At 40.6% G+C, this 72,089-nt stretch overlaps 3 protein-coding genes and 1 long non-coding RNA gene across 9 annotated transcripts; all 4 read left to right on the forward strand.

Annotated features, from left to right (window-relative positions):
* Window positions 1–3,103: 3,103 nt before the first annotated feature.
* Window positions 3,104–8,287, forward strand: LOC139983432 (uncharacterized). Its single transcript, XR_011798670.1, has 2 exons — window positions 3,104–4,321; window positions 4,780–8,287. It is a non-coding gene; the product is annotated as an uncharacterized lncRNA (long non-coding RNA).
* A 6,911-nt stretch (window positions 8,288–15,198) lies between these two features.
* On the forward strand, window positions 15,199–32,244 carry LOC139982150 (uncharacterized). Of its 6 annotated transcripts, XM_071994756.1 has the most exons (6): window positions 15,199–17,324; window positions 18,068–22,026; window positions 23,394–23,438; window positions 24,382–24,559; window positions 25,445–25,530; window positions 26,946–32,244. In XM_071994756.1, the coding sequence occupies exons 4-6, from the start codon at window positions 24,442–24,444 to the stop codon at window positions 27,054–27,056; spliced, it is 315 nt and encodes a 104-aa protein (XP_071850857.1). In that variant the 5' UTR covers window positions 15,199–17,324; window positions 18,068–22,026; window positions 23,394–23,438; window positions 24,382–24,441; the 3' UTR covers window positions 27,057–32,244. The 6 variants fall into 6 exon arrangements, 4 of the variants coding, with proteins under 4 accessions (XP_071850857.1, XP_071850856.1, XP_071850859.1 ...); XM_071994755.1 differs by having other exon boundaries at window positions 18,068–23,438; XM_071994758.1 differs by having other exon boundaries at window positions 18,068–23,438; window positions 24,382–24,550.
* Window positions 32,245–53,636: 21,392 nt separating this feature from the next.
* On the forward strand, window positions 53,637–55,875 carry LOC139982140 (piggyBac transposable element-derived protein 2-like). Its single transcript, XM_071994744.1, has 2 exons — window positions 53,637–54,763; window positions 55,025–55,875. Exons 1-2 carry the CDS (start codon window positions 54,571–54,573, stop codon window positions 55,771–55,773), a joined length of 942 nt encoding a protein of 313 aa, XP_071850845.1. The 5' UTR covers window positions 53,637–54,570; the 3' UTR covers window positions 55,774–55,875.
* LOC139983750 (piggyBac transposable element-derived protein 4-like) lies at window positions 55,843–56,846 on the forward strand (the record flags this gene model as incomplete). Its single annotated transcript, XM_071997497.1, has 2 exons — window positions 55,843–55,894; window positions 55,942–56,846. Coding segments are annotated over exons 1-2 (957 nt in total), but the record flags the coding sequence as incomplete, so codon positions are not given.
* Window positions 56,847–72,089: the final 15,243 nt, after the last annotated feature.

A 72,089-nucleotide genomic window follows, 5' to 3' on the forward strand; every position in this document is an offset into this window, starting at 1 on the left:
AGGAGCTAAGAGGTCTGCTAGGTCGTAGGAAAAGGGGAAACACCGCTAAGGGCCTGAAAAGAGCCGTACTGGGAAAACATCGCAGGTTATGACACCAGACACCTTATCCCTCGTCACCCTTAATGTGAATGGGATGAGGGGTACCCCAAAAAGGCGACGGATTTTACAGTTCTGCAAGTTGCTCCAAGTGGATGTGGTCCTTTTGCAAGAGACCCACATATCTTGTGAGAGTGATGTTCATCTTTGGTCCTTGGAGTGGGGAGGAGGCCTTTATGCCTCCTTTGGATCAGGGGCATCTTGCGGGACTGTAATTTTGGTGTCCCCAAAACTGTGTCATTGTGTGGGAAAAGTGGAGAAAGACCATGAAGGTCGGGTGGTGTGCATACACTTAAGGCTCACGCGGGGTGAGTTGGTTGTTTGCAATGTGTATGCCCCCAACCGGCCAGCATGTAGGAAAAATTTCTTCACGGTGTTGCCATCCTTTGTACCGGGTAAGGCAAATTGTATCCTTGGGGGGGACTTTAACTGTGTCCCTCACTCTGCGTTAGATAGACGTTCGAGGAAAGAGTCCCCCAATTGTACCACCGGCATGATTGAGCTAGGCTTGTTTGTCAAGCACCGAGATCCCAGGTGGTTGCTTGTACGTGGCATAAACCAGATGGAACAGTTTCATCCAGACTCGACAGGTTTTATGCCCCGCGTTTCCTCGATCTCGGTGCTCGATTATTTCATGTCCTTTATCTGATCATGACGCTGTTGTTTTGCGCTTGCAGCTGCCGGAGTCCTTTCATGTGGAGAAGGGACTTTGGCGGCTAAACACGGAAATTGTTAAAGAGCAAAACTTCAAGGAGCAATTTGTCGAGAAGTACAGAGGATGGCAGTCCCTCAAGCCTGCTTTTCCCAATGCGTTAGTCTGGTGGGACGAGGTCAAGTCCCTCATCAAGCAGTTCGCAATCAGGTATAGTGTTGAGAGAGCTCACCAACGGAGATTCAAGTTCCATTCCTTGTGCAACAGAGCAAGGGATGGTTCTTCATCGTCTGATCTGCATGCACTTGGAGTGTTTCTCGATGAGAAACTGCACGGAGCCCGAGTGCGTGCCAGAATCCAGTTTGTTGAGGCGGACGAGAAGCCCACTATTCGTTTTTACCGGGACGACACCAAGTCTGTGGTTGACCGCAGAATAAGGGCAGTGTGTCATCCTGGTGGGGTCGTCGTGGAGAGCCCGCAGGCAGTCCTAGGGGTATTTGGGTCGTTCTTTTCGAACCTGTACTCCAGGGCTGCTGTTAGCGAGGATCTCCAGGTCTGGTATAGACAAGGCCCCCCCTGAGAGTAAAAATGATAGCTTGGGCTCGAATCTCTCCGTTGGTGAGCTCTGGACAGCGGTAGCAGCGATGAAGAAGGGAAAGTCCCCCGGTCCCGATGGCCTCCCGGCAGAGTTCTATAGGACCTTCTGGGAGGTCCTCGGTGGGGACTTGAGAGATGTGTTCGTTACCGCTTTCCAGTTGAATTACATGAGCCAAACACAGCGGGTTGGAAATATTGTTCTCCTCCCAAAGTCAGGAGATCCTTTGGACCCTAGAAATAGGCGTCCAATAACGCTGTTAAATCTGGACTACAAAATCCTGGCCAAAGCATTAGGAAATCGCTTATCGGACGTGATGCCGGATATTGTAGGTCCTCTCCAGACTTGTGCTGTGCGAGGCAAGTGTATTCAACATAACCTCTGGTTGATGAGAGACTTGATCGAGTTTGTTAAAGTTCGTGATTTGCCATGTGCACTGGTCTCACTGGACCAGGAAAAGGCCTTTGACATGGTAGATCACGACTTCCTGTTCAGAACCTTAGAGTCCTTCGGATTGAACTCCGTATATATTCGTTGGGTCTCGTTATTATACAAGGACGTCACGAGCATTGTCACTGTTAACGGATTAACTTCTGGTCCCTTCCCGGTTCGAAGAGGAGTCCGTCAGGGTTGTCCCCTCTCCCCGTTGTTGTATGTTTTCTTCAGCGAAACGCTCAGTACCTCGCTGGACAGATGCTTTGGATTTCGACCCTTCAACATACCGGGTGGGGCTAGAGTTAAATGCGTGCAGTATGCCGATGACGTCACCTGTATTGTGTCGGACCTCGCCTCCTTCAAGCCTTTATCGAAGGTTTTGACCACCTTCCAAGAGGCTACTGGTGCCAGACTAAACAAGTCCCAAGACCAAAGGGCTGCGATTGGGAGGTTGGCGCGGCCAATCCCTCCCGTTCGATGCTACTTGGTCAGATGTCATGATCAAGGTAAATGGCATCTGGCTAGGTTATGGTGCCCCGGAGGCCACCACTTGGGCCGAGAAGGCTGATCAAGTGGAGGCAAGGCTCGACACATTCAGTCACAGGTGGCGCTCCCTCCCTGGGAAGGTTACAGTTGTAAATAGGTTCATTGTTCCTCTCCTTTGGTATCCTGGTACGGTGATCGCCGCACCGGATCATGCCTTGGTGCGAATGGAGAGGATCATTTTTTATTTCATTTGGGGAAAGCGCAAACCAAACCTGGTCAAAAGGACCGTTCTGTATATGACCCCCTTGAGCGGTGGGCTTGGTTTGGTCTACCTACCATCTAAACTGTGCTTTCTCCTCTTGAAAGGTGTTTTTGTTGCTTTTGAAAATCCTTCGTTGCCCTTTGCTTTTTTTTGTTAGGTGCTGGGGTGGGTTTCTTTTGCGACACCACTGGCCCGGATCCTTTTCCAATAACCGGCCAAAGGCGACACGCCCTTCTGGGGTCTATACTCAGATTGGTGACTCTCTTCGTAGAATCAAAGAAGAGGGTGGGCCACATGTTCTGCTGAACGTGGCTCCCTCTGTGTTATACCCACCATTGTTTCGTTCAATGCTCGCGCCTGTGTGCCCGTCGGCTTGCCGGACCGCCATCTCTCCGGATGTGTGGCGGTCTGTGTGTTGCAAGTCACTAGATAGCCGTCTCAGGGACTTGGCGTGGAGGATTGCACATGGGGTCCTCATCACTAACCATTTTCGCGTAGTCAGGTGGCGATTAGGTGATGGGATTTGTCCCCGTGTGGGCTGTAAAGCCATCGAGACTATGCAACACCTTTTGTTGGAGTGTCCATTTGTCCGGTTGGTGTGGGATTGGTTTCACGCCTTCGTTATTGGTGTTATTGGTTGCACACAGTGGGCCATTAGTAGTGATTTTGTTTTGTATGGTTTGTTGCCCCCTGTGTGCCCAACCTGGGTTAGGGATCTGCTGTTGTTGTTTGCCGCTGTTATCAGGAGACACATCTGGAACAGCAGATGCCGCCTAGTTTTCGATGGGGACGTCTGGAGGGCAGAGGATGTTGTCCCCCTCGTGCAAAGTGACATCAGGTTGCGCATGGAGGCGGACCATGCACGGCTTCCCGACACTGCCTTTCGTAGACGCTGGCGCAAGCCTGTCGTCTACTATCGGGACGGCGTTCCCCGGATGAAATTTGGAGTGAGTTAGTTGGTAGGTGTGGGGGCTGTGTGGTCGTTACATAATATAGGTTGGTTTAATTTTTCTCTTTGTGGTTTCGGGTTGGCTTTTTGGGGCTTGTTTGTAGTGTTTTATTTGTTTTGCTTCTGTTGGCCTTTGGGTCCGTGCCCTTTTCGCGTCACGTTAAACGCTGCGTTAGTGGGAGATTGATGGGTTTCAGTTGTTGCTTTACAGACTGGGTTTGTTTTTGGTTTTCTTGACCTTTGGTCCGTGTCCGTTTCTTAGCACGTAAAAAGCACACTTTCTTTATTGATCTCTTTCCATATTTTCAGTTTTAAAGCCCACCTGCTAAAAGAGTGGGTTTAGGCCATTGTTAGGATAGTTATTTTGACCTTCAACCAGTCACATTGCTGGATCAAGTTGCTCTTTGGACTATATGTTACATCTGATTGGTCGGCGTTCTTCTTATTATGGAATTTCATTCATAACAATGTTGTTCCCAATGAGCTGTGGACTTGGTCAAGTTCAAATATAGAAAGCCAAATTTTGAGGTCGGAAAATAGGGCTTTTTTGGGACAAAGGAATGAAAGTTGACATGCAATCTTCATTTAGATGCATACGCATTTGGATTGAAAAGAGCATACCAATGGTATGCTATTTTTTGCACTCTTAACAGATTTGTAAACGAGCTTGAATTTCACCAATATCCCTTAAGAACATCCCCGGGTCAAGGCCAGTAACCCTTTTCATCAGGGTTGTAGCTGCGGTTACTTTTGGAAGAGAAGTGTTGGCTAGCCACAGCTTGAAAGGAGAGTCGTCCAAGTCTGCCAAGCCAGCACTTCCGACTGAAAAGGTGACAGCATTATTAGGTAAGTCACAGATGTTTGTTCTTGATAAACTGACTACAAAATGACGATCTGACAATTGATATTATTTAAGGTTTCAGTTAAAGTAAAAATGTAAATATGGAATGAACACTTATTGCACATTTGGCAGAGAGATCTTGCCTCAGTCTTCCCAACTTAGTGTGAAAATAACAATGTTTCACTAAAATGTCAAACAATACCATGACTTACGAAAGTTGCTTTCTTTGAATTTTGAAAAGTTTGGGTAAACAAACTATTCATGAAGTATATTTTTACCTACTTGTATTGCCTGAAAATTTACCTCTTTTTATAAAACGGTAAACTTTGATCTCCGTAAATCCTTTTAACTTTGTGTTTCTATTGACTCCTGTGACAGCTATGACTTCTCGTTAAAGGTTGTATTGAAGGCATGCCTTGAAGAAGTACTCTTTTTAATGATTTTCTTTTGTTTCATCCCTTAGATCTTGCGTCACTAAAGTATCCTGGGTGTTCAAGAGAAGGAACTGAAGACAACACTAAGATCAAAATTGAATGATGAACATAAGATGGCAAAGAAAAGATTGTTGATTTGTAATTTAAAGGGAGAAAGGAAATAAAAAATTGAAATTGAAAATTTCGGTTCTATTCTTTCACGTGTAGATTTTCTCGAAATGCTGGGTTATTTTTACAGTCAATTAAATATCCTCACATGGTCTTTCACAATTCCTGCATAGTCTTTAAAAAGTCCTGTACAATTCTTGAAACTATCTTCCAAAGTTTTTGAAAAGGCCTGTCAATTGTCATGCATAATCTTTTAATAGTCCTGTACAATCCGCAAAAAAATCCATCATAAATCGTGCAGGATGTGGCCAAATCCTGGCATAAATCCTGCAAAAAATCCCCCAGGATTTTATGCAGGATTTTTTGCACGACTTTTTTGTATGGGATTCATTGAAGAGAATAAGGTTGATCAAAGTTGGGTAAGGTTGATCTTTAGTGTGGCCTTGGATCCCGCATGGCGCGTCACATAAAAAGCAAAATTGTCCATTACAACCAAAGCCTTGGTTTCCTCACTCATCAAGCCCAGCTGATATGATTTGGTTCTTAGTTGATGCCTGTCACACGTTAAAAATTATCAGGAATTTATTTGCCTCCAAAAAGATTTGGATTGATGAAAAAAAAAGGAAATATATTATGGCATTTTTTTTTATTCCTTACATGCCTTGCAAGAAGCAGAAGGGTTACATGCTGCCAATAAAATTAGATCCAAGCATGTAAGGTTTCAAGATAAGAAAATGAATGTTTGAATTGCAGTTCAGACACTGAGTAGTTCTGTTGCAGATGCCATGGTTTTATTGAAACAGTTACAGTATCAACAATTTCGAAACTATGATGCAAGCATAAAATTCTTGACAGGCTTTTTGATATTTTGATTTCCAGAAGTCCATTTAGAGAAGGCTACAAATCACCTATCAACATCCACAATTGTCACATGTGGAAAAGCTTCTTTGAACAATATTTGAGAGGACTTAGGACAATTGAGGGTTGTCTATTAATCATAACAAAAGCAAAAACAGGTTTTTTTCGAATGCTAATCAACATGGACAGTGTTGAAGTAATTTTTGACACCTACATTAATTGTCCTAATCCTCTCTTCAGATATTTTTTGAAGCCAAGATCACTTGGAACTTTTCTTCTCTGCAATTCGCAGTGGAAAAACAACAATCCATCCGTTGAACAATTCAGAAGAGCATACAGACAGATAGTAACACACATAAAATCACCTGCCAACTGGAAATGCCACAACCCAGGGTGACACTATTGCAGTGACAATTAGAAGGTCATGAAATGCCAAAAAGCAAACCAAAGAAGGTACATCAACTTGCTTTTTAGAGCATTGGCTTCTAACAGCACCTCCCGGGAGTGTCGTATCAGGGACGAGCTCAGCCACAGGGTGGATGACGGACGAGGTGTTCCTCAAATATCTCGGTCACTTCACAAACTACGCAAAGCCCACATCAGACAAACCGAGCCTTCTTCATCTTGACAAACATCATGTCCACATCTCTCTTAAAGCAATATCATTTGCTAAGGAGAACAACGTCGCCATGCTCAGTTTCCCTCCCTATTGCCCCTTGACAGACCTACATGAACCAAGCAAGTGACAACTGGATGCGTCAACCAGAAAATGCCGGGAAAGCTATGTCAATTCACACTATCCCGCAGCTCGTTTCCTACGCTTTCCCAAAGGCCTTGACACCAGAGAACATCACAGAAGGATTCAGAGCCACCGGCATTTACCCTTTCGATAGGAATATCTTCCCTCCCCACAAGTTCATCTCCTGCTACTCATCAGACCGCCCACCGCCATGAAAACATGGAATTAGCGATGAAACCACAATGTCACAAGCTCAATTAATGATGCTCCAGGACCGTGAGGCGTCAACAAAGGTAAGAATGCACCCATCGTTGTCAGTGCCAATTTTTCATCCGATATCGAAGAGTTATCATCTGGCAGTTCCCGAGTTCCCCGGAGTTCTATTCCAGGGACCCCTTTAGGTGCTGAAAATGTTCGACCATTTGGTGTATACGCCAGGCAAGAAAGGAAGCGGCTCCAAAGAGGAAGAAAGGGAAGTCACAAAGAGACATAGAAATTGAGGCTGCATCAACAAAGAGCAGGAAGAAGATCTTTGGTGGAGCTGTACCAAAACGATGGCAAAGAAGCAGAATGATGCTCCAAAAAAGAAGTCGAAAACGCAGGAAGGAGACGGCTCTAGCCCTATCACAGAAGATTGGTTCTGTCTCTATTGCGATTCAGCATCACCGCCAGGGAAAAACTGTATGTGGCCTGCAAAGACTGGGCACGTGAAGCTTGCGCTGTGATTGATTTTTACATGTTGTAATATGTACTCCTTTGGAACAATTCACTTCTATTCTTGAAAACTCAATATGTTTGTTAATAAATAGCACCTTACTTACTTGTGACAAATTGCTCCAGGTAGTGTGACAACTTGCCTCATGACCGGGGCAACTTGTATCCCTGACAATTGGACAAAAAATGTAAGATCAACAATGTTAGGTCATAAGATAAGCGACATTTCAAGGTATGATTCAATCCGAGTGTTTTTGGCGTTCTCGTTCTACGGCAATATGACGAAAAATTGTGACTTCTTGCCTCGCCTTCCCCAATGTATGTATTATATATAAATAATATATATATATATAACATATTGTATATGTATTCTATATATATTTATATTATATACCTATAGAATATAGGATTCGATACTGTGATGTCGCACTGAGTGGACGTGCTTGAAGTTCGGCTCTTTTGGATTGTATTTTCTTCCATTTTATGCGAAAATCACCCACTGTTGGTGAGCCTTAACTGTTTTTATACTTTAATTATGGAAAGAAAGCAAAGTTGCAGGCCCGTCGGGAGTAAAAATAAGACGATGAGGAACACGACATCCAGCTTAGGGCTTACTCCTATCCAGCTCAGGCATAAGGCGAGCCTAACAGATCTTGTTGCCGATACAGAGAATGTGTTAGATGATGACGTGGCGTAAGGTACGGGACTGCAAGGCCTAAATCATACAGCCATTCAGAACATTAATTCTAAACTGCAAAAAATCAGAAAGGAATTTGCCAAAGCCTTAGAGGAACACAGTAAACTAATTTCATCTCGACGAATAGATAACGATTGTTTGGCCAAGAAATTTGGAGAGACGACAAGAAGATCATCAACGATTATTGTATAAACAAAAACGCATTTCAAGGCGTTACAACTTCCGGTTGGTAGGCATTAAGTGAGAAAGAGAGGACGATTGTCGCAACATTGTTACAGATAGCCTAGAGAGATGGTAGACCTGTTGGTCAGGACGGCTTTTTTTCCACATAAAGTTCGGGTGATGAAGGATGCAAGACATGCCTTGAACGGAAAGGGATGCTATATTATAGACGATTTAACTATTCCAGATTTGCGGGGGGGGGGGGGGGGAACGCTGGAAAAATCAGGTCAATGAACTATACCAACAAGGGACTAAACTTCGCTTCTCTGGAGGTTACTGGAGGGGCTCAGATGGTAAGCCTTACAACTTTGAATAAATGTTTGGTTCGAGTATCGAGACAGAAAACTATTTTTGGAATACAAACTACGGCGATACTCTATGGTTTATTCCAAGGAAGAGGCCAAGAATAGGCGTGGTCGATTAAATGATCTACTCAAGTTTATTTCAAGTTTGGAGCATAAACTGTTTGTAAACCCATCAGCTTTTGTCAGTTCAAAATTAAAGGAAGCACAAACTGAGCTCCTTAGCTATTACGATGTGTAATTGCGTGGCACTATAATCAGATCGAGAGCAAGATGGGTTGAGCATGGGGAGAAGAATAGCATTTTTCTTAAGCCTTGAAAAGAGAAATAAGATACGTAATACGATTACCACTCTAGAGGATGATATAGGTAGGGAAATTGTTGACCTAAATGGTATTTCGGATGACATTTTTTATTTTTATTAAAACTTCTACAGCTCAATCAGGATAGGCTGATGCCTTTTTAGTAACCTTCCTGACTAGTGTGTATTTCATTTTGATCTGAGCGTTTGTGAAGGGGAGCTTACAATAGAAGAATGTTCGATGGCATTAAGTTCTATGCCGATAGATAGACAGACAGGTACATAGACAGATAGATACTTTTCAAGAAAAAGTCGCCCAGGAAAAAACCTGGGCATGAAAACCAAACTACTGAGCGACTGATCTGCTTCTAACCCCAGTCCCCTTGCATCGGCACTGTGACTGTGTGATCATCAGATAGATGGACATAAAATATCTGGCAATGGTCAATAATGATACATTGGGCTATGGTGAACACTTTCCAGTAGGTTTCGCCAGGTTAACACTCCAGCTAATGTAGGTAAATTCTATGGTGGGGTCATTCAAGGTCATCTGTCGGGCACCACGCACCACAAAAAAATCTGGCAATGGTCAATGATACATGGGACTTTACTGCACGTCTTCCAATGTATTGCAGCAGGTTAACTCACCAGCTGATGTAGCTCAATTTTCGAGCTCTTTGTCATGACTCCCCCCCTCCCCCTGGCCACACCCACCACAACGTGCGCGCCAGATGTCCATTTCCTTTCATATGGGTCCTTATAGTAGTTTGTTATATACATGGAAATTGGTTAACTTCCCAGCTGGGCTGACCCCTGCTGGCTCCTGGTCTATTATGAGAGGTATCAACGTTTTTGACTTATTATGGCGAGACTTGCAAAATATTTCAAATATCGTAGCCAAAAAACATGCTCGTAGTCTTGTTGGCAGTTTTAGTACTGTTTGTCACACACGTGACACGTGCAAGAACTGCGCAATCTTAATAACTGCTTACAGCTGTTTTAATAGCTGTGACCTTGTCGGCAAAAAACCCTGGATGAAAGCATTTTTCTCTAATTTTTATTGTGCAACGTTTCACCATGTCTGAAAATTGTTACTCAAGAATCTATTACATCTATTAATGAAGAATCTATTAATAGGGCTATTCATTAAAGTTGGAAACCTGTCAATAACACGTTTGAAGTGGAAGAGTATTAAACTATTTTACGAGTCTGCTCTATAGACCCAAACTATAGCACGCTATCATGGAAAAGTTTCTTGAGATTACGTAATCGACCTGCCTTGGTCGTAAAATGACCTCTTTTGACCAATTAGTATGCAACGCCTGCCACATAGTTTTCTTGTATGAGGGTCTTTGTGTGAACGCTGTATGATTAACTACACTGTAGACGTGAACATATTTCCACAGTGTAACACAAAGAGCCTCATGGTGTAAAGAAGCTATGCAGGCTAATTGTAGAGCCTGAGGTCGATTACGTAATCACAAAACTTTCGTAGCTAGCCACGGCCTTTTCTGTAAGCTGTCACATCGTTATTTAATTCCAAATATGCAACTTAAAGGGCTTCGTTAACATGGAGACTATTATAATATACAGTTGTCGTCGGCAAATAATATAAATTGAAGGACACGTCATGACTATTTAATATGAAAAGTAGAGGTCCCAATATGGGACCTTGCAAGACGCTAATATTAATATTTGAAGAGTACAGTCATTGCGTTAAAACGAGCAAACTGTTTCCCTATTTGTACGATACAGTTAAAACAATTTGAGTGCCACAACCCGAACTCCATATGTATATCATTTATTTAATAAAATCTGGTGATGAATAACTGTGCCAAACGCAAGTAAAACTGAAACCGGTCCGTAATTTAAAACAATTTAGGCTGCGCGTTTTTTTTTGGAGGAAAGACCTTAGCAATTTTAACTCATTGGTGCAGATACCCTCAGAAAAAAGTCAAGTTCGAGATATGAGTAAATAGAGTAATTTTATAATCACGAATAACAGTGAATAATTTTAATTCCTTTAATCGATCAGCATGAAGAGTAAGGGGACCACTTGGATTACAAAATTTAGATCTCAATATCTTGCAAACAAGTGAGGGTGGGGGGGGGGGCATTTCTTCTTCCTTGCTTTGTTCACCACCCCTACCCCGTTCTGCGGTTCTTGAATGTTGGGTCTTTGTAAGGTCAATTTATTTGTTTCTCTTACTATGCTCCTTCATAAGGCATAGCAGAAAATAAATGTGCGAATAATATTACGCTTTATTTCAAATGTTCAGATCCCTAAATCCTTTATTCATACAGGTATAAAAATCGATCATGGTAACAAATATATACATTTTACACACATATGACTAAGGGCGTGCAGGTGTGACTTAATTGTGTTTATGATATGCCTTATATGAAAGAGAATAGTAAAGGAAACGATTAAAGTTTTTTATTTTAACGTCGTATGCTTCTGGAGGAGTCACAGACGGACTGTGAGAAACCGTTATAATCTTCCTGACACCACTGCATGCATTGCGATATTCATTATTAATTCATATTTGGTCTCTTCTCAGTTTTCAGGAATACATCATCAGCTTCACAAACAGCGAATTCACACCGTCGCCAGGACAGCCTCTGGTACCGAGTAGCTTCGAGCCTTCTATGCCCCGCTGAGCACAAGTTCAAAACTGTTTTGGATCTGAGTTTCGTATATGAAAGATGGCCTGGTCGAAAAGTGGCTTAAAGATCTACGGAAGACTAAATACAATGTTGGGCAATCCGCAGCGGACTCAAGGTTATATGGAGTCATGGGACAAAATTTAAGGCGACAACACTTGCAAATTACAGACTCTGACTTGATGAACTGGTGCAAAGAATGTCTGTCTGAATTCAAGCACAACAACGAAAATTCGTTCTCCAACAGCGGGTAAAGAAACGAAGGAAGGCGGGAGAGAAGTCACCACATTAGTTTAAGAAAAGTGGAAAAGGAGCCGTAGAGAAACGAGATCTGAAGCTGGGTCATCAAAAGAATGGAAACGGAACTAGAAAAGCAGCAGGAAAAAGGAAAGAAAGATGCTGCGCGTTCGAAAAGAAAAGGACAGATCACATAAACTGCCTAGAAAACGGCTTTATGAAATCCCCAGTGCTGATCAAACAAAGTTCAGAAAAAAGCTTGATCTGGAAAAACATGAAACTCCAGCAAAGACATTAAGGGAGACAATCAGAAAACGCAAGCCCAATAATCAACAATGACGAGAGCTCAGCGAATTATGACGGATATAAAAATATATGAATCGTTGTTACGCAAATCATGGCTGAATGATGAGGTAATTAACGATCAGCTTGATTTTCTTCCTTCAGACCAAAGTTGCAGATTTCAATGTTTTTATCTGCAACTCATTTCACATGAGCTCAGGAATTCCTGCTAATGTACAAGCTCGTAAATGGTACAGAAGCCAGAGACTTGTTGATTGCACATGGGTTCTCCTCCCAGTCAATAAGGATGGATTGCACTGGATCCTGTTAGTGGCAAATTTAGTGAGCAAATCTCTTTATTTCCTCGATCCACTTCAAGATTACACGTCAAGTGATGAAATGAAGCGTTTCAGGTGTTTCATTCAGATAGAGCCTCATTAGAGGGAACGCCGTTCGAATGTCAGAAATGGCCAATTAAGATGACATCTGAGTGTAACTTTCCATTTCAGCCGACAAGGAACGCCAAATCATTATTATTTGGAGGAAAGATGAATCCATTTGTTGATATTCCGATTGAAAGGGATTGTATTTACAACAATTTACATGACTTCGATATGAACAGACCGTAGCATAACCATTAAGGGCAAAGTAATGGTTTGTCACTCCATGAAGGCTGACGGAACTCATTAACAGACAAAAATGTGAACACGACCATGTGGCATCAATATTTATTTGTTCCCGGAGGTTCAGCGATATCTCAACAAGTATATTTCAAGTACAGCATGAAAGTGGAGATTGTGTTGAACTTTGTGATGAAAAATTACAGAAAACATGCATCTTATATCATATCGAGTATCCATTACTCAATTGAACTGTATTTGCCCCATAAAGGATTTGAGCTTATTTTCCTATGAGGTAATTGAATTGGATGCCGAAAAACTTACATCGTCAAATAGCAGCTGATACATATTTTCTGAACAAGTATGAAATATTTTGATGAAATATCACAGAATACGAGCATCAATTATAGCATTGATTACCCATTATCTTGAAATGGAATTTTAGATTTGATGACGAAAGGATTCTATGGTCAAGCAGGGGCACATACATATTTATATTTATTGTTGGATCAGCATTCGCTCAACCAGTGTTTTTCAACTTGTGTAGAACCTTGCTGTTAAATATCACATTACCCATTATTAACAGTAACGCTATTAGACTCTTAAGCATTTCAGCCTATTATCTGTGAATTTAGCACACAAACAAACTCAATTTGATGACGAATGGAGTCTTATGGTGAAGAGGAAGTACGTTTATATTTATTTCTCTTGGTGGAGGAGCAATCTGTGAACAAGTTTATTTAAACTACAGCATGACAGCGGGAATTGTGTTGAACTTTGTGATGAAAAATCTCAGAATACGAGAATCTGCTTATTTATTGATTATTCATAAATAACTTAAAAGGATATTGCGTCATAAGGGATTTGAGCATTTGTTCTGTGAATTGACAATATATACAAACTCAATTTGATGACAAAAGGAGCCGATGGTCAAGTAGATCCTATATTTATTTTGTCTGGGAGGAGCAGCAATCTCTCAACTGCAGGTTTATTTAAAGGCGAGATACCGTGATTTATAGGTGGAGCCGTACAAACGGTACAATTAATTCAGTGCGGTTATTGGGCTACCAAGGTCGCAAAACCGTTGCCGGAAAAGCACCTCCTCCAAAACGAAGACCTCCGAGTGGTAATCCTCCAGCAAAACGTGCCTATAGTCTCGATCGAGACAAACGGGAGGGCACAAGAGTGTACCTTTTAGAATCGTTTCCTTCTTGGGTAAAACAAAAGAACGAATTTGAAATTTTATCTTAAGATGGTGGAGCTGGAAATAAGACGTCGCATGCAGAGTTTACCAACCACTTACTGAAACATCAGAGAGACAGACCGTGTCGTTTATGTAAAAGGTAAGATATCTTTTTGACACATAAGCACATAATTAGGCAAGTGCAAATTCAAAACAGTAAACAGTGGTCCCCTTGCAAACCCCTTGAGTGTCTAGTCACGTTTAATTGGTAATAAGGATTTATGGCACTATTAGTCTTTTGTAGGTATCCTAGGCAACCTTTCAAGTCATAAAGTCAAACAATTTATACTGTCTTTCTCAAATTGTAATTCAACAGTACGGAAACACCCTAACCGTGTATACTCGTGTAGACAATTATGTTCATTAAACAACACCGTAAACTCGCAGCTTTCGAAAATAAAGCTAACATACTGCACCGTTGGTGCTTAACGTGTTTTTTAACTGCAATTTGATGTAATTACGTTACAAAGCGAATGAGCGGCTCACTTGACTCTGGTTGCCAAAACCTCTCTAAACTTGTACTCCAATATCTTGATTCAAAGCACTGGTATTAACAGTATAAACAATTCCTAACCTTGATGTGATAGAAACATGATATTCATACTGCTCGTACTGACAAGACGAGTGCCCTGAAGCCGTATATGACACTACAGTGTAGCATAGTTATAGGCTTTCATAGAGATATATTTAATATCCTGTCCGAAGTTCTGCATGAGGTTGATTTTACAACAACGCGCACTTGGGTCAGTTTTACCAGTGTAGTTTAATATCAATGTGTTTACGAAACGTACGCGCGTCTTTGTTTGCGCATTTCTTACATACTATGCTATAGAAAATCTGACGAGGACCAGTAGTTAATGTTAAATGTGTACAGTGTAATTTGCCAATTACCGTTCCAGTGCTGTTATGTTTTGTATATAAAAGTTAATCTTTTATTGAAGACCTTCACTTTTACTTGAATGCTCATGTACGTTGTTGTAATAAGCGTTGTTTTTGTTTATTACGGTTTGCCCACTGGACATTTTATTTTGGTTATAAGTGAACCAAAACATTTTTAAATTTGGTTTTACAAAAATGATATTGTATGAATTAACGGGATTTACGAACGGTCTTGCGTGCGTTATTTACAGGATAATATGCTTCCGGGAGTTAATGACATTGCTAGATGCACTCCGACCGAGCCCTCGTGCTTTTTACGTGCAAAGAAAACGGACACGGACCAAAAGTCAACTAAACCAAAAACAATCCCAGTCTGATAAACAACCACCAAAACCCAACTGAAAACCCACAAACAGAAATCATTCAGTAACCCACAAATGTATATAATGTAGCGTTTAACGTCACGTCAAAAGGACACGGACCGAAAGGCCAACAGAACCAAAACAATAAAGCTTTACAAACCAGCCCCAAAAAGCCAACTCTAACCCCCCCCAACGACCACACCCCCCCACACACGTAACAACTAACTCACTGAAATCCGAGGTACGCCTTCCTGACAGTAGACGACAGGCTTGCGCATTACCTGCGAAGTTTTCCCAATACAGGTCTTTTCAGACCTCTAGCAGTGTTCCCCCTTTTCCTATGAGCGAGCAGAGATTTAAGCTCCTCGTGAACTCAGAAACACACACACTTAAAAATCATTAAGAAGTAACCAATGCTAAGAAAAAATAACAAGAATATTTTCTATAACCTTGGTCGGAGGAAGAATAACAAAATGTACTCCAGAATCACATAAGTTGTGCGCTTACTTCTTTAATCATTGCATTTATTTATTTAATTAAATAGCGACCAACCATCAATCGATGCGCGCCTTCAAAAATTTTCAGAAGGAAAAGATGGAACCACCTATGATTGTTGTCGTGCGGAGAAGGAAAATTTTGACGTCAGCGATAGATGCTACCAAAAGTGCAGATTTCTTTCCTTAAAGAACCAAAGGTTGTTTTTTTTTCAAGAGAAGAAGCGGACGACTTGGGTGGTACAAAGAGGGAGTTTTTTTCAGGTAAATTACAACAACAAAGAGTTGTGTTGATCTTAACAATTTCAGTAACTTTGAGTGAGTGAATATCAATCGTATCTTTCGCTTGAAATGTTTTATAATAATGTAAAGTGATCCTTTTTGCGCACACATCTAAAAGACTACAAACGACTTGCATTTTGTATTTTTGGATGCACTTCGTGCTGGACATTTCCAGCAATTAAATTTCCAATTGACACTTCATTCAGTTTAAATCAGAACATGAATGTGGAAAATACTTCTTGAAAGTACACTTACTACTCTTAAGGAAGATAGGGTAGTTATAATAATAACAATTAACAATAAAACTGCCTCAGTTGACGACCCCAGTCTAATGAAAAATTAAAATAAAACCCGCTATTTTGTCACGAAAATTACTGCTGGAAATTGGTATTGCTGAGGCAGCTCTATTTGGAAATCTTTGCAGGATGCAAATTTATAGCAGATTTGCTGGGAAACAGTACAAGAAGTTTAGCAAAATATATCCCTCAAATATCTATCCTCCTTTAAGTGATATACGTTGAAATTTTGATCACTATTTTGAAGACGTGTTACGTAACCTGTCAATAGATTTAGCCGTCTTTGTTATATTAATAGTCTACTCATGCAGCATGTACCTGACATGGGTATCTTCGAGGGGACGTCTCCAAAATTATACCTGACCCATTTGAATAATCATCTGAATAGGGGTTTATATCGAGTGGCTAGGCAATTTATCGCGTGGGGTTTGATGCACAGAGGACCAGGCTGTCCAATATTCCATCCTGTGGTTTCATGATGTGTAACGTAGAAGGAACTGTAGTGATTTCGTTTCGTCCACCCTCCTTCAGAATTGAACATTCTGTGACGGGTTTCCGGAAGTCCCTGATTTTCAGGAGTTGGAAAGTTTTTAGGAAGCGTGGACACAAAAACCAACTAGCGACGCGAGCGACTGACTTGGCCAGCCGTATATATTGTAGCGAAGGCCTTCTACAGCGATGGATTCTCGGATCTTAGTATGTTTAAGGATCTTTTCACAGAACGTTTATTTTTATCTGTGGATTTTACCCGAGGGACACTTTATCCAACCTTAAATTCGACTTTACTTCGAGGAACATTTTAGCGTTACTAATTATATATAGCCTACCGTTGATTCTACCGATAGCACTTATACGTAGGTCCGCCTTACCTACTTATATCTATAGCCATCGCGCCGAGCGAGGACTGGTATTTTATTATATTCTAGATGTAGCGTGAGTATCCACACTTCTAAAAGGGGCTGGCGAAAATATTCGCCACCGATTCGTAGAGTGTTTACGTGTTCATACCTATATCATTTTAGTACCTAGAAGCTATTCGGTCGCGAAAGCGTTCACGCGATACAGCATATACCATTTATTTACTGGAAGCCACTGGATCGCGGAAGCCGTATATCATTTAGCGTCATAGCGCCATCATTAGCATCTAGCCCGTAGTATCTAGCCTTCCACCTTATATAGAGTCTGGTTGCTTCAACAGAAGCTGACTTATCCTGAGGATTCCGGCGTTAGCAACAATCCAGGATCTGAACGGTGAAAGGACATAGTATTTAAAGGTATGTCGATCTTTATATACTTTAGATTACTTTCTCCCATAGAAACATCTACAGAACTACAGAGGAAAAACTGGAAATCCGTGATGTCACAGATGAAGAAGCTGTGCAAAACCTGTAAATGGTTAGTCAAAAGACAATACAATGATACAGGATCAGGTGTGATTATGACCTGGGCTCTCAGCAATCAAATTTGAATTTGTGATTACGTACCTGCAGAACGTGTATTGCTAACCAAAGCAGACGAAAGGTTGAATATATATTTGTTCCGATCGTTGAATATATAACGTTAACAGTGTGATCACTGTGTTGCTACGTAAGTTGCCGTCTCTGCAAGTACTAAGAGAACTGGTGATTTTTTTCCTTATGAAATGGATGTGTCACAACACCATTTACAACAAAGAAATGTAAGAATGAACGAGACTGTAAGAATTGTTTTTATTCAACGCCCATCCGCCAAAGTGCTAACGACATACATTATACGATATACAAAACTACATGAAGCATTTTTTCTACGTATCCATGTTATAATGATGATAAAAACCTTTTCAAGTTGTGTATGTTAGCATTTTGAGTTGGCAGACTAGTCTGAACAATTTAAAACTAAAAATAGATATCACAATCTGTTCAGATAAAAATATAAGTATTTATTGTTGCGTAGTTGTAGTTTTTTTTTTTTGTGAGTTGGCTGGGCCATCCGGCGAATTGTGTTATTCTGTAGTTTAACTTTCTTTTGTATATTATAGATTAGTGACAGCACCACCCAGGAAGACCTAGACCGCATCGTGGAAAACGTTGGCCAATGGGCAGCGGGCCGCGGATGCCCGGACATTTTCGGTGCAATAGTGGCCGACAAAGATAACATTACTCAGCGCCTCTTGCTGTGTCACATTGCATTATTCATTTTTACCAACAATGTTTTATTGCGTAACGAAAGATGCCCTTACGACCCACATGTACCCTACGTCACAACCTTTGCTATTATATTCCAGTGCATTGTGCGAGGCTGCATTTCGGTACATCGTCGGTGCATGAGGGTTTTCAGTCTAGTTTTTACCCAATTCTTTCTAGGGTGAGGTGGGGAGTAGGGGGGGGGGGTTGGTCTCGGTGAAGATATTCTGATTCTGAACTATATTATTTTGATTACCTGCGTGTCAAATGCCGTAACATATACCGCCACCCCTGCCCCATATACGAGACATGCCCATTTATATAATGATATCAGAACCAGGAAATCGAGCGACATGATTATCATTATTTCTTTCATATTTTATTTACATGTAAGGCTGCAATAGACCAGTTGCAGGAAGGTTTGGGCAGCGTGGCAGACCTTACAAGAAACTTTGTGGCGGGGAAATCAAGTCCCTTAACGTACATGGGGATTAAAAAACTGTTCCAAATTAACTGGGTCGATGATGCCGAACGCCGTGTGGAAAAGGAGGAAGAGGACACGGTGTACTGTTGGGAACAGTTTCTACGAAAATGTGAGAGAAAGTAAAACAGTTCTCAGAACCGTATAGGACCATATTTAATTCCCGAAATATGTGATTATAGGACGAAATTACGATGGTTACCATGGGGGAAGGTTGTAAGGCGAGGGTTGTAAGGGGAGGGGAGGCGTTTCTTCTTCCTTAAGGGAGCTCAGATATGAGATTGCGGTACATTTGCAAAGTTTTCAACTAACTAGATGTGGAAGACATCGATAGTTTGACTGTTCATCATTTTGTAGCGAAATTTAATCAAGTTTAAAAAAACATTTGCACTTCACCAGTTTTTACAATTGTCAGCTGATTTACTACATCACCATCAGTTGCCTTTCAACATCAACAGACCAGCATTCCTTTTGAACTATCTCTTTTGTTCACCACTGGTCAGCCTTTTCAACATTGTCACTCTATAGAATTTAGATCAGCCAAGCTCACTCTTGTTGAAATACCTTAACTACTGTACCCTAGCACAGTAGTTGTTTTTGTACCATGGCAACAACTGGCCAATCAAGAGACAGTCTAAAAATAAGCACACTGCACAATCCGGTAGATCTATACCATGTGCAGTCATCTTAGTAGAAGGCTACCACCAAGGAACAAGTATTTTCTGCTAAGACTCGAGGAACTACTGTATACTACTACTCATCTTTTGCTACTGTTGGCCTTTGGGTCCGTGTCCTTTTCGCGGCACGTTGAACGCTGCGTTAATGAGAGATTGATGGGTTTCAGATGTTGTTTTGCAGACTGGGATTGTTTTTGTTGACCTTTGGTCCGTGTCCGTTTTCTTAGCACGTAAAAAGCACTACTCATCTACACTATGTTATCAGCTACAATATCTACTTAGGAATTCTCCCATATATTTAATTTTGGATCTCATCTGCAAAAACTTTCATCGCTTGTGTTATCCAAGGAGGGGTTAATCTCAAGTGTATTTTTGTTTGGACGTGTTTCGTCAGAAAATTAAATGGACATCATGCCTCCGGGCCCCAGATAACAGGAGTTATTCATTTCCACTGGTGAGCTTATGCACTTTTATTTTATGTTAGGCATTGATATATCGAATACCAACAATTGACACAATTGCCTATGACAATTAGTGATCAATGCTTTGCAGCAAGGTGAACTTTTCATATAGTAATTCGATCCAACTTATTCCGTATATGCATGTTTGCTTAGTTGTAAGTATGCAGGTATGTTGTCCAAAGTGATCTTCGTTAAAATGGCGGAGGGGATGGCTGGGGAGGGGGGCGGGGTGACTTTCGCTACTCCTAACTGATAACTCGAACCTATTTGTATGAATCAATGGTATTAATGGGGGGGGGGTGGAAATGTGAATGAACAATGGAACATTTAACTTTACAAAGACCCTTGAGCTTATAAATGCACCCTTTGCTCACGAAATGTCTGAACACAACTTACCTAATTGATATGAAAAGGTTTACAATTACATAAATATTAAGTCTTCTCATCACGTCTAACATGTCTCTGTTGCCATAACCTGTTGACTTACTGTAATATGCGGAATTGTCAACACGGTGCCGTGAGATAATTGTATTAATGAAAATTCTAGTAGCATGTCCAGCCTGATCGAAGCTCCTACTTAGTTTAAGAGAGATTTCGGTTACGAAGAAAGGCAAAGATGAAAAGTAATCCGATATTTGTTTTAATTTTTAACAGGAGGTGAATGTTCTATGGAAATTGGCGAGGACAGAGCAGCTGCCACCTCCGTCACTGGGGTGAACCACGTATTGAGGTTTGTGTTAGGAGCCGATGTGGTGCCACTGACTGGATTCCACAAACATTTACAAATAAGTTTTTTACACCCGTTCAAGGAAGGAGGAACTTGCCAACATGATCGACTTTTGGCCTGGAACTCCATTATATCTGGGTACACGTTTTCAGTCCGACACGTTTTCAGTCCGAAAAAAGTCGGAGCTTCAGTATACACTGTTCATTAATATACCGTTGTTACAACCTAGTGTGGTGATCACTTGCCGAAATGTTCCGAACTCCAACCTTGCATTCCATGGTTGTTTCTTGGTGATATGCTAAAATCCAGGATGTCTGTAAAAGGGTGAACAAAATCGTGTCAGATGAGGTGGTTGTAGTCCAGGTAGGCACCAATAATGTGCAGAAGGAGTCACAAAACAGTCAGTCTAGGTACCATGAATTGATGTGTCGACTAGCATCAACTCGGGCTAAAGTTGTCATATGTAGTTTGTTGCCAAGATTTGACAACAAGGTTCTGTCAGAAAAGATTGTAACTTTGAATGGATTATTGTATAGTCTGTGTGCCGACTTCGGCTTCACATTTGTTGACATGTGGTCATCTTTGCAGGGTAGAAGGGATCTGTTCGCCAGGGATGGTTTGGATAAAATTACCAATGCTAGAAGTATTCGTAAAAAAATTACTGTGCTTCTCGAGGATCTGAAACCGGATGTGTTTGGTATCACCGAATCTTGGTTAAGGGAGGACATTGATAGTGCTGAGGTTTCTCACCCGGGGTATGGTTGTGTATCGTCAGGACAGAAGGGATACTCTAACGGGGTTGTTGGGGGAGTTTTACTGTATGTTACTAAATTTATGGATGAAGGCTATGTTCCTACACTGTAAATTTTAATTAGTCATATACACATGCCAAAATGGTCAAATGACTAATTTTGCATTAGTCATATGACTAATTAAAATGGCTAAAGACCAATGAAAGTTAGTCATTGTCCAAAATAGTGACGAAGCATAATTAGTCAATTGGGAATCACGAAATTTGATTTCAAAGCTTTATTTGTTATTTTTGGTCTTCAAGGTTTTTTGTTATTTACTTACAAACAACTTCCGCGCCACAATATGGATGAATATTAAAAAAATTGTTTATAAAATCACCAATAATTAAAAACCCAAGGAATAATGGATATGCTATATAACAATTTTCGGTTAAGTGTAAACTCTAAGACGTCATAAGAAAAATTTCCACAAATTTTTTGGGGAAATTGATAACTACTTATAGCAAAACCTTAATTAGGTTAAGGCGATATTCCAGCACCGGTACTAAAACGTCTTCGTCATTTGACTAATTTAGAATTCACAAATGACGTCAGATATACGTAGTCGCGCGTGCGCACTCTGCAGGCGCCAGGCCTCTAGCTCTCGATGATTCCGACGCCATATTTGATACTGCAGTAAGAAATTCTGGAGCCGAGAAAATGTCTGCAATCGCAAGGTGGGTGTATCTTATAACTTTACTAAATTGTGATTTAATTGCAAGTTATTCTTTATTTAGTATTTTTAGAATAGATAGTTAAATTGATGACAAGTAAATTACCAGTTTTAGTTCTGCTTAGCAACAACGAACGTTCGTCGTTCTAGCCTAACGTTATGCCGTATGCATGATATGTGCAGGATACCTCATACTCATAGGCCTAACGTGATTCAATAGGCTATGATGTGCACAAAAATTTATCTTTCTTTATTTGTGTAAAGTTCATTCTCAGGACCATTAAATGTTAACCTGAGTAGGGCTTAGCTTATTTACTGTTCAAATCGATGAAATTGTCAGACTGAAAGTAACGGTGAACAGCGTTATAACTACGGTGGTCGGCACTGGGCGGGCCCGACCAGCACGGAGGATTTTTGCCCACCACTCCGGATGCAAAACACTGCTTCCGACCGGCACTAATTTCACATAAAAAAAACTGCTTAAAACGTAACTATTTGTGAATAAATGTGTTACTTGCATTAATATTTCCGTCCTTAATCGTGTTTTATTTGCAATTGTACAAGAATCATGTTTTGCAAGGACAATTTTCCTGAATGTTTGAGATTTAAAAATCTAAAAAAACTGAAACCAAATCACAATCTAACTTCTTGTACACGTGCACATTAGCGTGAACCAGAGCCTAACATACAGGAAGGCTATAATCCTACTTATGGAGAACAGGACCTAAACTCCCTAGCTAGGTGTAAAAAAATCGGTTTGCTGTAGGGCAAATTTCGCACTCCAGCGGATCTGTACTTTTTTTTAGCCAGCTAGATGGTAAACATCCCTTTTCATATCATGTATCACTGGATTGGGGGTTTACAGCATTTGGTCAAGTTTTCTCGAAAGGGTGTATTACAATAACGTTTCTGGAAAAGTTTGTCCAGTACACGTGTCATGATTATACCGGGGCTGAGCTATACAGCAGCTTGAAGGTCCTCTGTTCATACACTGCAATACGATGTGGTGAATTGAACTGAAACTGTTTCGCAAATAAGCTTGCATAAAATTTTCACCGAATAGTCACTTATATCTCTAACCCTATGGCAACCTAACAACACACTAAGTCAATGGGGGAAATCAAGCCTAACCATATGTTTATTCGCTGAACCTGTAACGCAGTAGGCTGGCATTAAAATTATCCATGGTTTAGAGGGCTGTACTACTATTATGCAGATATTAACGTTACGGTCTATGGTCTTTGTAGTTAGCATATATGTGTGGCGTAGCTTAATTGTTTTGTTTGACTTTTGGTATGTCAACATGGGTTTTCTGTAGTTCTTGGGGGCATATTTTTAATGCAAATGGCTAATTCCCATTTTCAATTGTAGTTGCGTACCACTCGTTGAACAAGGCTAACAATGTACAAGGCGCAGGTAAAGGCTATACTTATGTGCTGTTTTTATCAGACTTTCGAGTAGCCCATTGTCACAATCATTGATAAGTGACTAAGAAATTTTATTTATGAGGTTTGCTAACGAGGAAGATTTGCAAGAATTATATATAGTATTGACTCTCGGACATTTGGTAGTGGCGGATTTTAGTGTATAAGGCAATTGTTTTAATGTTTTGAGGGAGATAAAATTGGACTATATTTCATTAAAAATGCCAGATTTCTACAGTTTCGAGTGAAATTCAATTAACCAATGCGAATTGTATCCATCGATATTTGGATTAGTCTCATTCTGTTGGTGTATGTAAGAAACAAAAAGTGAATTCATCAATCTCATTAACACATTTGAAAATCAAGGGCACTACGGTCAATGGCAGGTTGTTCCTACTAGGCAGAAACCGTACTGAGCCCTATATTTGTTATCCAAAATTTAAATTTTAAAGTATTATACTTTTTTGGGTCAACTATGCTCTTTATACTTTTTTTGGCAATTGCACTTTTTATGCCAATTAAGATCTCTAGTGATGTCAAGAGTGAAGAATTCCTAAACACTTCCTGATAAATTTGAATTTGTTAGTGATTTTTCAGAATGCTGTTGGGTGTGATCATGTTGAGTGCCAAATCATGCCACAGTAATGACTGTTTCTGCCTTCATGATATTGTGGGGAAATGTCAATGATGTAATGGCTTCAAATAAGGAGAAATTACATGACTGAACAGCATTGGCAATTTAGCACTCAGCCTGTGACACCCCAGAAATATTGAAATTTTAGCTGCTCCTGCACTAACACCCACAAGAAGTAACCTTTATATTCAAGTTGAGTTTTCCCCTCACAACCAATAATGTAAATATCAGTGAATGGTGTGCAAGTAGGTTTATTTGTCAAACCCTGAAATTGATATTTGTGTATATTTATTTCCAACAGGTATGCAAAGAAGAGGGCATCCATGATTTGATTATAGCTCCATGGTTGTAGGAAGGTCTTATGAAGTATGGCAAATCTGTACTACTTAAGGTGTGCCAGTCGATGAAAAGAAAGGATGAGGTCTTTTCCTGGGCAGTTGATGAGATGCAAGGGCAACGAGATGAGCAGAGTAAGAAGGGTACATTCCATTATTTGGTTATTTATTAATATTCAGTGAGGAAGTGTTGAATGACTTATCTCTTTGATTTAATAGAGCCCAAGTCGGGAATGGTTTAAAGATTCAGGTAACATGGAATTAGAGGAGGGACTTAACCTTAGATGTAATGTTGCACAGTAAACCAGTATTTGAAAAAAAATATTGGTAATTACCAGTTCAAGCAAGGTACGATACCACAAAAATGAAAGGACCGAAGTACCATCAGTGGCAATACTTATGAAATAGTGTAACTGGTGATAGCATGTATTACACATTCTGAAGACAAAGTAAAGTATGTTGCTTATTTATCTTGGGAACCCAAGTATTTCTGTGAAAACACTGTATTATCGGGTGCCATTTTTGTCAGTACAACTAGTACTTGTTTTCAACAGTACCATGCAATTTCACTCAGATGGGTTCATCAGCACGAAAGCAAGCATGAAATAGTGGATCCTAAATAATTGAAGCAGACATTTTGCCTGTCATGTTTATGACACACATGTCTATGATTGCTTGTGTGGTGCTTCCTGGGTCAGTACTAAAAAGGAATCCTGATCAATGAAGGGAGACTATTTGGCTGGTGATATCAGCAGAGCTCTGACAAGGTTTATAATAGTTACATTGTTATGAATTGCAATAAAGTCCTGGTGAGAAGGAGCCATGTTATGAATTTGTATGAAGTCCACGAAGCGGCTATCCTGAGGTTTGTCCGATTTAACAAGAACACAAGGTGCTGCAGAACAATAAAGACTAAGCGTTATTCAGAAACATTAAAATTTCAATGTATAAGAGAAGTAACCGACTTTATATGGGTATCATATGTCATTGTACACATCTAATTATAAATCTTATTTATTTTGTCAACAGATGCCACTGCTGTAGCTGCTGTGCTTGGTATTCCATTGCTGTTGAAGGAGAAAATAAAAAGCTTCCTTATATTTGCTGATGAAAGTGTAAGGACATATTAACCCTTCAAGTCCCATGGGATCTTGTCATAATTGATTTGCAAGTGCACTTTTGAAAAAATTTAAACTAGACTTTACCATTTCGCTACGTTACAGGACTGTTGGTGTCATTCGAAAGAGCTAATCTTTTTTCAGAAAATGACACTTTTTCATTGGGGGCGGGGGGGGGGAGATATTGAATACTGCCCTCCACCACACAAGGGCAGTCCGGACAAAGGGGGAAAAGTTCCCCTTTACAGTGTTGTATATATATATATATATTTCACTTGGGAACTGGCATTTTTTTGACAAAATATGAATGAAAATTAGACAAAATTGGCATAAAATCCAACAAAGTTTGCTTGAAATTCTAATGTAACCTCAAAAGCCAAAAAAGGGTCAAGTACCAAAAAAAATCGAAATTTTGAAAAACAAGTCTCTAGGATCAAGGGCATGTAGTGTGGGGGAAACTTCTGCCAGCCATGTTAAGTCCGCCGCCATTCAGTGGGGTGGGGTGCTGCGGAACTGTATGAGGTTCTTGTTGTATTCGCCATTGTGTGCCCTTTTTCAACACAAAGTGCCCCTTTTGTGGGGATTTGTCCCCTGCCCTATTCCCATGTAGGCGTCCCTGTTTGTACATTCTTTTACCAAAAGAATATATGTGGATGCCTTTATGATCTGTAGATAGCTCCTAATGTTTTTATTAGTGATATATATGGTCAATTCCATTTAAACTTAGCATGGTGGTGATAGTATAAACATTTGCCATTTTATTAATTTTCATGAGTGGACAGGGACAGCAATGAATTTCCTACAAAACGCTTGTAAATCTCATAAGAAGTAATGTGATGGGTGTTAAACCAAAATTAATAGCCAGTTTGAATTTCATCTTGAAAGCAAATGTTTTTTCATGGTATTTGGAGACAACAGTTGGCACTAACTCAAGGTGAAGAGTTGGTCTCTGAAAATGTAGGCCATGTGACCATACCTTTGACGCATAAGGAACAGCTGTGCAAAAAATATGACCTGTAAAACTGTTCATAATCTAAGCACATTAGTATTATAAATTTCATATCAATATATGTGTGGAGTGTATGGTTTTGGCAGATTGTTTTGTGATTTTATTGTTACTTTTGAATTGTTCAGGGTTAGTGTTAGAACTCATTTTTAACAGAGAAAACAAATTTGCCAAACTTAAATGCAGCTTGATTGGTCGGGATTTATTTTACTTGTCGTGAAACTGCATGCAGCTAGACAACAGCCATTTTGCTTAAAATCACACTTGAATGGGAATTTAAAAAGTGGTGTAGAAAGCCAAATTATTTCAGGTTCAAGTAGGGTGACTAAAAGCCACATTGATACCAATAATCACCTGTACAATACCATACCATGTAAAATATTATGGTGTATTTTCTTGCTTATAGAATGAAGACCCCCAAGCCTCTACATCAGGGGAAATGGTGCCACTTATGGAGAATCAACCTGCTTTACAATATTTCTTGATGGGGAAGAAATTGGATCTTGCAGTCTGCTGATTTCGGATTTGTCTTCATACATTGCATCGTTTTACGTTTTACGTTACCCCACTATTTGAAAGAAGACCATGGTATTCATTCAGAAAATCATCTTAAGCATTAATGACAATTTTAAGTTAGACCTTTCCATTTTAAGTGTGTTGGAGAGGGTTAATCAAAACCTCTAGGTGTAAAAACAAGAATAGACCTCTGACCGTTGTCGTTTGTCTGCTGTTAAAACAAAATTATCATACTTTTAAACTAGTTGATACTTAAAATGTAATTCATAATAAGATTTAAATATTTAGCCCTCTACATCAAGGGAAATTGTCCCACTTGTGCAGAATAAACCCACTTTACAATATTTGGTGGGGAAGAAGTTGGCTCTAGCAGTTGGTTGATTTCAGCTCTGTCAGCATACATAGCATCATACTATGTTTTCAACTTGGCTTATCTCACTGTTTGTAAAGAAGACCATGGTCTTCATCCAGAAAATCATCCAGTATTTTCTGGTCAACTTCACACTTGTTGTGTAGCAGTACATTTTAAAGCAAGGATTTGAGTCATGACATGTTTTTCATAGAACTTTGACTTTTCAGTTCTTATTAAAATGTATTTGTCCATTATGTATGAGTGGACATACTGCTGTATAATTTTTCTATCAATATATTGTATTTTCAATCCTCTGACACAATTTGGTGATTGCGACAGCCATTTGGGACCAACTTGTTTATAATGTTTGCATCCCTTGAAACAGTTCTCTGAAAATATTGGCTTAATCTGACAAAGTTTTTTTTAATGATTGAACCATGGGAGAAATATCACCCAATTCTAGCTGTAACACTCCTATTGAGGCTTTTCATGTATGCTTTTCAAGATATGTTATAGCAATAAATGAGTCTGGTAAAATAAAGCCATGATTTCTGTATTTTTTATTCAAACATACCTTTTCAACCTTGCAATAGGATTTCCTTCATTTACCCCACAAGATTGCCCAATCTGTTTTTTTCTGGGAGGGGGGGGGGGGGTTGGATTGTATTAGCAACAGCCAGCAGGAACCCTGAGTGAAACTTACAGATTTTATGCACACGAAGATCTCCACACAAACTGGAGGCCCAAAACATCCGCTAAAGTGAAATCAAAATAGTGATGGATGGCGCATTAGTCTGATGACTAATGAATAACAGGTCAAGTGCTGTGCAGGACTAATTTTGGAAGTCACCAGACTAAATGAATGGTCATATGACTATGATATATTAGTCACTTGACTAGTTTAGCTAATTAGTCATACGACTAATCTTTGCTGGTTAGTCATTTGACTAATTTTAATTAGGCGTACGAAGCACTGTGCAGGACTAATTTTAATTAGTCAATTTGACTAACTTAGATTAACAGTGTAGGGACTGGGGACGTGCTAATATTACCCCAATTTTGAACAAGGATGATAAGACCAAGCCCTGTAATTATAGGCCCGTTAGTCTCACTAGTGTAGTTTGTAAGGTCATGGAGTCTTTGATCAGAGAGTCTCAGCATGGCTTTTGTTAAAAAAGGTCTTGTCTCACTAATATCCTTGAGTTTATGGAAGATGTAACAAGCTCACTAAATAGGCAGAAGTCTGTAGATGTTGTGTTCCTGGATTTCCAGAAGGCCTTTGATAAAGTTCCCCCACCAGCGTCTTTTACTTAGGCTGAAGAGCATGGGTGTCATAGGGAATGTACTGTCTTGGATCGGGAATTGGCTTGGTAATAGGGAACTTTTGTGCTTCTTCTTGGCAGAACGTTACTAGTGGGGTCCCACAAGGGTCTGTATTAGGTCCCCTGTTGTTTGTTGCCTATATAAATGACATCGACGGAGATATTTTGTGTAAGTTTGCTGATGACACCAAGGAGGTCTCTTCCAAAAGCGATTCTCAGAAATTTCAAGCGGATTTTTTCCTGGTCTCAGGGGTGGCAAATGCTTTTTAATATTGATAAATGTAAGGTAATGCACACTATGTAAACTTTTCGTTACTACTACCAATCTAAATGGTGTGGAGTTACAGGAGGTCTCTGTTGAAAGAGACCTAGGTATCTACACTGACTCGTCTCTGCAACCTTCTAAAGATTGTCTTGAAGCTGCTAAAAGAGGTAATAGGGTTTTAGGTATGATCAAGAGGAACTTTAGTTTTCTGAAAGAGGACATCGTAGTTAGGCTTTATAAGCAGTTGGTTAGGCCTCATCTGTGCAGGCTTGGAACCCTTATTTTGCTAAGGATAAGGAAGTACTTGAAAAGGTAAAGAGGAGGGCTACTAGGATGATCAGTTCCTTAGAGAGGGTTCCTTATTATAGGCGGTTACAACTGTTGAATCTCACCACACTGGAGCTTAAGAGGTTACGTGGGGACTTTATCCAGGTTTTCAAGATCGTGTATGGTTTCGACAATTTATCCTTTACCGACTTTTTCATGTTTGCAAACAGTAGTTGTACTAGAGGTCAAAGTAGTTGTACTAGAGGTCATAAGTCGCATAGTAGGATTAATATTCGGCATAACTTTTTTCTAATAGGGTTGTGAATGAGTGGAATAGTTTGCCTCAGAAAGTTGTACTTGCAAGTAGTGTCAATGGGTTTAAGAATGCTTTGGACAAGCACTTTAAGCATTGTAATCGGGTCTGAGTGTTTGTGTCTTCAGTTTTTTCCCTCTCTTTATAGGTCCTTGATGGGGACTTAAGTGTCCCTCCTGATCCTTTTTTCTACTAAACTAAACTTGTTAGAGCAGTTTAAAAACACTGGTATCCGACTGTATCCGTCAATTCCACCATGGATCAAAAGGCGCCATCTTGTCACATTGAAATTGGTTTGTAAATTTGGTATCGCAGTTTTTATTTGGCATATTTACACTCTTTAAATACATGCAGAATATACTGTTATAGTCGGAATATACTGTTATAGTCGGCTGGGATATGTTGATCTTTGGTTCCGTTTTCGTTGCACGTAAAAAGCACAGATACGCATGCGGTAACTTTGATCGCTTTACGTGGCGATTGCTTTTTACGTGCAAAGAAACAGACACGGACCAAAGGTCAACAAAACCAAAAACAATCCCAGTCTGGCCAACAACCACCAAAAACCCAACTGAAAACCCACAAGCGTATCAAATATAGCGTTTAACGTTCTTTAGGGTTCTTAAATCCTCGTCAACCTTGATCGAGTGGACCTCCCTGTCAGGAACAGGAGGTCCACTAGCGACCATCGTGTCCGGTATAGCGGAAGCGGCTGCGGGTAGGGTGGAAGGGCCACTCGAGTCAATGAGATCAGTCGCCTGTTTTGTCTCATCAAAACCAATCGGAGGAATCCTTAGCCACAACTAATAAGGCTGTAGTGCAGTCCTCCATTGGCGAGTCAGAATCTGGGCCACTTAATGTCTCTTGGGCCGGTTGACTCGGGGCCCAACTAGTATCACCGATAGCGGGCGTAGCTACCGGTGAACCAGTACAAGCGGCATCCTGCGCCGCGTGCCACTCCGCTAGTACCATCTCCGCCGTTTTGTCCTGCTCTGCCTCAGTGGGCAGGCTGGCAGTCTCGGCAAGTTCGATCAGGGGAGAGGTCGGACACGAAAAGGGGGAACAAAGCCTCCATCGGGGCGCTAGTGTCGGACACTGGGGCGATGACAGGAGCATCATGTGGTACGGTGTCACAGGCCGGGACAGGGACCGCTTCAACCACGCCCGTAGCCACTCTCGCGGCGTATGAGCGGTCTGGGCATAAACGGGCGAGATGGCCCGTTTTCCCACACGAGTTGCAAACGATATCCCCCTTACACTCGGCCAGGGTATGCCCAACCTGTAAACAGCGGCTACACCGCTTGTTCGGGCACAACCTGGCCTCATGCCCTTCCAGCCCACACCTCCAACAAGTGCGAGGCTGGCCCGGGTATGCAATGTGGGCCCTGTGACCATTAGCCCACAAGGTAGAGGGGATATCGGACTTGAGTTCGATTCTAACTCGTCTAGTCCCGGTCTTGACACCTTTACATTAAAGGAATTCCGGCTCCTCGTAGCCGGTGACTTTCCCAAAACGCCCCAGTGTCCGCACAACAACCTGTTCAGACATGTCCAGAGGGAGATGGAGGACTGTCACCCACACCGAACTGTCATACGGTGTGACATTCAGTCCCCCAACTGCCTCCAACACATGGACGCCTCGGACGCGGGCAGCCTCCGAGGTAAACCGTACATCAAAACAATTCATACCCCGGAGAGGTTTACGCTGAAGCGCGTCAACCTCTCCAGGGACCTTTAAACCAACAGAACGCAAAACGGAAAAAAACTTGTATGGGGACGACCTTAGCCTCCCCCGAAAAACTCAACAATACGATTTTACTGTCACGGCGAGCCGCCATGACAGCTAGGGGTGTGGCAAAGCCACGCACCTATACACATACCAAAACGAAACCAACCCAAAACACACAAACTACACTTAAACTGTAAACTAATGAAGGGCCAACGTAAAAACACAATAAAGGTGTGGTGAACGAAAGGTGGAGAGCAGCCGAAAACACGTCCGCACTCCACGAGAACTGAACTGAACTGTGGCGATTGGTACGGCCATCCAGATGCTAGCCGCATACGGTGATCAGTTGACAAGGCGTTATGATGTAAATACGCAATAATATTTGGACACCACGACCACTTTGACTTGCCAAAGAAAGAAAATTCCCGAGAGGAAAACACGATCTAAGTATCTCAGAGAATGAAACGCTCATCGAGCTGGTTAGGAAGCATCCGTGTCTCTACGATGCTAGACTTCCTGAGCATAGAGATGCCCAGCTATGTTTTAACGTTTGGCAGAGCATTGCCAACGTTATGAACAGAGAAGAAATTGACGGTGAGTAGGTCTGAGGCCTAGCGTAAACCACGGTATTGATGCCTAGGTTAGGTCGAACGTTAGAAGCCTAGGCGTACTTCAAGTTGCTCGGTTTAGGGCCTATTCAATATCATATTCACCAAGCTTTGTCGTTATCATCCAATTGTGTATGATGGCTAACAAGAGACCGTTTTTGTAAGATGGGACGGCTTTATAGATGTACTGCTACTAGGCTTACTTGTAGAACTGCTGCTAGGCGAAGCATCACCGATTGAGAAACTTTGACTTTGATGATTATGAACTCACCTTTAGCTAGTTAGACCAGGACAAGGCACATCCAGGACAAGGCACATACGTCTATGTTGCATGGTTGAACTCAGAAATCAAATTAAGTAATTTCTGTGATAATGGAAATGCCCAAATTTGAACAATAACTGCAACAATGACAAAATAGGCCTACGTCTATGTTTGGAGTCCCTTTTTCCAAAATTTTCTACAAAATAACGATTCCTTTCGACCCGAAGGAGTCAGTGCAGTTCACATTACTGTTAGAAACGCCTATGTTGCCTAATTTCATGCATGGTGCTTTGCTTTCTCAAAAAACCAATGCAATTTAAACTAATTGCATGATCTGTATTTCCTGTGCTGGTTTAGCCGACCTTAGAACAAAGCTTAGGCCCAAGTCCCACATGCTTAGTGGCATCAATGCAGACAATTTTAGAGTTCGAAAATATATGTACATTGGGAGTCATCATTTTCTGAAGACAAACACTGCAGGTTAATGTAGTTATAGTATAGACCTTCCTCACTAGGTGGAAACAGTACAAGGTGCATGAAATAGGCGACACACGAAAATAGGGACGTAGTAAGGACTGGTCGTTGTGTTGAAGTACAGTTGCTTTATAGTCATCAGATATTTGTGTACTTTTAGCTATTTTTTACGGATATATTTTAGGGATTGAAAAAGCAAATGTGGAGTATTACAGTCCTTCTTCCCTTCTTAATGATACACTGGAGTAACTTTCATAAAACTTCTTATGAGCTTATTTAGGGCATTTCCTTAATCATTTCAGCATCGGAGTGGAAGAAAAGGTGGCGAAACCAACGGGACAGTAAAAATTGGACAGGCTGCCAAAAGAGCACAGAAATGGAAATATTTCGAGATGATGTCTTTTCTTGAGCAATTTATTGAAGAAAACAAGTAATATATTAAAATCAGTAAACTTTCTGAGAACCAAAACAACCATTCTGTTATTGAAAAGGAATTGTACAAATGAAGCAATATGTTGTACAACACATTTGCAACATCTTGATGGTGAAGTGTATGGTGGTTTATTCTGCTGGGGGATGTTTTCAGTTTGACACTTCATGCCATGAAAATACCTCGAGTCACATGGGATTCTTGCCGTTCAACTGGAGCTACATTGCAGAAATAATCCTTACATATTTCCCTGCATTGGATAGCCTCTACCCAAGCTCTGTTTCCAAATCCGAGGAATGTCTCTTAGGGCTTCTACTGCCATTCTTTCAGATCCTTCAAGCAATATGGGAGTTGCCACTTCGTCCAAAAGCTGCAATAAATTTCCACTTTCTACTGGTGTTTGGAACTGGCATGAAAACAAGACAACAGATTCCATAACACCTTACAAACTACACCAACAGTATTACCAACTTGTGCATCGTACACGATAGTCAAAATGCGATGGAACGAAGAGATTCCCCAGTGGCCAGAAATATGAAGAAAACGGTTAATATTGAGGAGAGTTGTCAGTCCAAGAAATTTTTTCAAGGAACATTGAGATTGAAAACAAAGTATGGAATACTGAAGTGAGAGGGAATGTGCTTTTTACGTGACCCGCCATGCGGGATACAAGTGAGAGGGAATTATTGCTTTGTTATATTATTGGTTCTTTTCACAATACAACTGAAGCAGTGTCGCCTGCCACGTCACCATCACCAGGAGAGCTAACCTTGTACTTCAGACCACCCACAAGCACATGTGATGCTGATGAAGGAACAAAGAGAGACAAGAAAAGGGTAGTGGGCTAGAACATGCACTGAAAGACCTCATTCAAGAACATGAGCGCCATTGGGAGGATATAGAGAAGGCTATGCAGGAGCCACCAGTAGAAGATGGCGATGAGTTGTTTTTTTCAGAGTTGTGCAGAGAGAATGAAGAGGTTGTGTCCCCAATTCAGATCGTGCTTAAAAATGCAGATTTCTCAACTGTTTTTTAATGCAGAAAATCCGGATCTGATTCAAGTCTCCTTTATGCCATTCCATCGCAACTTACAGCGACCAAATGTTTCTACAGCATTAATAAATGAATAATAGGATGCATGATACCAATTCAATTTCCAATTTGTTATGTATAAGTACCACATCCATTACAATGAGCCTATTGTTTTTTGGTGGAGGTCAAAGGTCATTAGGGATTACGGGGAGTCAAATTAGGAAAACATGATATCTTAAGAAGCAAACTTGGGCAAATCTCATACTGGTATGTAGGTGTACAAAACATGACACCACACTAAGCCAATGGGAAAATGTAGCCTAACCATCTGTTTATTTGCTCAAATTTGTTTCGCAGTTAGCTGGCACTAAAAATATTCACCGAATACTGCTATTGTTATTGCTACTATCTTCGACCACATGTTAGTCTAAACAACACACTAAGTCAATGGTAAAATCTAGCCGTTTGGTGACAATAACAGTGTGCCCCAATGGTAACGTTCATGATACATACGATTTGCTTTCTCTGTAATAACACTCCTATTAGAGTCTATATCCATCCGCTCGATTGCTCTCCTTCAGGAAACGTGCCAAAAAGCAGCAGAAAAGCATCTTTTTTAACCTACTATCAATCATGATGTTGTGGCTTGCATGTTGAAGAGCATGAAGTACATGTGGTGAGAAAATTGGGTAAATTTTAGACCCCTATAGACCTCCCATGAGCAGCGTAGGAAAATTGTTTTTCTACTGAGTGAAGAGGATTGTTTAAAAGTGACGAAAACTTCCGGCTCGGATAACAAAAAATATACATGGTCATGATAAAGAAAATCTATAGTGCCAACCTGTCAGCTATACTGTGAAGAGTAGCGTTTAGCTACTGAAAACTATATATAGGGTGATGCGCGTAAGAATGCCCTCCTTTTTTATTCAGAAAAGCTGTCCTGTACGCGAAATTATTTTTCCCACTTCGACGCGGCCATATTAGCATAATGGGCGTGGACTATCGGTCGTTGTTACGGCTTATTGGTCCACGTCACAGACTATGCAGTGATATCTCTCGGGTGTTTGTTTGGGTGCTGAAAGTTCTCAATTAAGTTACATCTATTTAGGCATAGTTATAGCAGGGAGCTGCTACTCTAACAGTAACAGCTCCCTGGTTATAGTTAATACAGACGCAAGTGACAACTGTTTAATCAAATGGGTAGAATATTTCAAGTCCGTAACAATACCCAGTAGCGTACGTAACCTAATGATGAAAGCACGTAGGCTCCTTACTGCCGTTTAAAAGGGGGTTCATTTATAAATGAACAAATAATTTAGAATGATGGATAAAACAATATGGGGCACAATATAATACATGTATATTTGTAGGACTGTAGCATTGAAAGGTCAGTGGGCCTACCTGGTGTAATATGAAGTGTAATAATCAATACCACGGGAGGTTCATTTATAACTTTTCCAGACCCTGCTGTCACGGGAGGTTCTTCTCCAAACTTTTCCAGACACGGGAGGTTCATAACACATCTAATAAACAAACACAGTTTGATTTTGTGATGGAATTTACCTCAAGAGCTCCATAAGACCCGATTGACTGGGAGGAGCAGTCGCACATCATCATGGATCTCATGAAGTCATGTCTTAGGCCTGAGTATATTAGGCCTGAGTATATTAGCTGAGTATATTATTAAAGAGCTATACGTAAGAGCTCGAAGTCGAAGTCACAAACTTGCCGGCCTGTGACGTATTTCATAAGCCACGCCCATGTGGCCGCGTCGAAGTGGGAAAAATAATTTCGCGTCCTGCACTGGCACATTTGAACCGAGTGGGTGAAATAACGGTTCAGTGCTGTTAACAAGATGGTAGCCTCCATTCTATTTCAAGGCAAATCAAGCAACATTTTTGGGACCGGGATCAAGTGTTACCAATATGGCGAGGATAACAGATAAACATGCATCCGAAAAAGAAAGAAATTGAATGATTGAGCTTAGGATGCAAGGGTACACCATTAAGAATGTAGCTATAATGCCTAACCGTAGTAGGAGGTTTGTGATTGACACGATTGTGACCTTCTCTGAGAGATCGTAAACGGAAGATTCAGAAGTTGACAATGGCTGCAAACGACCAGTCACATCGTAGCTTCAAAACAAAACAGCGTTTCATACGAGTTATAGTATATTCACACTATGTTCGAGCAGCTCGCTTAGCTTATTTCTCCAGTTAAAATGCCTGAAGGCCAAGGCTTTGGTTGTGTTAATCGAAGAGGGGAAGAGGGAGCAGGAAAAAGATATTACGTTAATCCAAATGGAATAAAATGTCCAGAAAAGAGGGAACTTTCAATGAGGTGGCTGAACAATATTGGGACCGAACACACGATCGGTAAGTTCAACTTTGAATCACATAAAGTTGTGTGCGAGGACCATTTTCGGCCAGAATGCTTCGAAGAGGATCTTCGTGCTCGATTGATGGGAGAAACCCCCAGAAAAAAACTAAAACCAGATGCTGTGCCAGAGGTTTTTGTTCACCGAAAACCTAGAGGAGACGCTGCTCGGTCGAATAGAGCCTTGAAAAGGTCTCTGAAAAAAGTAAGTTGGCCTAGTCTACTTAACGAAGTTACCTAGGCTACGTTATGTGCAGTAATATCGTTATCCTGGCCTAATCTAACTTAGGCCATCGCTACTTGTGTGCTTTCCTCTGCGGCAAAGCAATACCCATTGCCTGTCAAACAAGAGAGCCTAATGATAAAATCGCCCACATCGGTCCAAGCTACCAACGCGATAATAGGCTTTTGCGCCTCTTTTCATAACTTCCAGTTTTAGTGTTTTGGTTCAAAGATTTGCATAAATTCTAAGGGGATTAACATTAAAACTTGCATTGCCTACAAATTTTCTCACAATGTACATGATGACGTAGCTCAGCCTAATTGTAGCGAAGAAACATGGTCAAAGCATTTGAAGTGCATACACAAGCAAATGCTTAGCCTAACCAGATGTGGGCTAGGTTACTGTAAGCTTCTATACTACAGAACAGTTGCAAACATGTACATACATATTTTATTTTACTCTATGATTTTACAGTGAGAACAGTGACTCAGTGAAGTGGAATAGGTCCCAGTAGAATTAAAAGCACATTTATAGTGCATTATACAGGATAAAAAAAATCAGAAGTTGAACCTTAGGTACAACCAGCACATGAATAACCCCATAAATAAAGTACTATACCCTCTGAAATATCTTAAGCAAAGTTGGAACTACCTTTACTGCCAGCTGCATATCTGGTATACACTGTTTTAAATGTTTCTTGACATATATATATATATATATATATATATATATATATTGTATTGCTTTTTTTGTTGCTTTTTTTTGTTGCTTTGATTTTTGTTGCTTCATTATTTAATAAACACAGTACCACATCCCTGTACTGAAGTTCCTACAGCTACTATTTGTAATAGGAGTCTGTTGTGGGAAAATTTCCCCTCAGATAAACACTTAATTAGATTTCTTCAGAGCTTCCTCTCAAGTTTCAACCTGCCTTCTACTTATTGCACACTTGATGTAACAAGGTCTGTTGACCTATTCATATCATTGAGGAGATAAACTTGACTGATTTTATCAAGGTGTTATGCAATCGCTAAGCTTGAGAGAGAAGACTGTTTATCTTCACACCTTTGGTATCCAAGGCAAGGTTCTAATTCTTATGTGGTTTTTAACACCAAAACAATTAGTGTTTGGATCACTAGTACTAAAGTATACCTCTTCCCTTCCCATCACTACAGTGGCATAGTCAAGGGAATGTTTGGGTTGGGGGATGGGGCAGTGCCACTCGCCTCACTCAAAATTATCCTGTAGCACATTCTTGTCTCCCAAATTTCTTACTGATGTATTGAAAATAACATGTACTTAATGATAAACTTCAAGATGTTTATTTCCTTACCCCATGCCCCCCAAAAATAAAACAAGTACAGATTTGAACATTCTATACATACAATAGAATAAACGGGTACATAATTGTTGTTTATTCTGTACACTGTAACTGTACACTGTAATTTATGTCTTGCTCTTGTTTTTCATCTTAGGATGTTGCTAGCTTGCTTGACCCGCCTAAAGAGGGGATTGCTAGCATAACACCAGCACCTGCAAAAAGAAAAAACTACAGAGCAGTCAGTTTGGAGCCGCCAAATGATGCCAGTGAGTAAGCTCATGTAATTTTAAAGTTTACCTACAGCCATGGGCGCAGATCCTGGGGGCAACCAGGGACTTGTCCCCCCCCCCCCCACAAAGAAAAAAAAATTGGGCTAGAGGGGACATAACACAATATGTCACCCCAGTCACCCTAGAAAGTTCCAAAACATGTCACCATTTTGTATGCAAGCATCCTTCAATATATATATAAGCATATATTTGATACTGGAGAGATTTTATGTCCCTTTTTTCATTTTGCTGAAATTTCCATTCATCATACCCCTTTGCTTGTATTTCCCTTTTCAATGGTTGTGTCAATATACCATCAGATATCATTGATAGTTATTCAACCATACATTGGGTGGATGGGAAATTATGAGGGTTTTACTGCAAAAATTGGCCTAATTTTGGACACCAAAATGTGACATTATGAAAATAGCTGTAATTGAGATGCACTTTTCTTAGTTTTTCCCATGTTATTATGCCTTGACTTTGCATTTTCTATTCAAGTGAAAGCAGAGTTTCAATTACACTTGCAAATTTCAGTCACCCATGCTCATCAACTGCTGAAAAATAAAGATCTTCATCTTTGTTAACGTACATAGTTTTGGTGTCCTCCTGCATCACATAAGTTAACTGGTGGCAACTTTTCATGATTATAACCTAATCACACACTGCACAGTAGTGTACTAGGGATTGCAAGTCCCAGAAACTCACTACTCATGCTGAGAATAGGTCTAATGGCATCTCAGAGGACAAATTCATTCAAAAATACATGTGAAAAAAAATTGTTATTGGTTGTTAAACTGTACAAATTGTTCGGTGTCCTCAACATAACGTACGTTAAATGGGCATTATTTCACTATCAACTGTTAGTTTTGAATATCAAAACATTTTTAACTGATCAACACCCCACATACACTGATAGTAAACAATTCTTTCACTGCTAGCAGTTCAATTCCTCTGTATCAGTCACAATTTGTGTGTGGTGTCCTCATTTCTAGCCTGCATAACATACGTTAACTGTGAAAATCTATTTTAGGCCCATGTCAGGAATTCTCACAGAATATTCAACTCACTTAATTTTCACCATGTTTGAAATAGAATTAAACTATTTCCATCATCCAATGAGTCTAAAACATGGTTTTAGAACATCTGTTAACGTATGTGATGGTGTCTCATTTTTTGGTGTCTTCATAACATACGTTAACAATATGCACTTTGAATGTAAATTATTGAGAAGACTGAGAACTTCCATGCTAAGAAACACTTCATTCCATGTAGTTCTAAGGTACTCTATCTAACTAGTTGATGAAATTTGTCATTGAGCCAGTGGCTAAGTTCTATAACTCCAAATTCCTGTTGTGTTGTTAACGTATGTTATGGTGTCCTAAATGATCAGCCTCATTAACTTACAATGGAATGTGATAAGAACTTAAATTTTTTTTGTGTGTCATAAGATATCATTTAACATTGCTCATATATATTCCCCTTCACTTTAATGGAGAAGGGGCTATGTTTATAGACAACTGTAGGACACCGAGTAACATACGTTAACATCATCACTTGTCCTTTTTATTTGCCTCAAATCCACCTTTCTTAATACTTAATTATCTTTTAACATTACTAATTGTGTTCGACATTCACCCGAGAACCAGAATCAGCACTCAAAATAGATACCTTTGTTGTAATTCATTTTTGAACATGCATGTCACCCAGTATCAAATAATGACTTATATACAAAAATCCTCAAAGGGGAGGGGGTGACCCGTTATACCCCTTCCCCAATTGTTATACCCCTTCCCCAATTGTTGCTACAAAGTTACGAAACATGTTAACATTTTGCATCTGTAGGCACCTTTCACATTTACAAAACTCACATTTTAACTGGACTAGGGTGGACTTGGACTCGGCATTGGGGGGTTTGGACTCGGCTTGTCCTGGACTCGGACCAGGTGGACCGTACCTGGACTCGAACTGGATTCAACTACAGCCATGTCAATTCCATTAAATATGTGTAGCAAACAGATAATTGATGCCTGCTTTAAACAATTTTTTTTTCCAGAAATTCATTACCAATCCCTCTTGCAATGTTGCAACACAGACTGACAAAAGTCTTCAACACACAGTCGATGTTGGAGAGTCAGACGACATGCCCTGATGTTATGGTCAACCTTACTGCCCTTGACCACGACCATGTGAATGCAGTGCCCCGGCCCCAAGGACAGCCATCAGTGCCACTACCCATAGATGTGCCTTCACTCTCACTACAAGCCGAGTATATAGAGGCAGGCGCCTGCAATGAGCCGTCAACGTCAACATCCCACTTTGATGAGACGGATAACTTGGTCAAGGACCCCACCTACTTTCCAGGTGATGATGATGAAATTGACGAGATGGCCAATAAATTTCCTGAAGAGACTCCTTTCACAGAGAGAGTGGTGGAAGACGACAAGTATTTAGTGTTTGGTTCTTGTCTGCACATACTTTTCTATAAAATTAAATGTGAAAATTAAATGTACAAACTATAAGAAAAGTAGTGGTGGGTACAGGATTATTGGTTACTCTTCAGTGTATTTCTGGGCATGAGTCATCATGTCAACACAATTGACTTACAGAGTGTACTGGAAGATGTAGAGTCTAATGCTTATCTTCTATTTTACCACATGTCCATCGATATAGAATACCCTGGTGAACTTGCAGAGACTGAAGATCAGGGCAGTCACGTGCACAAGTATCAAAGTTTTCCATCACGAGTCACGAGATTCTGCTAGCTCGAAATGTAGACTTCAAGATGGAACAAGAAACGCTTGATGAATCGCCTTTGTTGAGTTCCACTGATAACCAACACTCCTTTGTTTCTAACTGGGCCACGAAATGTGAAGAAAGTGTTGAAGCAGACACCAATGATGCTCCGCTAAGCAAATCCACCCATTCAAGTTTGAGGCCTGGTCCAATTTTCTAAAGGTACTTTCAAGGAAAAGTTAAGAAATCTGCAAGGTTTCGCTTTAGTGGGGAAGCTTGGAGAAACCTCCGGAAATTCCAAAGAGGTAGCACATTACCAATGCAATGGGTGAACCATTTTTATAACGGCATACGAGAATCCAATCCTTACTGGACGTTTATGTTGAAACGACATCGGGTATCGAAAGTAAGAAATCGGAAGACCTCTAAAACCATACTGACTGCAACCCCATACTGTTCACGGCGACCGACGTGTACAATGACCGCAAGGATGAAGATGGATCATGATCTTTTCTGCAACGTTGAATACAACGGCAAAATAAAACATAAAACCAACGGAGTAGCACAAAGAGGATACGGGAAATGAATCCAGATATTTGCAAGTGGGAGAGCCTTGTCGAGATTCCGATATCGGATTGATGTTCTCATGGAAAAGATGTATTCTTCAGTAAAATCGCAGCAGAGAAAGTTTGCCCTCCAATACAACGTAGTAAAGCCAAAGAAAGCTGGGCGAAAATCTACTTCGTTAATAAAGGAACCAAGACAAAAAGCGAGAAGATGAAGAAGGCATGGCTTGTGGCATATAAAATGATGAAAATTAATGGTATCACAATTAGAAGGCAGCAGAAAAGAAAGAGGGGTGACCAGGGGAGACCCCACAGGTTTGCCCCCCCCAAAAAATCTTAAGAGGTTACCAATGCCGACACTAGACAGGACGAGTAAAACAAAGAGGAAAGGAGGGTTGAAACGAAAACTAACAAAGCAAAGACAACTACAACCACAAATTCCAAATTTTATGGTTTACAAGTGGAGGCTCAGATAACCAGAAAAATAAACACGGAACGTCTGACCAGCAAATGAGGGGGGGGGGGGCAAAGCGTCAAACAGTCAACGAGAAGACGGCTACAAAGTACTCAAGACAGAGCAACACACAAGTAGAAGACAACAAAACTCAAGCCACCAAGTTAATATTTCGTGTGAAGAAATGTTAGTTAAGGATGTCGACTGAAACAGTCAGCGTGGTTTGACCAATACAAGACGCTGTTGGGAGACACATGACTGAATGACATTGTTGTGAACGACTATTTTGATTACCTACAGCAGCGGGTAACTGCATTCAATGTGTTCATTTGCAACTCTTTTCATACTGCGTCGACGATACCAGAGAGCACATAAGTTAGAATTTGGTACAAGAGTCAAAGCATGGCTGATTTGAGGTGGATACTACTCCTAGTTAATGAAAATGGGACACACTGGATTCTCCTAGCTGCAGATATTGCAGCCAAGAAACTTTACTTTCTGGACCCACTTGCAGACCGCAGAACAAACGATGAGATGAAACGTTTTATGCGGTTCATTGAACAGAGATCCGCGATGGCGGGAAAACCATGCATACCAAAATTATGGGCTGTTGTGACAACATCTAAAGCCAACTTTATATTCCAGCCTAATTCAAACGACTGTGGACTATTCATTCTCTTATTCGCAGGAGCTGTTTTGGCGAACCCATCCCCGCATATATCGACAGTCGTACGGAGCATGTCAGTTTATACAACGAATTGCACGAGTTCGATGTTCCAACTATTAAATCTTGGACAGTTGACGAAATGAGTCGTATGTGTTTTCAAATGTATACAAATGTATTGTTTTGGCGAATCCCACTTTGAGATTTAATGCCCGTAATTACAATATGATTCTAGTTTCGAATCAAGGTGCAAGCTTTCATGAATTATCTTACTTGGCAAGCAAAACAGGGCATAGTGGAGATGTACCGGCAGCCTATGACGGAATCGTATCATATTATTAGCACACTGTACATTTATTCAGAAAACGGAGTAACCAATTATTTGCATATTTTCCAGTGTGTATCATTAACCGACACTTCCGACCACAACTATGAAGGAACAGTATTAGACTTTGTAAAGCCGTTTAATGCTAATGCAAGGCTGTTGTTGACCTTAATTCGAATATTTTAGGTTGGTTAGCATGCCAGCACGGAATTGAAGATTTCATCTGTTCTGAATGCATAACAAGCAGTGGAAGTAATGATGCTTACTACACCTCGAAAACAACTTGATTAAGTTGAATACCTTTCAATTTTTGCAACCGTCCAGGATTTTTTTTTAATCAAATACTACTTCGCCCAAGGAAGTTATTCAGAGGTCCTGCAAAGAAGTTTTAAACTTTTTGGTGCACACGTCTAGCGGACATCAGTACTAAAAATACCGCCGACGCCGAGGAGACGGTGTCGAGATATCCGTCCATTGTTTGAATCGAAGAATTAAGAAAGGTTAGTTTATATCAATTTAATAACCTGTCTGTTAATTGTCACTCTCTATTATTCACCACAATAACACATCGGCATCGAAAATTGGTATGTTAACACTTGATATCATCCAATTATTAGTGATAAGTATTATAAAGCTAAAAGAAAATATTTGTTATTATATCAATATGTTATAAGGACACCGCGCTAGACAGTGGGTCTATAACGTTTATATGGGTCATTATTGTCCCGGCAGGAATCGGCTTTTACCCAATCAGATTTAACTGATATTTAAGACGAACACCGACGATTTTTCGTTCAAAACTCAAAATTGCTGACATCAGTCATAAGAAATACGTCTGGAAGCCAATATCATTTGGGACACATGGAGTGACGTAGTAGACAACAATAGTTATTCCGTCATTAACAGCAACAGCTAGGTGTTACAAAACATTATTACAAAAGCAGTGGCCTACAGGTGGCAAAGGAAGTCACTAGGGGAATTCAGAATAGAGAAATTATGCTCGGGGATTTTTCTATATTTTTTAGGTAGGCTAACGATTAAGATAGGATGTTAAAACGTGAGATCAACCAAGAAAAAACCCAAGGTCTTGCAATTTAACAGGGCCCCTTGAAAGTAAATATTGGCTTCCCGGATGTCCTATATGGGTTGACTCTATAGGATTGAGGTGGGCTGCGCCGAGAATAGCGTAGATAGGGTATAGTTTGGAGCACTCGGGTATAAGTACTTGGATAACCCAAATAGCCAGAAACATAAATACCTTACCCCATCCCACCGACTTTCCGTAGTGCCACCTGTGGATAATATCCACTCCCGACTGTACGCATTCAAGCAGACTCCTCGCCCACCTTCCTCCTCCCCCATCGAAAGGAGATGTGGGGTAAGGCCCCAAACCTTCTGTATACACGCGCCAATGCACCAGACAATATAAATATAACGGACTCTATATTGAGTAGGAGAACCTTAATTATTTGTACGTTTCATTTCATTTTGATGGTCTAAAGGAGTACAACGCCAAGATTTTGTGACCCAACGCGCATAAATATTACTTTTGCTTTCTGACAAGAAGGTGACTTTGTACCTGAAAGTCCGGGTTAAGGAGTTAAAAACTTGCCTGAAGGATGAAGACAAATTAACTTTGCCCTACTGACCTACCTGTTTCCAAAAGAAAACATATAATTTCCTTTAAAGAAAAGGGGGGGGGGGCAAAAAGTAAACTGGACAGCTATGGAGCTTGCCCAAATGTTTGCGACTGAAATTATTCTTCACACAGGCGCAAGATGAAATTACCATTTTACAATAAGCACTGCAGTGACAAATTGGGTAAAGACAAAGTGTTAATGCTAATTTCGTCTTTACTGAGTTTTTGGCTAGTTTCGAATGCGAGGCTGAATGTAAGGGCTCACTTGACTCTAGTATGAAACTGATGCCAATTGCACTAGTGATATGCCTAGCCCTTCTGATACAGGTGTGGAAACTATGTCCTCTTGCAAAACCTGCATATATTAGGCTCAGTAAGGAAGAGTAAGAGAGGTTAGTTAACTCTCCCGTCAAAGGACCTGAGATATTTTCAACTCAGTCCCAACAAACAATGTTACTGAGGCCTACTAGGCACCATGTTGGCCAGCTTGATAACATGGCTAATGCAAGTGTTGCAGAAACTACAGGCAACAGGGTAGTGAATTTGCAAGTCATAGTAGGAGCCTATCATAGTGCTATGATGGCGGCAAGCAAAGGATGTGCGGGGCTCCTCGTATCTCTTTCTGATATGGAGGAATTTGTGGGACTTGGCTCAAAGGTGGTGTTTGGATGGACCCTCTGTAGATACAAAAGGGAGCTCTTGCCTCTCTATAAAGTTTTAAAGCAGACCTGGCAGAAATCCCTCAGAACTAAACATTGCATTGCAGTTAGGCTTGCGCCGGGCTTCCATCATTTCAAGCGCAGCTCGTAGATTGCTCAGCAGCATATCTCTTCTTAGTCAGTGAACTGCAAAATTCAGCCAACCAGGTTGGACCTGGAATGAAAGAAATTAATGAAAATGATATGGCTGGAAAGTTACTAGCAGGTACAAAACCCAGTAAAGGTCAAGTGCCTGACAACTGATGCTGATGACAAGGCATATAAAGGGTTTAGTAGTATCATGTCTGCAGCTATTCAGTCTGCTCAGAGCACTGACTGGAGCCGAATTCTCCTCTGACATGTTTCCTGCAAAGACTATGACAAAGAAGCGCTGGATACAAAAGCGTTTTGCTGAGGACTTGACCTACCGTGTACAGGCAGAGCTAACTGCTTGCAGGAAAGTGCTCAAATATGACCACTGCAAAATTGCAACAGCTTTATCAACATGTCTGGACTGCCTTACTAAATGCTACAGTGGAGATCATTCCCAATGCCCAAAGCAGTCGGTAAGAGGGCCAGTTGTATGTGAGAGGGGCCAGGTACTACAAATTTCCATTTATGCCAAATGCAGCATAGGGTTCTCTGGTAATATCCCACACTGACAACACAAAACTTTTAAAAATACTTAAAATAGGCACCTGCTACGAACGATTATGGTCCACTCGTTTTAAGACTTCCGCTCAAAAAGCAGAGGCAGTCAATAATGTTTTGAAGGTTACTAATCCAAAACATAGCACCACATTTCCACGCAAGTCAGTACTAGGACCACAGTGCCATACACATGACAAATACTGGGCCTGGTGAGTCCATAGCCACGAAGATGGAAGATGCCGGCTTAAAGTTGAGCACAAATAGTCCATGTATCCACACAGATGCAGAGAAAACAACACAACAAGTACAAGTTACATGGTAGAATGAATTATATAAAACAGCACAGTTACTCTAAGGGGGACACTGATGATGTTGACAATAATTATCAGTGATGCAAGTTATGGCATATTCACACTGAATTTCATTATGCATAGTGGGCAAGCTTATAGACTAGGTGTCATGCATATTAATGAGTAGGTAGAGCTAAATGTAAAATGTACGTAATGGTGGGGGTAACATTCATATTATTAATAACAATTGTGGAATTGTTTCCTCTCGATATTATTTTTCACATGGAGAAGGGTATATATACATAGGTGGTATGTTTATTTTACTCCAAGTTTTTCCAACCAATGACGTTATTGGATTTTGAAATGAATAGTTTTATTAGACGTTTGACATTTGACATTTCGAATCTGTAAGCATGTTTTTATGTGATATTCACATACATCAAGTTAACTTCAAGATGAACATTATGTGATGTCTATGTGTATACGATGTGCGAGCCCTGAAGAACCAAATATAAAAACGGTGGTGCTCGGAAGAACCCTATATATGAAAACGTACAGCCCTGAAGAACCCTGTCACGAAAATATAGTGGTACCCCGAAGAACCCTATTTATGAACCCGTGGTGCCTCGAATAACCCTAACAAGTTTTCCAGAGAACCTTTCCATAGGGTTCTTATCAAAAACCCTCCCGGTGCTCTATTTGTGACAAGGTGAAGAATCCAAAGGGTGCTCCGAAGTACCTTTTGTTCTAAGTGTATTGTATGTACAATATGCCAAGCGACGTAGCATCTGTCAATTGTTTGGGCATTATCAGAAATAATATTCTAACAAAACCACCTTTCCGGTGCCATCTGTGCAGATGATCATGAAATCAGAATGTGCAAATCTACGTTGATGAAGTAAATAAACAATTTTGCATTAATCGCCAAGGTGCCAACTCTGGACCTCGCGCAAATCCACAAGAGGTAATAGCGCTTACACAGGTTAAATGTCTGACCAAGGTGGCTAAAATCACAAGGTTGCACCACGGTGCAGACACACAAATATTTTCTGAGTTCTCCGTACGCATTGATTTTGCACATGAATGAGATATCAAAATAAAGTTCGTGATATTCATACAACACTATGTTCAGTCAACAATCTCCGTCAGGCTTTAGAAATGTTCAAAGCCCCCATTCCCACGCCCCCCCCCCCACGGTATGACGGTATGGGACTCCTACTTCATGAATGTCTAGCTGGTACATACGTAAATCGGATCAGGACATAATTTGGGTCAAATCCTTTCTTCCATGGCACGGGGCGCGGAACACATGCCGGATATGCTAATTGTGTTTTTGAGACACAATAATTAAGGCATTTCTACATTGGCCAGCTTGGGGGGGGGGGGGAGGTGGTGTTCGTGCAGTGTCAAATGGGATATGACAAATATTGGTCATAGTAAAGTTGAGCAATATGCCTAGTCTATAAAGGCCATGAAGAATTTCGGGACGAAGGTCATCCGGGTCCTCCTGAGTCTTTGTATGAAAGTACTGCACTTGAACAGGTTTTTATTTAAGATATCTCACAAACATTACCAACAAACTTTTATGATGATTTTTGAAATAATTCCATGTTAGTATGTTATGTGAAAAATATAGATAAAAAGCCATGGTATGAGAGGTATGTGGGAGGGGCTCAGGCATCACATTGATGTGGGGACAGGACATTCCGCCCAACCCCCTTTAATTGGCTACTGTTGCTGGTTAAAATTAATGCTCTTCTGGCATGAGCTATACTGCACCGTTGGTGCTGTATTTTTTTGTGGAAGGGGCTCAGGCACGATATTTCTGTGGGGGCAGGACATTCCGCCCAACACCCTTCAATCGGCTACTGTTACTGGTTAAAATTTATGAATGCTCTTCTGAAGTGATGCAGGTCTAAGATGCAATTTAACCCGTCTCTGAAAATTTGTAGCAACAATATATATTGACTTGAAAACCTTAGTATCATAAGCCTCCTACAGTTATCACGAGCCAGTTGTGTGATGTTTTCTTTAAACATGAGGGCAATGCAGTGTGAAGTTTTTGTCCACACTGTTTTGGAGATATCACCACGGCTAGATGTGTATGGCAAAAGAGTGAACTAGTATTCCAATGAACTCAATCAACTATCGAATGGATATGGTGTCAAATATCTGAAATGGTTTCGACCACTATCGGATGCAGGGGGACCGATTAAACAATGTTTTGTCGAGATGGAGATCACCTCACTGAAGACGGCGCGCAGGCTATGGCAGACGCAGTGGGTCATAGCATATCCAAGGAACTGAGCTGTGACAACGCTCGAGGTAAAATCTAAACATTCAGCTAATATATTCGCATACATAACATTCGGATGGTGACTTTGTCCATGACTGGTAAAGCTGATTAATGTACGTTTCCCGCTAGGTGATGAGATGTTAACAATTCCACAGATTAGGATCCAAACAATTTTTCCGTCAAGAAACATCAGCAATAAGCATAAGTCCATTTAAAAAAAAAAGAGTAATAGTTCGATGCAAAAACAAATCTAGACGATGGACATTGGGTGTTCAATCTAATCTCGACAAATTGACACATTCTAATGTTTAATACCAATACACAAAGTACATATCAGTTGTATAAGGTAAACTTCTGAATTACCCGTCTTCAATCCCCTGTCTACAGGTATCTCTGACTTCCAGGAAGACTAGCCACCAAAAACTCAAGAATCAAAGACAAAAAAGCGGAGAAGTTACGGCTGTACCATATCAACGGTATAACATTTATATGATTTCATCTTTTATATTAAAACGCAATCGGAAATGTATTATTGTAAAATATCCCAACAATCCAGTGTTCCTAGTTGGTTGGAATGATACACGGCTGGGTATTTTTCCTAGCACTTTATGGGATAATTATAAGTCATTGATAAGGGAACCGTGTGATGGGGAATTCATCTTTATGGGGGGGGGGGGGTGCACCTTACACAAGTATTTCGAACACTGTATATACAATTATATAGCAATTTATGACAGGGAATATGCAACGGTTAACCTTACTTGTATGTTACGTTTGCAGGGACACTGGTGATCGATGTCGCTGGAGTGTCTGTTGCTGTCGATGCTCGGCATATAAAGTATCGCAAGTCAGAGAAAGAAATAAAAATCCCACGTCCTTGTGCGCTCAAGAAAAAAACACGACCAAAGCCAGTCAAGGTAAAAGGCTCATTGTATATTTTATTATGATAACCCTTGCAATGGTTGTCATTCTACTGTAGTCAATGTGTGAGAAAATAGCGATAAAACAATATATTTCACTGTTTATTTGGGCACGGAAATTAACCATAAGCTTTCCACCATAATTTCCATCAAAAATGTGTTCCCTGTATGTTAAAGATCATTTAAATGAACAGTCTGATGAAACGACAGTCAATGTTTGGTTTTCGTACAGTTGTCAGGTAGGAATCATATATACATTTTTCATGGATTTTTCTTTCTTTTAAAAGAGCCTACAGCTTACAACTTTATTGGCATGAAGCAGGATGAGCAAACATGTTACAATATTGTCCTCTTTCTCTTTGTAATTTTTATTTACAGGTACCATATTCTCAGTAGATCTGAGGGTAAATGGATTGATAATCACCGACCATGGACGAAGAAAGAACGACGAGAGGGAAGTCCGTGCGACCTTTGTCCAGTCAAACATTTGAATGCTGTATGGGAATTAAAACTCCATTTACGTTACTATCATATTGACAAAGGAATTAAGGTAGGCAATGTGTTAACGGTACCATGAAAAAGGAACTGTATCATTAAAAATAAGACATGCGGAACAGGCAACATACCAGAATGTCACTACCATTGTTACCTGTGTCAGGGTGTCCTGAAATGGAGAGTTGACTTCACTCACCGTGCTAGTATTTGTCAAGGTAATGACAAGAGATAAGGGTGTAACAGTAGCGATAGTGGCAATGGGGATGAGGCTGTCGGTTATAGTCAGTGTCGGTGGTTACGAAAACGTAAGTAGCGAAGGTAGGAGTGGTGATAGTGATAATAATCAGGAAGAGGAATTCATTGAAGAGGAAGAAAGAGAACCGAGTTAGGTACAATAGTGGAGAAGAATATCGAGGAGTGTTGATAGAGATGAAAATCAGTAAGAGAAAATCGTTGGAAGGGACAATAAAAATAGCAAATGTAGTGGAATTACCAAAATAGAACAAAGCGACGAAGACTTGTTCGAAGGAAATGTTGTGAACGTGGCTTACAATGTTGAATATAAATCTCAATACGCACATGAAAACAAAACATGGTGTTAATATCCACATTAGTGGTGTATGTGTGGATCAGTGAAATTCGATATTGTTAGTCCGTAAAACTATGAGGGGTGTTGACTACCCGCTACATGTACAAAGGAAACTACATGACGTAAATTCAGTATTGTAAATTGTAAATTTTGTATTGTTTCATGAATTTTTCATTTCATAAATGTAGTTATTTTTTTTTTTTTAATTAAACGATTGTTTAATTTTTAAATAAAGAGGCAACTTTACAAGGTGTTCCAGTCATTGTTCCCATCCCGCATATCTCAGAAAGCCGATACCACCACAAAGATGGGACCGTTTTAAAGTGTGCTTGTTGTAAGCAGGGTAGATCGTGCGTTCACAAAGGAGCGTGTATATGGGTATATATAGGTTAATTGGCTCCCACAAAAGAATTGGAGGAAGACGAAAATCTTATTGGTGATTTAGTCTACCCTCCTGTGCTCATATCTGAAACAGAATAAAAGTATTCCATGGCCACTTCCTCATGCATGGATAAATTTAAACGGGTAACTACCGCTCCTTTTTATGTGTCTGAATTTATTCCCACAGAAACCAACTGTTCATCGTGTGGACCGACTATCTCAACCCATGAAAATAACGGACAAGGCAACTCTTTTGACCTCCCACGGCATGGACAATGGTACTGTAACATACTGTAAGCTTTGACCGGAATGTACTTTACCATTTAGTGTAGCATTCTCCTATCTATCTGCTCGAGGAGGAGAACATCTTTTGTGACCTGTTATCAATCGTGATGTAGTTTTTTGTGGCTTGCATGTTGAAGAGCATGAATGAAAGTACATCAAAACTAACTTAAAAACAAAAGGTGAAACCGTACGTGGGAGAGCTGCCAAGTAATCATTTAAAGGTCTCACGGTAGAACTACAAAACACCAGCTGTCATAAAACTAGAACTCACAAGGCAAGAAAAACCTAGACATGAGCAGTGGCACAAAATAACAGCAAACCCTCCACTTAATTCTATACAGCGCCACCAATTATTAAAGTAACACATCACTTTGAAAGGGTTACATTCTATGAAAAGAGCATAGTAAAACATGGTAAAATTTGGATGATATTCTTTGTGAAGTTTCCCCCAACATCATGTCCTCCTTCAAGTCGGTGATGACAATAAGTAATCGATACAGGATATAATTACAAGGTAAACAATACATATGTAATCTTCCTTATTTTATGAAAGCCACCTTCTTCATGTTCTTTGCTGATTTCAAAATGCACTCTGTATTTCGCCGTTTATCTGGGGCTGCCTTTTTTGGACGCTGGTATGCTGGGTAGGGGGGTTTCGTTTCGCTGCGTGCTGGTCGACCTTTTGTAGTTTTTGGAATGTTTCAGTGGGTGGTTGGGGCGTTTTGTCTCTACAGGTCGGTGGGCGCATGTATTTTTTCGGCTCGCTTGACTTGAGTTTGGTTTGTAAGAATGGGATGGCTCTGTAGTACCGTTTGGCCGTGACGTTGTGTCCCTCATGGCGGGTCACGTATAAAGCACAATCTCTAACTTATGAGGGGGTCTACGTCTTCCTTTTTTTTTTTCGTCCACCCCGTACGACTTGGCCGTTTCCTGCAGAGCTCCATAGCTATATAACACTAGCCTAACGTGCAAAGGGGTTTCTACACATGTTGTTACCGACAACTGATCATCCTATGGTTCCCAACATATCGAAATATGAACTTCAAATTTCTTGGTAAGTAGCCATTTTCCGTAATTTTACCTGCTTACACGTATATGTAAGAATACTATCTGTAGAATGTACCACCTATTTCCCCCATATATGATGAAAAAAGCGTCGTGATTGGAAACTCCACGGAGCAACACCTCTGTTCGATAGTCACAAGGTCGTTGATCGAATGTAATGACGTCACCCGCTTTTTCGATGGGTGTCCAAAAATCCCTCTAATAAAATCTGTTGCTGTGGTGGAATTCGGACACTTGAAATTCGTAGTGTCCGGATTCTCCCACATACTAGGGACGAAAACCTCAGCATCACCTCATTGTGCATTATAATGATAATTTGTTGATGAATAATTATTTTTTTCATTACAAATATGATCGACAGTTCAATAGAAATATGAAATGGCATTGCAACAGCCACATTTTACGTCACATCACAGGATGAATGTAGATAACTGAATATGTTCCCATTGTAAGTGAACTGTATTTCAAGTCAAATGGCGCTTGTGTGCAATGAACCTACGGGGCCTGGGAGAAGCGCGGGTGGCGAGGGGAGATAACATGACACTGATATTCGGGATATTACTATTGCATTAAATACCTCAGCAATAATGAATGCTTCGATAACGTAGGGGCAGTAGACGAAGAAATTTGCGGATTTCGTTCACCGGAACTGACACTGAAATTATTTCCTCGATTCCTCGCTGAGAGCCAATCAGAATGGATGAAATAATTTCTGTGTCAGCTCAGTTTGGGGAAAAAATATTCGCGTCCGGGCCTTGGTATACCAATACATGGACCTTTTTTCTTATGTTTTTTCCTGACAGGTTTAACATGCCACGGACCCAATGAGGGAGATATCGTCTGTATGCACAAGAAAGCCTCGAATTGGCCTATACGGGATAAAAAAAAATGGGCAGATATCTCTGAGAAAAGCAGCGAAGCTGTATAATGGCTTTCTAGTCACTTCGCCCAACAACCATTTCGCCCAACCAGCCTGGTCATTTCGCCAAACCCTTATTTTTACTAATATTCAGCCAGAATAATTTCTATTCCACTAGTTCAATTTGAATTTTTTTTTTTGGGGGGGGGTAGGTAACTTCGTAATAGGTAAATAAAGAAGTGAGTTCCGCTCGATATCGATCGGAGTCTGTGCAGATATATTTCGGGTATAATGGGAGGATTACACTACTTAACCCTTTAGCAAGCAGTGGTACATATTTGTACCACTTCCTTCTCATCCCCCCTATTGCATAATTAAAAGACTTTCTCACTAGGTCTTCATTGTCTTTGGTACATATATGTACCACCTTTCATGTGGTTATAACTTCAGACTGGATATCAAAGACTAAGGGGGTCATGTGACTAGTCACATGGCAAGTGGTACATATTTGTACCAGTGCCAACACAGTACCCTCTACAGCGCACATGCAAGTACAACACATTCAAGCTAATAAACAGCCTAGAAGAATCTCTTTTCATCCTTTTCACTGTTGAAGTAATCAGGTAAATACTTTTCTTTTCTTAATTTGTAAATGTTTAAGAATAATTTTGCTACATTATATGTAAGATTTGGTTAAATTTTCAAAGAAATATTCAAAGAATAAAATTACCATGCTGCACACAGTGCTCATATGATAAAAAATGTGAATAACCTTTATTGGCCCCTTACATCTTGTTGGGTAGTTATATGCTTAGGTAATTGTACACATGGGTGTATTTATATACCAAACTATTTCTTAGGGATAATATTATCACTCTGTTGCAAAAATTACTATATATTTGATATCCGCGAAGAAATACCGACCCAAAATGTGTAGTCTACCGCCCTCAATTTTGAAAAATCTACATTTAGGCCATAACTATGTATAGGAATGTAGGTTTGGGGCCCAGTCTTAACATTATTTACACTTCTTTTGTTTCTCCCACTTTGAGTGAATGCTTCTTCGGGATATGTGTGCACTTTTGCAATATCTGGTAGTAGTGGAGCCGGGAAGGGATGACGTAAGTGGGTCACTAACCCAGTTACGTCATAGTTTACAGATTATGGTAATTTCTTCAGAAGGGTAGGGGTTTTGTGGGGGGTGTGGATCATTGATGAAACTTTTTTTCACATTTGTAAGAATTATTTTAGCATTTATTTTACATAGATTTATATCAATGGCTTAGGAACACTACTCTTTTGCACATATTCTACCAACCAAAGTTTCCTACATGTATAACTTTCATCCAATCAGGGCTAATGGCAAAGTCTTGGAGTGCAGATCAGGTCCTGGCTATGATAACAGGTGAAGGGCCGTTCCCTTCTATTACTGATGAACAAGCTTTCAACAGTGATGATGGGGGTGACTCAGATGCAGAGGATGAGATGGATGTCTCTACAGTCACTACTAGAAGTGGGAGGTCATCGATGAATAATAGCCAGGACGGAAGTGGTAAGTCATACAGAAACTTTGTGGTGAGGAAGGGGTTGATTCGCATTGGCGTGGCAACACTTTCAGAGTAGGGAATTTGGATGGCTTGTGTTGAGGTTGCTTTTTACGGACAGAATAGTGGGGAGCCATATACAAAGCTCACGGTGCTAACACCAGTGAGTGGGAGGGATGCCACTAGCATGGAGAGGGACACATTGCGGTGGTACATTGACGAGAACACAGTGTATTTCATTGATATATTTCTTTTTATGTCGTTTTCAGCTGATGAGGAGGATGGTGAAGATAATGACGACGATGAGGACTATCATCCAAATGATGACATCCAGGTAGAGAGGACGGTGCCCTACTCTGATTCAGATGAGAGTGATGAGGAATTAGTACAGAGGAAACCCAAAGTTAGAAAGGAAGAAACTAATGAATCGTTGAACTGGACAAAGGCAGAGTCAAAGCCAAAGACATACGATGAATTTACATTTGCCGAACCGAAGGGGATGACTAAACCCGTAGAGTCCAGCAGCTCCCCTATTGCATTCGTCTCCTTGCTGATCACTACTTCTCTACTGGAACATATTGTAAGTCAGTCTAATCTATATGCTACTCAGTCTGGTGTTGATCTGAACACATCTTTGGAAGAGATGAAAGCATTTTTAGGCTTGCTTATCATCACGGGCTTTCACTCACTGCCTAGTATGTTCCTGTACTGGTCATCAGATCTAAACTGTCATGTTGAAGTTGTTAGCAAGGTAATGGCTGTAAAAAGATTCCGTAAACTCATGAGATACATTCATCTCAACAATGATAACGCAAAGATGCCGGCCAGAGATTCGGAACAGTTCGATAAACTGTATAAAGTAAGACCGATTATTGTTCACTTCAATAAGGTATTTCTGGAATTGTTCAAGCCAAGTCGTTTTTTATCAATTGATGAAAGCATGATTGCTTTCAAAGGGAGAAGCAGCCTAAAACAGTACATGCCACTCAAACCAATAGAGGTTTCAAAGTTTGGGTAATTGCATGTGCTGTAACAGGGTACTGCTTAGTAACAGATGTATACACAGGCAAGAGTGCAGAAAGGGATAATGAAACGCCACTTGGAGAACTTATCTAAATCTTTTGAAATGCTTGGGTACTGTCTGTTTTTTGATAATTTTTTCAACTCTATAAATCTCCTTCATAAGTTATTGCAAAAGAATCTTTTCGTTCCAATCGAAAACAATTCCCCAATGACTTGTTGAAAAAGAACAAGGATTTGAAAAGAGGTGAGTATGACTCTTTCTCATGGGGAGAAATCAGTGCTTACCGTTGGAAGGACAGAGGTAAAAAGGCTGTCAATTTTGCATCAAACATGCATAATCCAGCAGATGTTACTTCCGTACAAAGGAAAAATGCAGAGGGTGATAAGGAAAATATTCCATGCCCTAAAGCTATTTCCGATTATAACATGTATATGGGTGGGGTTGATCGTTTTCACCAACTTATGCAGACATATTCTATTGGCTGGCGGTCAAAACGATGGTGGCTGAAGATCTTTTATTACTACATAGATGCTGCAATTGTAAATTCTTACATTATGTACAAACATAACCTGAAACAAACCTGCCCCAAAACAAAACCTATGAGTCATCTCCAATTCAGATCTTTGTTGGCCACTGAACTGATCAACAACTACTCCTCACGTCAGAGACCAGGTCCATCAGCTCATGGCACCAGTGTACGTAAGCAAGGTAGAGCTGATGGTCGAGTAATGAATATTGAACGGAAAATGCCTGGAAAACATTTACCTGTCACCAGTACGCGCAGAAGGTGTGCTTGGTGCAGCACCAAAAGGTCACAAAAAAGGACATCAGTTCAGTGCAAAGAATGCAAAGTTGGTCTTTGTATTGACTGCTTTGTGCCATTTCACACACAGATGCCCATTATATGCAAATTTATCATCTTCCATCCTTCCTTGTATACAATTTATTCAAGTTTTCTTGTTTTTTTATATTTCATTTCAGCGGTTTCTTTCCATAATCATGTAAGTGGTACATATATGTACCACTGCCAATCTGGTTACATACCAGTCATCGGAATGGTCATTGGTACACCCCACAACTTGACCCTGGGGGATGTGGACTTCATGATATTGGTAGTAATGTGTTAAAACACACTTAAATAAGCAATTTATGCCACAAATGAGCTGATTCCTGTGTTTCGAGAGTTGTGCCCTATAAAGGGTTAAGGCGTTTACGCATACAATGGAAGTTATATTATTATACAAACACAGAGGAATCGGTCTTCATGAAAACCTATCAAACCTAACCCCTGAAACACTGATCCATCCTACTGACTAACAATTCCCTAACGTTTCCTTATTAAATTGGAAAAAATATATAAAACCCGTCCGTAATGTTGAAGTACTATATTTAATCAATGTAACCACTTTATCGATGTAACCACATATGTAATCACATGTGTAGGCCTAATGAATTTAACCACGACTTCAAGTTTCCTTAATACTCGGTTCGTATACCGTAACGTTAACAATTCCCGAACGTTTACTATCAAACCTACCAAACCTAATCCCTTAAACACTGATCCATCCTCAAAATTCGTTAATATTCGGTTCGTATCCTGTAACGTTAACAATTCCCGAACGTTTCCTTACTAAAGTTATACAAAGTAAAGGACTTCAAATTTCCTTAATATTCCTTAATTCCAGAACGTTTCCTTTTGAAGTATCATATTTAATCAAGGTTGGGCGAAATGACCAGGCTGGTTGGGCGAAGTGTCCTGCTTCCGTATAATGTGCCGAAGTCTACGTTAAGCGACAGATTGAAGGGCAGGGTGCCATAGTAGTCAAGTCTGGTCCGATGCCAAATCTCACGGGTGAGGAGGAGGCAGCCATAGAGGCATGGCTGATGAAAATATCCCAAATCGGATACGGCCAGAAAAAGCGGGAACTGAAACTGGTAGTAAACAAAATACTTGACGAAGACGGAAGGACAACCATGTTCCCTAATAACCTACCGGAAGAGACTGCTTTAATCGGTTCATGTAGCGACACCCCAAGATTTCGGAGAGAAGTGGGGAGGCATTGGGCACGGAGAGGACTCTACTGACGACCGAGAAAGTGGACGCGTGGTATGACAAATTCCGCGACGACGATGTTAAGGGGAAAGGGGCGGAGATCATGGGAGATCCAAGTAGAATTTTTATCTGTGACGAGTGTGGATACCTCGTGTGGTCAATCTGAAAAGGTGTTGGCACCACGGGGTGCCCGGAACGTGTATCAGCTGTCCAACTCGGACAGAAGGCAGATCACTGTTCTGGGTTGCATGAATGCGGCGGGAACCTATGCACCGCTGATGCCGATATACCCGGGAGTTCGCTTACGATATCACCCACTCAACAATGCCCCAGGAGATTAGTGTATCGGAAGGAGCACTAGCGGGTGGATGGACTCAGAATTTGTTTCTTTCGAGTGAACTGCCAACCACTTTTTGCCGTTCGTAAAGAAACAAGGAATAAGGTTTCCGATCCTAATACTGTGGGATGGCCACAGCTAGCATCTGAATTTGGAGGTTGCAGAGCCCTGCAACGAGAATGGGATTATTCTCTACAGCATCCTTGCCCATGCCAGCCATATCATGTAGCCTTGCCGGCTTGAAAAGTTTGAAGAGCAGCTGGCAAGAGAAGGCGAAGGACTTCGTTTCCAGTCACATTGGCCAGACGGTGACGAAGCTGAACTGTGCAGAGGTATTCGCGGCCGCATGAAAAGAGGCGGCAAAACCATAATTGGCCGTGAATGGATTCAGAGCTGCTGGACTTCATCCATTCGACCCCAGCGCCTACGACCGAGCGAAGCTCCAGCCAAGCGAAGCTCTCAATCCATGCAGACCGATACCAGTCCAACCAGATGATGTCGCCATGCCACAGGACATCGATGCCACACCGCCGCCTGCCATGACCAATGTCTCTGCACCACCAACTGCCAATGCAGCAGCGTTCAATGCAATGGAGAAGTGCAAGAGTGACTATTGTATAATTGTCATTGTAATTTACAGGTACCATATTCTGAGTGGATCTAAGGGGAAATGGATTGATAATCACCGACCATGGACGAACAAAGAACGACGAGACGGAAGCCCATGTGGCCTTTGTCCAGGCAAGTATTTAAAGGCTGTATGGGAATTAAAACGCCGTTTACGAGACTATTATATTGACAAAGGAATGTTAATGTGTTAACGGTACCATGCAAAAGAAACTGTATCATTCAAAATAAGACATGCGGAACATACCAATGTAAGTAGCGAAGATAGGAGTGGTGATAGTGATGATAATCATCAAGAAGAATTCATTGAAAAGGAAGAAAGAGAACCGAGTTAGGTACAATAGTGGAGAAGATTATCGAGGTGATGTTCACAGTGAATATAGTAGTGATGTTGCAGGTAGTAGTATAAGGGATGTCGGTGGTTACGAAAAGGCAAGTATCGAGGGTAGGAGTGTTGATAGAGATGAGAATCAGGAAGAGGAATTCGTTGGAAGGGACAATAAAAATGCAGTGGAATTACCAAAATAGAACAAAGGGACGAAGACATGTTCGAACGAAATGTTCTGAATGTGGCTTACAATGTTCAAACAAAACATGGTGTAAATATCCAGATTAGTGGATCAGTTAAATTCGATATTGTTAGTCCGTAAAACTATGAGGGTTGTTGACTACCCGCTACATGTACAAAGGAAATAACATGACGTAAATCCAGTCATCGTTTGTGAACATATACAAACCATTGTTAATTTTTTTCTTGTTATTAGATTTGAATTTGTTGAATTTTGTTTTAAAATTTGTTATTTGTTACTGTATTTTGGAATGAAACAATTCTTTAGTTCGTAATTAAAGAGGCAAGTTGTTTTTTGTTACTGTTTTTTAGAATTTAACAATTGTTTAGTTGTTAGTTAAAGAGGCAAGTTAACAAGGTGTTCCCGTGATTGTTCCCATCCCGCATATCTGAGAAAGCCGATACCACCACTTCTCCGTTTAACAACGCAACCGACTAATATGGCCGTCTTGGGAGATGCGTCGTTACGTTTGACAAAGACGGGACCGTTTTAAACTGTGCTTGTTTTAGCAGTAGATCGTTTGTACACAAAGGAGTGTATATGGTACCTCAAATAGTGTAATTGGCTCCCTACAATAGATTTAGAGCAAGACGAAAATTTTATTGATGATTAAGTCTACCCTCCTGTAGAAAATGATATTATAATATCAATGTGCTCATATCTGAAACAGAATAAAAATATTCCATGGCCACGTCCTCGTGCGTACATAAAAACGAGTGGTGTGCTTTTTACGTGCAAAGAAAACGGACACGGACCCAAGGCCAACAGAACCAAAAACAATCTGTCTGAAAAGGAGCGGTAGTTATCCGTCTGAATTTATTGCCACTGAAACAATCTGTTCATCGTGTGGACATCAACTATCTCAAGCCATCAAAATAACGGACGAGGCAACTCTTTTGACCTCGCACGGCATGGTATTGTAACAAACTGCAAGGTTTGTCCGGAATGTAATTTACCATTTAGGTATAAAGAATTTACAATTTTAACCGTTCTTTTTGGTTTCGTTAGAAATGCTTCATCGTTTGGAGAAGGGGATTCAATGTTCGGTTGCTTTGGGAAGCCATACAGAAGCACTTAATAAGCAGCTGGATATGAACCTTCGACCACAGAATGTCATTAATAGCCTTATACATTTTCAGACCCTTTGCGCGAGGTCAAACCACTTTCACTGTGTTCTTTGTGGATATTACCCAGAAATTGTTATATTGGATATTGACAACAAAGGTGTATTTTGTTGCGATGTGAGAAATTCAGAATTGCCAAGTGAATCCGAGGAGAATGACACCGTAGACTGAGCAATTTTGGGAGGATCTAGAGAAAAACATATAGCTTTAGGATTGCCATTCTGAAATAAATACATACGACATATCACCATCGAATACATACTGGTCACCATACATATGGAGTAACACAGGGAATGGTAGAACCATCACTGAACACAGACAAATTCACAGGGAAGACGGGTTATTGGAAAACGATGCCCGTGAATTCACTCAAGAGCGGCTAATCGAAATTACACATGGCAGTAACGTTACATACATGAAACAGGTGGGGCAGAGATGTTGGAATTAAAGGAACATGTCAAAACTAGACATCATTAGGAAAATTCGGTGCAAAGTTACAAGGTTCCACTGGTGGGATCCTCCGGGGGTCAATGATTTGCCCGCATGGAGTTGTATGTGCTGCAACATTTATACTGCGTGCTGAAATTCCACGCGATGTTGTTGATTTAATTAAATCTATGAAATATATTCCCAATGTCGTGATTGTTCATATGGCACATATGATTGTTGCGCATAACAAGAGATTCCCTGAAACGTTCAGTCTCGCCGCACCGTCAGTAGCGACAAAAAGGCTAGATGAGTCTGGCAATTTGTAAAGAATATGCCCTGGCTTAATGAACATAAATCTGTTCTACAGGCAATTTCCACCCAGTGACTGGGTCTACCGAACATTGCCTTCTCGACAGGCTGTACGAAAAGACAAAAACACTAGCGGCGCATTTGAAATTCTAAGTAGAATACAGTTTGTACCAGAGCGGTTCGGAAAAGAGGCACAGGAGCAATTACATAGTGAAAACAACAAAAGTAACAATTTCTGGTATCAAATGTGACCAGTCAAGTACATCTCTTTTATTAAGTAACATTTTGGACCTCAGAAACAGGCAAATTAAGAAGCTAGTTACAAAATTTGCAAAGATGGGCAATTTTTGGACTGCCAGTTCTATCGGTAAAGTGGAAATTGGTTTTGACAAACTATATAAGGACAGGGAAGGGAACTTGTGTACAGAGAAAGAACAAAATGGAAATGAGAACACTGGTAGACATGCAGACTCATAAACACCAACACAACAGACACAAATACATCCACTAGAAGGAGAAGAGCTGAGCCCGACACAGAAAAAAAAAGCGAAGCCCACAATGTGGTTACCACATCTTGGGCTGAGTGAAGTTCAACCATTTGGTCATCAATGCGGAGCAGAACACATTAAAAGGTAGCTTCCGGGGTTTGAGGTTTGTAAGATAAACTGCTAACGCAGTGTTCTGGGTTCATGGCAGAATCCTGTGAATTTTTCCACGTAGTAAACTTGAAAAAGTCTCATTGGATAGTTCTCAGCAACATCGGCATGACAGGCCCACATGTACGTATTTTTCATAGTTATGTGCCTAAGAGATTATAGTACCCACTGGATATCGTTAAAGCTGCTGCCTGTCTCTTGCAGACAAAAGATGACCATATTTTCCTCCATGTAATGAATGTTACACAACAGAAATGCGGTTCTTGTGGGGTTATTGCCCTTGCTTTCGCTGCTTCACTTTGCACAGGACAAGATCCCACTAAAATTCATTATGATGAGGACATCATCTGGCAGGGTCTTTTTGTAAACCTATCTAATTGGCAAATGACACCTTTGGTATGAAATCTGCAACACGTGCCGTTAAGAAAAAACGCTCACGGGTTGCGACGGAAAGGTTATATTGCACTTGCAGAAGGCCAGAAAATGGGGGGGGGGGGGGGGAGGTGGCACAATGTGCCATGTGTGAAGACTGGTTCCACGAAACTTGCATAGGACGAATTCCTAAAAGAGCACTATCATTATTGTCAGAGAAGGCTAAGAAAGCAAAACGTGAAAGCAAGCCCCCCCCCCCAAAAAAAACATCCCCGACCTCAGATAGTTCAAGCTACGTTATGGTATTCATAAATGGCCAGGCCCTTTAAGAACAGTTGTACAATTTTGTTAACCGTATAGCCCTTGAAAACACATTACCCGAAGAAGCTGAGAAGTTAGCAGTGGTAGAAAGATTGCCAGAAGATATATCCATGAACATCAAGGGATTAACACAGTTTCAGGGATTAAAGACTTTGATTTGATAACTTGTGCTCAGCACGTCGGTGTGCAGAACAGAGATAAAACGATTGATTGTTCGTTGAAACTAGACAGTATTTTCCAGGACGGCAATATTAATACTACTAAGGAGACTGTTAATGTTTGATCAGTTCCTTAATTGTTGATGACACTGTTCATTCTGGCACTTATTTTGTTTAACCGAAACTTCGCTAAAGTAAAGTGGTTCTGAAGCTGCCTTAGCCGCTTGGGGGTTATTCTTACCTTGGAGTGCCTCTCCCGCTGGATAGAATTGGTGGGACTGGTTTGGTTTTTCGTGACTCAATTAAGATCAACCTAATTGCAATGTGATGAAAAGTCTTGTTTTTAATTTTCTGAATTGACGGTCGCTACTGATAATCTCAGAGTTCGCTTAGTAATTATCTACCGTCCTCCATATTCAGAAGCTCAACAGGTTAACCACTTCAACTTTTTTTTCCAAGAATTCAGCGATTTGCTTGAAGACTGTGTGCTTTGTCCTGAAAAAAAACAATTATTGTTACTGGCGATTTTAATATCCATGTTGATGGTTACACAAGTACTGATGCGACTAAATTTCATGATATGACACGTTTCATTTAATCATCACACGATCTACTAACGATATTGTGTTATCGTCTCCAAAAGTATCTGATCATTGGTCAATTAGATGATATTCCTTGACCTACCTATGACCATACATTGAACTAAATTAAATACCGGAAATATATATTGCTTTGATCAATTCTGTACAAATATTTTCCAATCTTCACACTGCACACCTGAATGGCTGGATTTGGAGAGTTTGTTAGAATGCTATGACCCTACTTTTAACATATGTCCTTCTAACTAGAGTTATTACCGTTAGGCCAACAGTGCCTTGGTTCTCCGATAAATTGAAAATATTACGCTCCGCTTGTCGAAAGGCTGAGAGGGTCTTTCGTAAATCTGGACTTGAATCTGACAGACGGATCCACCCATCTTTGCGTAATGAGAGTATTCATTCCATGTGGATTCTGCTAAAAAGTCATATTACACATCAATCTTCCGGGACTGTGAAGGCGACACCAATTAACTATTTACTGTTGTAAAGTCATTGTGTTATATCAAGCAAGTTGTTTCTTATCCGTGACACCAGACTACTATGGAACTTGTTAATGACTACGGACAATATTTTTAAAAATAATAGAAATATTTTCTAAAGTTGATAAAATTAATGCAAACATTGATTCCATTGCTACTGCTCCCTTTCAACCTTATTTTCGAGAGCATACCAGCTACATACAATCATATGCATCGGTCATAATATCGCATACCAGCTACATACAATCATTTGCCGTGTTGTTATTGCCCTTCCATATTGGTTATCATTTTTGGGGAAGTCTTTACATTAATAATGATAATAACAATCAACGTTTAACCATTGAAAAACACATTGCAATTTACTTTTCTTTCAGAAGGTGCCCAAAATTATCAGCAAACTGCCCGAGTTTTCACAAAAATATTCGGTGGGGGGGGGGGCTGCAGCCCCCACCCCAACCAGCCTCCTACGCCAATGTTGACTAGCATGATAAATATTTCACTACAAAATGGTAATGTTCCTACGTTAATTCAACGAGCTGTTGTTAATGAGATTGTCTCACATCGTTCTTTCAATGCTCCCTTTCCTGATTGTCAAACTGCTTTTATGAGAATACGTAGTGAGATAATGATGAATATGAACCAATAACAACGCTCTTTTATTCCTGTTGCATTTGAGTGCAGTGTTCAATACCGTCAATCATGATGTTCTTGTTAACATATTGTGGACCTAATACAATAGTGAAACCCTGAAATGGAGCTAGCGCTGAAACCCCTGATCAACAAACCCTGCCATTCCTTCGCTAACAGATCAACTCGACCGAAAGTCGACTCGACCGTTACTGAACCTAATAGTTATCTCCACATTAAGTCAACTCGCCACTTCCGTTAACATGACCTACAGACAACTCGACCAAACCGTCAACTTCACCTACATTTTAAAAGGTCGAGTTGACAGCAAGTTTGGTGAAGTTGTCAATATGTCGAGTTAACGAAAGGTAGGCTTGACGTTAGGTTGAGTTAAACTTTAGATTCGGTTGACTTTCGTTCGTTGACTGGATGTTGACTTTCATTCGAAAATAACAACATATTGCCAAACAACGACTGGGTCACTCAGTCTAATGAACATACGATAGAATGTAATGATTAGTGTTGCGCCGATATCACCAATATCGGTTTAGGCCCAATATCGGTCCGATACCGATACGATATTTTTGGACAGGCAAAATCGTACTTTTAGTCATGCATACTTTCACAAATAATCTTCTGGTAAACAACAAAATATAACAACAAAACACAATAATAAAATGGACGCAGTCAATGTGTGACTACTACGTGAAGCATCGATGGTATTGAACCGTGAAACTACCTACCACACAAGTTAAAAGAATAAGTACAACATCCTTCTTCTGCGGAATACCAATTGCGCACATTCCTGGAACAATCTGTTGGAACGTTTTATTTTGACTGGGGTAACAATAAAGTTGACTGTCTATAGACACATGGCCGCAGCACATTACGTCGTTTACATGGATTTTCTCTTCTGTTTTTCTTTCCGAGTCATGTTTCTTCCACATTTGCCATACGCTACCATTGACACGGACTGTCACTAATGAACTTGATGAAATAAAAATGATAAGCGAGCGACAAAACCAGCAATTATTTTTACAAGCTGCAATGTTGGTCCCACCATTTTCTTGCAAAAATTCAACCAATTCTAATCGTTTGCAGTGTTCATCATGTTAAAAAAAATCAGATGCCTCGAGTTGTAAACGCAGAGGACACAAGGAAAGCCTTGTGTACACTATGTAGCACATAGATTTTTCGTGGTGGCACTGACTGAAAATATTTCACAACCACCAACTTAAAAAGTCATTTGAGCTGCAACCATGGTGCCATATGCAAGAAATTTGAAGAAGCACAGAGGATGGCAGAAACCCAAACACGCTAAGCTGAGGGAGATATGGATCGAGCATCAACATCGAAGCAGGCGCACCAACTGAAACAGATGGTGGACAAAGTAACCCTTTGGACGGTGACAGATCACCGTACGCTGCGAGCGAACGCCCGTTTAGCCGAAATGATTTCCCTGGATCTACAGTCATTTAACATGGTACATAATGTTGGCTTTCAAAGACTTATATCTGATATCTGATCCTCAACTGTTGGGGCAAATTCGTTGATGAGCCTGACCGGCCATTGGATAAGTGAAGGCTTTGAACGGAAGCATTGTGTTCTAAACGCTTTCTCGTTTGTCGGACGCCACACCGGTGAAGCAATTTGTTCCGAAATTGAACGAATATTGGCTGCATGGGAACTGGAGCATGAAGAAGTTGTTGCCATTTGACGTGATAATGCAGTCAATGTCATTAATGGACTTACTCGTACTGGGATCAACCACCAGGGTTGTTTTATCCATACTTTACCATTAGTAGTTCACGGTGGACCTTCAACTCAACGGTCGGTAAATTACTAATCCAATGTTCAGGAAACCAAATGGTCTTCGCGGTGACGAAGATTTTTAATTGGCGGTAAAATACCTGTCAACTTCAACTGCAGTATAGCCTGTTTAACTGCTAGTGTAAATAAAACTGTGCCGTAGTATATCCCATTGGATACAAGATGATACAATTTTGACACAGTAAGTGCTATAAGGCTTAATCCGTTGCAAAAAGCTTCAAGAATGAAATAAATGCAGGAAGATGTAGTTGAGAAGGTAATGTAATAGTCGGTGCTCATTGGGTACTTTGTAACCTCAAATACTACATGAGAAAATTCATTTTAGTGAGTTCTAAAAGGTAATTGCACAACATTTGTTGTAAATGAGTGTATTTGACCTAAATGTAAGGAGCTTTGAGGTGTATTCCCATTTGAAAATGAGCAGGCAATGGGAACCGGATCTGATCTCTAGCGGAGGATAAATTTTGTTAATGGGAAAGCTAGAATAGATGACAAGTATTAGGTCTTAGATAGCTCCACATTTTTATTGGGGTTGCCATTGGGATTCAGAACGGCCCGTTTGTGGTGAAAGAATAGGTAGGCAGAGGTGAAAGACGAGCTTTTTTTCTTCAGATCAAAATTAAATAGTGATGATATATCTTCAAAATGCTATTTTTCTCGTGCTTGAGACTGACCTAATGTAAATAGTTCTCTTTTTTATTTCTTCTAGGACAGCTCGAGTGCAATGATTTCTCAAAAGTCCTATACAACTACTAACATCATCTAACGTATACTGTATCCATTATAACGATATAACAAATGACAGGTCAGGTGGCCGATTAGGTGATGGGATTTGTCCCCGTGTGGACTATGCAACACCTTTTGCTGGAGTGTCCCTTTGTCCGGTTGGTGTGGGATTGGTTTCACGCCTTCGTTATTGGTGTTATTAGTTGCACACCCAACCTGGGTTAGGGATCTGCTGTTGTTGTTTGCCGCTGTCATCAGGAGACACATCTGGAACAGCAGATGCCGCCTAGTCTTCGATGGGGACGTCTGGAGGGCAGAGGATGTTGTCCCCCTCGTGCAAAGTGACATCAGGTTGCACATGGAGGCGGACCATGCACGGCTTCCCGACACTGCTTTCCGTAGACGCTGGCGCAAGCCTGTCGTCTACTATCGGGACGGCGTTCCCCGGATGAAATTTGGAGTGAGTTAGTTGGTAAGTGTGGGGGCTGTGTGGTCGTTGCATAATATAGGTTGGTTTAAATTTTCTCTTTGTGGTTTGGGGTTGGCTTTTTGGGGCTTATTTGTTTTGCTTCTGTTGGCCTTTGGGTCCGTGCCCTTTTCGCGTCACGTTAAACGCTGCGTTAGTGAGAGATTGATGGGTTTCAGTTGTTGCTTTACAGACTGGGTTTGTTTTTGGTTTTGTTGACCTTTGGTCCGTGTCCGTTTCTTAGCACGTTAAAAGCACACAAATGACACAACATAGAACTTACTATAGAACTTAGTATTTGAAGAATTTATTATTAACAGCTTAACTGGATGATATACATGCCACCGACGCATGGAAATCATGCTAAGCATCTCCAGTACCTGATGGATACATTCAAGTGTACACGGGCCATCATTGAAGGACCATCATCCTTGAACGATAAGGAATATTGTGAATCTATTTCCTACATTTCAAGACATGTAAGGAATCTGTTTTTGAGTGATAATGACAAAACTGCAGCTGATACAGCTGGTTGTAAGAACAGTGTTAAATCAACTTCATTATTCGATATACATGGAATGCATATCTTACGGTCCTCAACCAATTTACCGACCAACCAACGTGTCATCTTTTTGTAGAGAGCATCGACTTTTCTAGCCATATTTGGGTTGCTTTTTCTGTTTGCAGCCAACTCAATTAATCAATCCAACATATTCCAATCCAGTTCATGTGTGAATACCTTTAAGGGTGCAAGTTGAAAATATTTTGAAGATTGTGGTAGGTTTTGTTTTTGGTGTGTGAGATTTACTCATTGCTGGTTTTCTAACTTGACTAAATTGTTATGTTCAGAAGTCACTAATGGCGACTACTTGTGTTGTAAATTACTATAGTGAGTATTGTTGCATATTATTGTAGATGAACTTGGAGTTCGAAATGATGTATCCGGAAAGATATGATAATATTAACAAAATGGGAGACATGTTTCCTGGAAAAGATTATCAGCCTTGGACAGGAAGAGTATCCAGCTGTTGAAGGGTTGATTGAAAACTACAAGCATGGCAACAGTAAGTGCAACTATTTAATGATGATGTATGAAATTCTACTCAGACAAATGTCGTACATGCTTCACAGTTCAGTTAACTTGACTAAAGGAGATCTGGGAAGATGTCATCATCTAGTCGAGCAGTTGCTCTGCAATAACTTATCCAGAATGTGCCTGTAAGTAATGTAATCAACTACTAGTAAAAGGTTAATTGTTGAAATATAGAGGATGAGGCAGCCATGCAGTGTTTGTTGTAGGCATTCATAACAAATTAATGCTGTGATCTTTGACCCACCAGAAGTAAACAAGTAATTTATGTATACCCTTCAATAATGTGATTGGTAATGCAAATGTGTTATACCTGGAAGTCTTGGATGAGTACTCAATTGGTAGTGTTAACTTCTCTGTAACAGTTTTGATATTTGCCTCTTGAGGCCAAAATAAGACTGATAGAAGGGCAAGTTGTTTCACAGTTCTTCAGAAAAGCGGTCAAACACATTTTCAAGCTTCAGTGCTAAAGAGTTAGCTCAACTGCTGAAATCATCCACATTTCAGAATATGGATGAAAGGATAGCATTACCATGTGTTACAGTAATTACGAAGTTGAAAGAGGGCCGTTTTAAACAGCCATTGTTGCTATCCCTTTGATGCAGAAAGGGATCCGCAACAGTTTTTCGTAATATTGGACCGTATTGCAATTTCAGAAGGGCTTCATGTAGTGGATGCATTAGACAGATTGTTTAAGTGTCATTATGTTTTAAATGTGGAGTACAGTCCAAGTTTGCAAAAATTTTGGGAATTTATTGCTGCAATGATTTATGAAGTAATACCTCCAGCAATAGCAAAACCTCAGGTCCGAGCTATTGTTACAAGCAATAAGAGCACCACTGAAATAATGATGACTTAAAGTAATGTTCATTAGTACTGCATGCACAATAGGTAATGTTACTGATGTTAACTGATGAAATATAATATTAGATTTTAAGCTGTGATTTTTTGCGTAATTTAGGCTATCTTAGTAGATGTTAAGCAAACTCATTGACACTTCTGACACAAACCTGTTCATCAAAGAAACTACTGCGCCGGAAAAAAAACTTTGCCTACCTTTCGCTAATACACAAAGCACCACATTCGCACAACAGGACCACTTGTCGTCGCCACAAGACAAACTGGTGTGGGATTGGTTTCACGCCTTCGTTATTGGTGTTATTGGTTGCACACAGTGGGCCATTAGTAGTGATTTTGTTTTGTATGGTTTGTTGCCCCCTGTGTGCCCAACCAGGGTTAGGGATCTGCTGTTGTTGTTTGCCGCTGTTATCAGGAGACACATCTGGAACAGCAGATGCCGCCTAGTTTTCGATGGGGACGTCTGGAGGGCAGAGGATGTTGTCCCCCTCGTGCAAAGTGACATCAGGTTGCGCATGGAGGCGGACCATGCACGGCTTCCCGACACTGCCTTTCGTAGACGCTGGCGCAAGCCTGTCGTCTACTATCGGGACGGCGTTCCCCGGATGAAATTTGGAGTGAGTTAGTTGGTAGGTGTGGGGGCTGTGTGGTCGTTACATAATATAGGTTGGTTTAATTTTTCTCTTTGTGGTTTCGGGTTGGCTTTTTGGGGCTTGTTTGTAGTGTTTTATTTGTTTTGCTTCTGTTGGCCTTTGGGTCCGTGCCCTTTTCGCGTCACGTTAAACGCTGCGTTAGTGAGAGATTGATGGGTTTCAGTTGTTGCTTTACAGACTGGGTTTGTTTTTGGTTTTCTTGACCTTTGGTCCGTGTCCGTTTCTTAGCACGTAAAAAGCACTGAAAACCGCGCGTCAAGAATCCGAACACATGATGCATCTGGGCAAATTGGTAGTCAATGGGCATCCGCCTTTACATGGTTCCAAAGAAAAACAGTGATTGGAGACCATGCGGGGTCAACGTGGATTGAATAACGTGATCTTCCCGAACATTATCCATACCGCATTTACAAGACTTCTCTGCTTCACCGAATGGCGCAAAGATAGACCTAGTGCGCGCATATCACGAAATCCCGGTTGAAGAGTCTGACATTTTCCAAGCGACAATAACACCTTTCGGTCTGTTCGAATTCAAACGTATGTCATTTGGTCCCAGAGGCGCAGCGCAAACATTCCAGCGCTTCTTGGATAAGGTAACGCCAGGACTAGAAGGGAAAAAAGGGGTTGGTTGGGGCACAGCCCTCGGAACCGGGATATCGAACAATCAGTACTTAGTGTCAGGCTTGAAAAACCTCCGCTAGACTTTGTCGGTCACAGCGTCGCAAATCCAAATTTGAGTTAAGTAATTTTTCCTTAACCTACCCCCCCCCCCCCCAGAAGTGCACTCTCTTACGCTTCCCATTGTCCATTTCCTTTTTCATAGATTTGCACTGCCGATTTCTCTGGATAAGCCGTCAAGTGATATTCGAAGAAAGTATACTAAAGGCCTATATCATGCACGTATAGCGATGAATCGGACGTTTAAAGTAGACAAATACCCAGCGCAATATATGTACGATACAGAAAAGTATACTGCTTACTATAAATACCATTTCCAGATAAGCAAGTTAAATTTCCGGTCACATCACAAGGATTAAGTTTACTGTCTGTCACTTTGCAGTTCAGTGGTTGGCTACTACAGTTGGTTAGTAGCAATTACGTAATCAGTACTTAATTACGCCACAGCCTGGGCTTACTAGAAAGCGTGCAATTATAAACCTGGGGAAGGTGGTATCACAAGTAGCAGCACGTTGGTTTGATTCACACCGCACTTGATCCTCTATCGAGTTGTACATTGCGAAGAGGAATCAATATGGATGATTCCGGCTTTCATGGGTTTATTGCAGAAGTAACAGAAAGCTTCGTGGAAGCAGGGTTGCCACTCTATACAAGTAAACCATTAAGGAAGTTCAATTCGATCCGTCGCTAGTTTATTATGATGCTCCGCAGGAAAGTGTCATACGTGTTAGTGGAAAATAGAAACAAACCGCTTAGAGGCAGCGACATTACGAACTACCGCAGCAGTATGCACAGGTTGTGCCTTAAAGAAACCTCGGTGCAAACGTTGGAAGAAAGAAATAAAGGCACTCAAAGCATTACTGGCTCAGAAGGAACAACTTCTTTCTAAAAAAAAAGCGAAAAACAAGTTCTCTATGCCACTGGATTGTTCGCTACGTAACACTGGGCCAAGACTTATTTATGTAATTTTCGAATCACTAAAAGTCGCCGTTAAATAAACCCTACACATGTACAGGCATCCGTTACTAACATAACGATAAAATGAAAGAGTTACAATAGAAACAATATACTGTCCTTTCCCTCCTCAGACTGATGTCAACTGATTATATGTCATCCGAGGAATCTCACATGGAGAGCGAACGAGCTAGGGTAGTGCAGGAGTTCACTTGGGAGTCGGAAAGAATAAAATTAAAAAAATTTAGGCTGGACGCATTCTATAAGGACGTTCTCCTTAGCGAAATGTGATTCAACTAGGGGGGAGAAGATAATGCAATCGCCAAAATGCTTGCATTGGATTGTCTACCGATCAGTACTTGCGAGGGCAAAGGCTTCAAAAGTAATGAACTTAA

This window comes from Apostichopus japonicus, chromosome 16 (assembly GCF_037975245.1).
Source record: "Apostichopus japonicus isolate 1M-3 chromosome 16, ASM3797524v1, whole genome shotgun sequence".
In the NCBI taxonomy this organism is placed as follows: Eukaryota; Metazoa; Echinodermata; class Holothuroidea; order Aspidochirotida; family Stichopodidae; genus Apostichopus; species Apostichopus japonicus.

Excerpts from the sequence above, each read along its gene's own strand:
- LOC139982150 (XM_071994755.1), top strand. The coding sequence starts at position 24,442 with ATGAAGTATGGCAAATCTGTACTACTTAAGGTGTGCCAGTCGATGAAA. Across the intron at positions 24,560-25,444 it reads AGATGAGCAGAGTAAGAAGG|ATGCCACTGCTGTAGCTGCT; the intron begins GTACATTCCATT and ends TTTTGTCAACAG. Across the intron at positions 25,531-26,945 it reads TTATATTTGCTGATGAAAGT|AATGAAGACCCCCAAGCCTC; the intron begins GTAAGGACATAT and ends TCTTGCTTATAG.
- LOC139982140 (XM_071994744.1), top strand. The coding sequence starts at position 54,571 with ATGGCAAAGTCTTGGAGTGCAGATCAGGTCCTGGCTATGATAACAGGT. Across the intron at positions 54,764-55,024 it reads TAATAGCCAGGACGGAAGTG|CTGATGAGGAGGATGGTGAA; the intron begins GTAAGTCATACA and ends TGTCGTTTTCAG.